Source organism: Dysidea avara, chromosome 2 (genome assembly GCF_963678975.1).
Source record: "Dysidea avara chromosome 2, odDysAvar1.4, whole genome shotgun sequence".
NCBI classification, from domain to species: domain Eukaryota; kingdom Metazoa; phylum Porifera; class Demospongiae; order Dictyoceratida; family Dysideidae; genus Dysidea; species Dysidea avara.
Window position 1 is genome coordinate 7,172,985 of NC_089273.1, and position 56,091 is coordinate 7,229,075.

At 36.5% G+C, this 56,091-nt stretch overlaps 4 protein-coding genes and 1 long non-coding RNA gene across 6 annotated transcripts; 3 read left to right on the plus strand and 2 right to left on the minus strand.

The window, feature by feature from the left end:
* Positions 1-3,195: 3,195 nt before the first annotated feature.
* On the minus strand, positions 3,196-6,968 carry LOC136242834 (uncharacterized). Of its 2 annotated transcripts, none has more exons than XM_066034332.1 (4): positions 6,832-6,968; positions 5,407-5,544; positions 4,204-4,357; positions 3,196-3,416 (listed from the first exon to the last, which is right to left on the minus strand). In XM_066034332.1, the coding sequence occupies exons 1-4, from the start codon at positions 6,845-6,847 to the stop codon at positions 3,323-3,325; spliced, it is 402 nt and encodes a 133-aa protein (XP_065890404.1). In that variant the 5' UTR covers positions 6,848-6,968; the 3' UTR covers positions 3,196-3,322. The 2 variants fall into 2 exon arrangements, with proteins under 2 accessions (XP_065890404.1, XP_065890398.1); XM_066034326.1 differs by having other exon boundaries at positions 5,407-5,547; positions 6,832-6,947.
* A 57-nt stretch (positions 6,969-7,025) lies between these two features.
* LOC136246522 (uncharacterized) lies at positions 7,026-15,736 on the plus strand. The gene is made up of 5 exons (XR_010696548.1): positions 7,026-7,122; positions 7,171-7,522; positions 14,881-15,092; positions 15,430-15,462; positions 15,517-15,736. It is a non-coding gene; the product is annotated as an uncharacterized lncRNA (long non-coding RNA).
* A 5,025-nt stretch (positions 15,737-20,761) lies between these two features.
* LOC136247749 (uncharacterized) lies at positions 20,762-22,426 on the plus strand. The gene is made up of 2 exons (XM_066039575.1): positions 20,762-20,827; positions 20,872-22,426. The coding sequence occupies exon 2, from the start codon at positions 20,891-20,893 to the stop codon at positions 22,424-22,426; it is 1,536 nt and encodes a 511-aa protein (XP_065895647.1). The 5' UTR covers positions 20,762-20,827; positions 20,872-20,890.
* Positions 22,427-29,495: 7,069 nt separating this feature from the next.
* Positions 29,496-30,254, plus strand: LOC136247750 (fibrinogen C domain-containing protein 1-B-like). The gene has a single exon (XM_066039577.1). The coding sequence runs from the start codon at positions 29,496-29,498 to the stop codon at positions 30,252-30,254; it is 759 nt and encodes a 252-aa protein (XP_065895649.1).
* A 9,002-nt stretch (positions 30,255-39,256) lies between these two features.
* LOC136247751 (fibrinogen C domain-containing protein 1-B-like) lies at positions 39,257-40,012 on the minus strand. Its single transcript, XM_066039578.1, has 2 exons — positions 39,850-40,012; positions 39,257-39,792 (listed from the first exon to the last, which is right to left on the minus strand). The coding sequence occupies exons 1-2, from the start codon at positions 40,010-40,012 to the stop codon at positions 39,257-39,259; spliced, it is 699 nt and encodes a 232-aa protein (XP_065895650.1).
* Positions 40,013-56,091: the final 16,079 nt, after the last annotated feature.

The window sequence follows — 56,091 nt, forward strand, 5'->3', positions numbered from 1 at the left end:
GTAGTATCACGAGTGCTCACAAAGGGGTGGAGGGTCGTGGGAGGATGGTGGGGTGGTGGCAGGGTCGTGGGAGGGTGACGGGGTGGTGGCAGGGTGACGGGGTGGTGGGAGGATGATGGGGTGGTGGTAGGGTGGCAGGGTGGGTAAGAGATAGACTTCAAAATGGAGACAGACCACAAATGCAGTCCAGATACAAGATTACAGGGCTGGCTGGCTTCTTAGTAGTTGATTTGTAGCAAATAGGGCTGAAACAAAATTGCAAATACTTGAGTACTCATTAAGGATTTTGGTACTCAGATAGTAAAATTGGTGTTCGAGTACTTGTTGAGATCACATGACCCAGTTCACATGAAGCATTTGTCATCAGAGAGTCACACAATGAAAGATATAGAGTTTGATCAGAATAATTTCTTATTCAAATACACAGAGATCAGTACTTTATTACAGTAAAAGTCAGTAAAAGACAGTAAAAGTCACAATCATGGATACAGAGATACAGCCAACGCCTAACGACTGCAGTATACTTGCTAATTCAATGATGGTTACCATTAATTATGGCAGTGTGTAATTACCAACACTCAGTGATGCACAACCACCTTTCACAATGCTTTGAAGATAAACCTTTCAGTTCATCACAAGAAAAAAAGAATGAAGCAGAAAGGACTTGTCTACACCTTTCAATGTAGAACACTAAATAAGTTTTAGACTCTATTAGTCACAAGTTTATTTACTTAGTGCAATCATATTGTGAATATAATTATATGGTTATATGTAGCCATCACTGAAGTTCACACTAACAATAATCCATTACATAGTTACACTGAAGCTACCACAGCTATCCTGGCAATGTATTCAAAAGACAGAAAACAAAACTGTTTAATTTAAAGATTTGTTATGTACCAATAATATTTGAATGGTGGTGGTTCCTGGTAATTTTAAAGACAAACTACAGCCGAGTGACCAGGCACCACAAAAAACAATAACCCAAGGATGCCATTAAAAATTAGTTCAGGATTTGATATACAAGGACAGTTTGCCAGTAGGGTACTTGTAAACAGCATAAAAATATATGTACATGATTGTACATGTTAATGTGTGCAAAAAGCCTTGAGTGCAAGCTGGCTGGTGTCTTCAATTGCAGAAATCTCTAATGGTATAAGTTGAAATAACCCATGCTTTACAAATGTTAAGAAAAGAATGACAATTTTATTGAAATACTGAATCATCAATACTTGATATCACAACCTTTAGGAAATGTAACAATCCGGTGACATCTATCACAGCATAATTTATACACAAATACTTGTTTTGGATTTGAAATACTGTAGTAGTCCAAAGATTTTACTTAAGCTCAAACAAAAAATAGACCACAGTGAATTCTTGCTGCATATTGGTTTTACCCTCATACAAATTCTGTGGATGCATAAAGTACCTATCAAAGTAGCAGCCAGTACTACAATTATTTGTCAAATAATCATATTCTTGTAACTTGGCTAAATCCATTATCAGTCATTAACTGGCAGCAAATGGATGCCTGTGTGGTCCCAGCTGAGAATCAAATCATCTGGTATACCATTCATGATAACCACTATTCAAAATATCATTTAATAGGCCTTATTTTAGGCACTTTGAACTTGTACGTTTTACTACACTTTCACCTTTAAAATATTCATTCTAAACAGAAATTGAGATTTAGTCCAGGATTTCTTCACCTTGAAGTATCCCCTTGCACTTTATGGGCATTGCCAAGGTATACGTATGGGCTTCAGCAGCAACCATGACCACTCATGTAGTCAACAGACCTCAGTGACTTCATGTATTCCTGATTCGTGTACTGAGTGATCAGGTTCTTCTTGGAATTAAAGTGGTCATCCTTGATGTTTCATGGGTACAGTGTAGATGTGTTGCCTTTTAAGTGGTTTTGTATTTCTAGTCTTTAAACACAGTGAAACACAATTAAGGCATATGATTGTGATGGATGTTGTCATGCTAAATGCCACACTAAAATGTTGCTCAATTGTGACCGGATTTGCGAAAAGGGTTCTTCCACACACATCCAATTCTATGCACTTGTAAGGCTGTAATTTGTGTTCAAGTAATGCAAAAGCCTGAAATTTTCACCATACATTCAGTTATGGTGGTACTCACTACTGACCAAATTTCAAGTCATTAGCTTTTTCCAATCTGAAGTTATAGATCGTCAAAGTTAGTAAATTGGATGTGTGTGGAAGACCCCTTTTCGCAAATCCGGTCACAATTGTTGAATGAAAAAATGTGGAAATGAATGGTTATTCAAAGAGTAATTCTTGTTCAACATGAGTATAGATAGTTGCATCCCACAATCAGTAGCTGCCAGAGCTAATGTCTAGGGATGGGTAGTGTTAAGATTTTTGGTTTGATCTGATATTCAATACTTCCTTGCAAAAGTATCGATACAATACATACATTATACCAAAGTAGCTCACAAGCTGCTGAAATGAGGATATCTTGGTATACGGTATGGCAAATGTTTTTAGCTAGTAATACACTGTAATATAAGCAGTAGTCTTGTTCAAGTATTATAAGCAATCACCTCACATTTACAATTAAATAGAATTGATCACGTGCCGGGGTTAATTGTACCATTGTTGGAATCTTGCTTGAGTATTGATACTCAGGTCTTATCAAGCTAATCAAAAGCTGCAATGTAATTAAAAGTCCATTGGTGAGTCTGATTGTGGGGATAATATGTGACCAAGCATGCAAAAATAAGACATGTGAGCACACAAATTTTGACTACCTTTTCATATTTTTATGCATCATAATTTTTTTATGGTTAGTTATGCTACAAATTTAGCTATCACTTGTTGAAAATATAATCCTGAGTTATGTAAAGCAAGTATTCTATTCCAGTAAATATCATCTGTCCTGCAATGAGATGTACTTTGTGCCCACATGCTCTAATTTTGCAGGCCTTGTCACAGATATACGTATTAAGAAACATGGCAGAAACTGGCCAAACACTGATGATACTGTATGTTCAACGTTTCCTTCTTTATCATATGCAACCACTTTTGTATTCCACATCTTTTCACCCAGGCTTTTGAAAGCTGCACTCTTTTCCATAGTTTGGCTGCTTTGTGTGGTATTGCATAAAACATGCCATGATGATCTATATGCAATTCCTCCCTGCTGTATCTGTTCATAGCAAGAAAATAAGTTAGCAAATTGTTATGTTGGGAAATTTCTAACATTCATAAATAAACTACTACACAGTACGTTCAAATCCTAAAAGTCCAAAAACTCTAAATACAGTAACAAGTCATGATCAGCCATCTTGAATTCAAGCAGGTGGAGGTTTAGGTGGAGTCTGGCTACAGAATGCATGACTGTAGACCAACCACTCACCACTGACTTTGCGCCATATCAAGGTAAAACTACAGAACAATACAAGTACATTTTCATATAAATAATAGTGTTTCCTCACAATAAAAGAATATAATGACCCAAGTCAGTCAGTTAGTCATTGATGTGAATATACACATGCATATGATGTCAGAAACCTGAAGAAACCAACTTTGAAGACAATCATTGAGACATGATAACTAGTTTTATACATTTTAGCTCTTGGTTGGTTGTAGTAGCTTGATTGTAGATTTACTTTGTGGCTTCACAAAACAACATAAACCCAGTCAAGATTGTTAGTCTGTAGCATTTACTTAAAGGTACATAAGTGGTTTGGTGTAGTATGAGGCTTACACAGCATGATTTGGTGCACCTTGTGAGGTAGCCAAAATATCCAGAGTGATAGTCAATAGTTTTCTAGTTATACTGTATATATTTTATAGGCATTGTTTAGAGTAGATGGCATTAATTAATCAAACATATAATTTGTAGCATGTCACTAGAGGCATTTTGGATCAGTCTAAATGCACTTTAGAGCTTTATTATAGCTAATCAAATGCTGCCAAGTTGTCATATACAATGTAAGCTTAAGTTTTGACTTAAACGTTTTAGTGAGAAAATAGTATATAGCAACCTTTCTTCATCTCTACTAACCATACTTAGAACCATGCATATACAGGCTGTGTTATAGTGCAAGCTGGAACTACACATGTATGTCAGGATATCATTACTACTCAGAGAAGGGCATTTAATACTGTCTACCCTATTGTCACATCATATTACAATATGTATGCACAAAGTGCTAGTAGACGCTCTTACTTCAGTTTATCAAACACCTTTTTGCCTTCCAAGTAAGCAACAGAACTCCCATCAACATAGTAATAGTCTGCTCCCAAGGGAACCATTTTATCAAACGTCTCCTCAGCTTCTTTTACTCCTGCCTTAGAGAACCCTTGTCCCAGTTTCTTTGCAGCTATATCCGTGTAGTTTTGATGTAAACAATTATGAGTAGACAATGTACTGGTATACAGTACAGTATTTATGGAGCTGTGGTGCATAGTTGAGTGGAACAGGCAATATATGACCAACTAGTAGTATTTGTGACTGGGCCTGCAAAAATATGGCATGTGGGCACATAAAATTTTCCTATTTCTTCAAATGTTTATATCATCCTATGGCCATAAAATTTGGAATCGTTTTTAAATATTAAATTGGCTTCATAATACAAGTTACAGAATGCAGATACGCTATTCCAGTAGTACCAGTACTGAGGTATTCCCAGTTATGTGACATAGAGTTTAATAGTTTGTGCCCACTTGGCCTGTTTTTACAGGTCTAGTTACATAATCATGTATTGTTTTATTGGTCTGGCAAAGTTCCTTGATTAAGATGGAAAGCACTAGCTCTCGCTTTGCCACTGCTCATTGTTTCACTTTGCTGATAATTCTAATCAGTTACCTAAAGCTGTAACGTTGTAGCATGGTATGAGGATTCTACCAATGGTACCCCGGAAGGCAAGCACATTTGCACCATCTGTTCTGTTGTTGTTGTTTTTTTACAGCTCGTTCACTGCTAGCAAATAGAGATAAAACAAAATCTTTCATCATTCATTATAAATCAAGTATTCAAAGATGTTGGAGCAGATTTGATATTCTTTGGAAATATTATACTTTACGATTTACCAAATTGAATAGATTTTATACGTACAAGATTACACTGTCATTTCCTGACAAATAATGGGGCTTGTAACAATTGTACTAACAAAGCAAAACAAATGTAGTAGTTTCCTTATTATGGAGACATTAAGTGTCTGTGAATCAAAATGTATAATACATTTGAATATTCATTTGCTAGCATTCAGAATAATATTTTAGCTCTGTTTCCAATCCTCCATGCACAAGTTCTACTGTGATAAATGTTTGATTTATAATGTACAAAAAAGTGAATGAACTACTTGAACAGGATGATTTTAGTGTTATGTACAGTCTTACAATAAATCACATTTTAACTGTCATATCATACCTTCTCGTCCATTCATTATTGGTCCCCCATGTGGCACTATCCTACAATCTTCTGTGTACAATAAGGCAGATTTATCAAAGTCTTGTGTAAGGAAAGCTTGTTGCATCTTCTTAGATTGTGCCTTAATTGCATCTACGTCTGCTACACATTAGTAAAATAGCACATAATATTATACACACATAACAATTTATGAATGTATGTAATCTAAAGTGTTACTGTATGTTAAGCCAATATGTGACTGGGCCTGTGAAAACAGGGTATGTGGGCACATGATTATTTTCCCTACTTTTGAAAACTTCCTTGATTTATATCAATATGGTATGGCTATGGAATTTTAGCACTTAGTAAGCATTATGAAAGAATTCTGTTACAGTATTGAGATATTACCTGTAGAGTGACAAGATGTACAGGTAGTTTGTTGCCAAATGCCCTCTTTTTGCAGGCTTGGTCACATATTATGCTTTGAAAATAGCTCATTATGCTTTGAGCACTGCTCAAGATCAAACTGTGTTATGTTAAAATTGTGCTTTCAAAATCAAGATTGTGCTTCAAAAGTAAAAATCAGTCTGGGTGCTTCACAGCTGTGTGGCGATCAAGAACAAAAATCTTCATATCGTGCAACAGTGATTTTGGTTTACCATGACATGACTTTTATGTGAAATTTAAAATGCACAAATCCTGAGATAAGAGACATCTGAAATTTAAAATGCAAATGTCCTGACAAAGAGTATAACAGTGAAATATACATAGTGCATAAATTTTTGGGTAATGAATGACAATTTTCAAGGTACTCTAAGCTAGCTTATTTCATAAGCCAATCTGGTTTACCATCAGGAAAATTAATGTGTGTTATCTATGCTGAGCCACGCTAATATATCAATAAGGTGAGTTGAAGTTTTTAGGTGCACATGCTGACAAGCATAAATTTCATCTGATAAAATTTCATGGTAGCTTCCTGAGTTTATTTTGAGGTCTCATATTTACGAAGAAACCTGATAGCAGGTGTCTTATTAGTAAAACACCTTGACTCCATGATTGACTATAAAATACTTTATTATCTTTGTTTACAACCACAATGAGTCCCCACAGTGATCCCTTGTGGATAATATTAGTGTTTAGCTAACACATGCACCAATTAAACCAATGGAAGTACTGTGACTGTGAAGCTGGTTGTAATAGGTGGCTAAGCAGTTTCTGTATAGCTAGGCTATACAATGGTTCATCGTGGTAGCTGGTAAAAAACCGTAATGCAAGTCACCAATTCAATTTGTGGTCTTCGACATAGTATATACATCACACCCTGCATAACTAGATGGTTGGTAGCTAACAATAACCTCTACTCAATTACGAATCATGGGGAGTCGGTTACATGATACTCCTAGACCTGAAATATATCATTGAACTAGCTAGCTACAAGATGTTTACCTTGATTTCCTGCCATTGTGAATGACGCTATCTCCTCCTGGAATGCAAGCTATCTGCGAACCAACTTCACACGACTCCTATAATTAGACTATTTTTAGCTTTTATATGAATTTGCACAAGGCCGCATGCAGCGTAATACCGGCCGTATTTCAAGTAACTTCCGTTCCCAAAATTTAGCTATTTTCCGTAGTGCACGAGCATACGCGGTTCTTTAATGATGCAATGTAGTTATGAATCCGGAGTAAATTGCAATCAAGGAGAATGTCTCGACCTGGGAACAGCACTATGGCGGTGAGAAAACTAATATCTGGCCGTACACTTGTGACTGGAAACTGACAGGTTAATTTGTAGCGATCACACAAAATCCACAAGATCCACTTAACCCGGCTAACTAGTGAACAGTAAGGACTAGGTAAACGACTGAGGAGGGTTTTTACCCGGGCTGGATGGACTGCCCTTGCCTACCACCCCCAGTACAAAGAAAGCACGTGCTGGACAACTGAATAAAAAGGACCAGATTGCTAAAAGTCCCTGTACTCATCAGTCAATGCGGCCCATCTCAGGAGAGGCATCAGAGGAGCGATGCGAGATGGACCTACTTCCACGTATGCACATTGTAGCTGACCGAAGTAGAGAAAAAGACAATGTGCATCGGATAAAAGCCAGAGTCTGACTGTAACTACTGAGGAGGGTTAGCTCAGTGTATTTGAGTAATCTGTAGCCTCCAGTGCCTTACTGGTAAAGCAAATAAAACCAACTGTCTTCTTTAATTTTTTTTTATCCCCGGGGTGCCTGCACCCCTTGCCACCACCCCCAGTACCAGATGGTAAAAGTGCTGGACAAAAAAGACTGTAAACTCAAAAAAATCAATGAGATGGCAACACTTGACCTTCCGAAATAGCAAGGTCAAGTGCTCCAATGGTCACAGGGCTGCCACGGTGTGACCTTGCTCCATGCAAGCAGGTCACTGCTGACCTGAGCAAAGAGAAGCTGGTGGAACATCTAATCCATGACACAACACTGCTGTAAGATTGGCCCCGTTGAGTAGATAGCATAGAAGCTAGACGTTTATAAGCAACTGTAGCCGCACTACCCATCCCTCCAAACGTGGAGGAAACCAATGGAGTGAATGAGCCCATTTCAACATCTCTTACTGTCTTCTTTAGGTGTGGCCATCACTGAATGATGTGGCGAAGTTGCTGGAGGCGGTCAATAGCTATCAAGCGGCTGCTTAGAATTCGCTGGACTTTTGCAATCATGTAGCTGCAGTTATTTGATAATGTGATATAATGAGTCTAAGGAATATTGTAGTGGGATTGTAAACATTTGTGTGCTGTAGTGTTGTTAATTTCTATGCTAGATAAATGTTGTTGACAGCTTTGTTAGTGGGAGTGGTGTGGTTTTGGTGGGAGTAGTGTGGTCTTGGTGGGTTGTGCCTATGGTTTTCTCACCTTTGCACAAAGTATGCTAACTATGCTTAATGCTTTTTTCCCAAACAAAGGAAAATGTTACACTTCAGCCTAATGCTGCAGCGGTGAGTGTACACTGTAACAAGTGTGTCTGATGCACCAAAATTATTAATGCCGCAATAGACACACTTTTGCACATGGTGTGTATATTGCAACATTTTTGGTGTGTCAGACCCACTTCATTTTTTACAGTGTGTGACAGCATAATTATACAGATTCTGTAAATTGGAATCAAGTAATTTGTTACCATCTCTACCAACGTTGAAACCGGGTCACTACTGCTGACCCGGATGACCCACTGACCTGGATAGCAATCCGGGTCAGACCCGGATGTGACCCGGATTAATTAAAGCCGAGACGTGTTTCAGCTAGTCTCGAGCGAGCGAACGAGTCTACATTTTGAGCGTTCCATTCGTGTAGAGTAAATATTGCAACTTCAGCCTAGCTGTAGGTTGAAGACCAAAAAGAAAGAAAGAAAAAAAAAAAAGGTCTTCACCTACTGACAATAGCTACCCCTCACCATAGATACCCTCAGTTTCGTGCTACATACTACACTTACTAACAAATGGGCGTGGCTGAGCGTATGTTGGTAATGCGATAAGTGGGCGTGGCTCACGAAAGAGCTACCCGATAGCGTTAAATATAAGTTTCCACGTCGTCAAACGAACAATTTCGTTTCTCACGTGATCAAATCCGGGTCAGACCCGGATAAATTGTAAACCGGGTCAGACCCGGATGACCCGGAGAAAATGTGATCCGGATGACCCTACCCGCTTTCAACGCTGGTCTCTACAAAAACCTGAATGCCTTGTTCACACAACTTCTTTATTTTCTTATAATTTTCTACCATCGTGTTTAAGGAATGGACCACCGAACTTTCAGCTTATTGTCAGGGGTGTAGGGAGGGGGGGCCCTGTAAATTTTAGGTTTCTGCAAGCAGAACCCTAACACGCCATTTAGTGTAACAGGACAAAATGAGTGAGTAATATAGTGTAATGGCACAGCACAACAATTGATAAAGCTTGCATTCATCTCTCAGGAAAGAATTTACAAAGGTATCATGAGCCCTCTTCAAAACCTGTTAAGAAGATCGATATACTGTACGTATCTTGTTGTATTTATGTTAATAATAAATAAATAAATAAATACTCTAATAGAACAGTCAGGTATACTCTAATAGAACATCTCTAGTATTTCAGACATTCTAACATTAAATGCAAAACTGAGCTGACCTTATGCTACTGTAGCTTTGGTGTGCAGTGTTTAAATATATAGAACTCCAGTAATATTTGAGTTGTGTTATGCAAAATGAATCCATGCTATGCATATTTGTATAGTTACAACAGTTTGATTGTAAGTCATGACATTTGTACTAGTAGATTTATGGTTCCTATATACCAGTGAGATAACTATCACTTACAGATCAGGGGCGGATCCAGAGTTTCGAAAGAGGGGGGGCACCTTTCTGAAAAACAGTTGAAGACCAAAAAAAACTTGCTGAAAACCAGTTGAAGACCAAAAAAAAAAAAAAAAAAAAAGGTCACAACAATAATAGCTAGTTATCCTTACCAACTATATCACGTCTGTTATGTAAAATAAAATTCTATTTGTAGCTTCATAGGTAAGCTACACTGCCTCATGAACATTATGACTGCTTTATTAGAGTAATTGACTGCTCTATTAGAGTATCTCGATCTTGTATGCAATTTCTTGAAGGGGGGGGGGGGCATTTGCCCCAAATGCCCCATCCTGGATCCGCCACTGCAGATGATTATGTGTCCAACTCTCTATGTGTTATGCTGTCTGTTTCCACTAGGTATGGCTTTATCTAGTATCCCAGGGACACCTATATGCATTATAATTAATGTACTTTTGCATAGAATATAGCAATTTGCTGAGTTTTAGTTCATCACAATATTGAAAGTTTCTCAGCAGCTGGGGGCTTCCCCTACTTCTAGTAACTCACTACTACTGTTGGAACCCCCTTTAGAAAATCCTGGCTATGCCCTTGATTGTGGTCAGTATATAGCTTTGGAATTAGACAGTTAGTCCAGCGCCTAAGCCAAATATTCGTTCACTTTTTGATAAAAGCACCTATTTTTTTTTACAGAGTATATGGAGCGTGCACTAAGTGTTTTAAGAAGGGGAGGTAGAAAAGTACATGGATGTGTCATAAGGTACTTCTTAGTGCTCAAAATCTCACTTCATTGGAACCTAGCTCCTTTATGCTTATTTTGAGCATTATCACAGCACTAAGAAATACCTTAATACTCATCTGTGTGCTTTTCTTGCTTATACTATATTACACTGAATTGAAAGCACTGTAACTTGAGAACAAGATGTTGAAACAACTTGCAACTGCCTTCATTAAATTATAAATTTAATTACCTTTCATATGGTGCCCAGTATAAGGACAAGAGACCTTTTGTTCAAGCTCTGTGCTTGATAATTGAACTGCTGTAGTTCATGGTTTTTTGTTGAGCTATCCACCTGTGACTTTAGCATTAAATAACTTTTGTTGTAACCCTTTAATAAAGAAATGATACACATCAGGATGATCCTTGTACATAGTACTACACAATCATCAGCATTGAAGGTCCAAAACTTTAACAGAATCCCTGCAAATGGAAATTTTAGTGATTTTGTTTACTGCCTAGGTGAGAAAACTATTTGTTTTTATAGATTTACTAATAGGCTAATATGTTCCAGCCGTATGCTTTGTACTAATATGATACTAGGCCCAGCAGTTAACTTGATAGAAACATGATTGATTTTTAATAGTAACAAATGGTTTTCTTGTCAGGGTGCAAATAGGGGTGTTCCTGAGGACTTTTTACGTGCCTCCCCTTCTTAAAACACTTAGTGCACGCTCCATATACCCTGTAAAAAAATTGGTGCTTTTATCAAAAAGTGAACAATTATGTCAATTTTAAGGGTTTGTGTACTGCACTAAGTTGGAAGAGCAAGAAAATCAATTTGTACAGCAACTATTCTGAAAATAGCTACTACTAGACCACATCACCCATTGTGCCAATATATACAAGCACCACTACATAATATAATTTTATGACAAGCTTTTCAATGAATACAATCAGAGAATTACATGCACTGCCAATACCAATGATTGCTGCAAAAGTTTTCAGAAACAACAATTGAATGTTTATATATCTTCTAGGGCCTAATCAGCCTATGTTGTTTACCCTATTAATTTTAATTATTATAGGTGTTTACATTCACAGCTGTAATTTCCATGTACATTAGTCTATAGCACTGGAATCTGGCTTAAAACGTTCACCATGAATTGGCGAATCAATGTTAGTGTTAGTCACTTATGTATACAAGTATGAAGGTGGTTTTATAAAAGAAACACACGAGCGATCCTGCTGCATCATAAACAATATACATGCATGACACACATACCATTGGGCTAAGAAACAATGAATTTTCCATGAGAAGGCAAATAAGGTGGTGTGAAGGTATAATAAACTTGAGACTGACTTCCCTGAGTAATGGCTTGATTAAAATTTGTATATATTTTCATTACAGCATGCGTCACAGTGGCGGATCTAGGATTATTAAAAGGGGGTTTCTGAAAGTTGGTATAGCCGAAGAAGGCATCTGATGACATTTCTCCAGAAGATTTTGAGATTTCAGAAGCTCTGAGAACAGACTTTAGGCTAATTTTAGTTAGCAATTACAATAAATCTAATGCTTTAAACTGTAAATACTACAGCTAACTATAGGGCAAAGATGGTGACTATCTTTGATTGCTCTGTTAGAGTAGTTACTTGACTGCTCCATCAGAGTGTCTCGATTGTTTTTAAATGCAGTGGGAGATGAAAAGTGAAATGTTGCTGAGGGTTTAATAGCTATAAATGGTGTCAGTTTAGTGCAGCTGCATGCATGCTGCTGAAATACAGTGGTATATAGTGTTTTTTTGATGTGACAAATTGTCAGTACAACAATGTTTATTTATTTAGACTGCCATTGAGCTAATTTAAAAGGGGCTTTCTGTGAAACCTCAGAAACGCATCTAGATCCACCACAGACTGTGTCATTCTTAAATTTCGTTTTTCTCAAAATGCATATCATACTAGTGCAAACTACTGTAGGTGACATCACATTTCTTATTAATATGGAGATTTTTAAACCTTCTGGCGTACGCAGGAATTTTGAAAAGGGGTTTCCACTATAGCTAAGTGACTGTTATAGTAGAGTGGTCTATATTGCCTGACTGCTTTATAAATGGACTAGAAACACACGTACATACTGAAAACTACACCATACTACTACTTATTACCTAACTATATACCTATTACTAGCTATGTACTTAACTTAACCAATGTCAAAGTCAGGAAATTCATCCTCAGCAGTAAGCGAATACTGGCGGAGTATCATTTTTGCATTATACCTCCACAAAGTCACAGACAGTTGCTGGAGAAGTTGTCACCTAGCAAACTTTCTAGGTAAACCGTTTCTAACAGTTGTTCGGTCAGCTATGGATCCTAAAATTGATAGGGCATATGGTGACCAAACACCAAAGGTCTCACATACAAGAGGGATAAAATCTCCTCCATTATCATTCACAATGTCCTGGTATTGAGTGTCCTTAGCTATCTCACCAACAGCAGCGGCCATCCCAGCCTGAGAAGAAGCAGAAGATATGACAGCAGACTGAGTGGTACGTCTGACGGAGAGATCAAAATAAGCAGGACGACCAAGATGAAAATCAGGGTGATAATATGTCGCCAGGACGAGATTGGTCAGATGAAATGCCTTGCTCCCTAAGAACACCAGGGTGATCTTGGAGCAAGGCATGGTGTACAATAGAGACTAAAGCATTATGACGATGGATCCTCAAGGGACCATTAGAGCACCCCAGCAGATGATCACCAAACTGGTCGATGACAGATAGACAAGTACAGAGTGGTAAAGAAGGGAACAAAGGAATGCCAAGCCACAAACGTAAAGCTATAGTAAAATTGTGAGGAGGAATAGCTAGACCCAAAGCAGGCTGTGGAAGCGCTTTAGGCCAACCACTGCTGGTGCCAGAAGAATGTGATAAAGCACACAGACGTGCTTGATCACGAATAGTGGAACTGCTTACAAGGTTTAAAAGTGAATCATCTATTCAGTGACAACTCTGAAGTCTATTATCTCAGAGTGCATTTACCCTGAAGACTGAAGAAAAGCCATTAAACAACTGGCTAACAATTTCAACGATAGTAGCTATATTGTACCGTGTTAAACAAAGTGAAGGAGTAGGTGAGCAGCAAAAAATTTGAAAAAACTTTTCTCAATGAATACTATACCTATAGTTATAGTGGTAATTTGGTATATACATTGCATTTGATTGAGTGTGGAGTTTAGAACTAGCTGGCATGCATAAAGCACCACAGTGGGACAGTTTCAGACTGTTATTCCAGCAGCATAATAAGGTTGTGGTTAAAGGTTTTGGATATGGTTGTTATCCTAGCAATATCAAAATGATGTATTAAAAGTTTTGATTATGGCTGTTATCCCAGAGATATCAAAATGATGTGTTTAAAGGTTGCCCCAGCAATATCAAAATAATTATGTATTTAAAGGGTTTGAATTGCTCTCCCAGCAATATCTGAATGTTGTGTTTAAAGGTTTTGATTATGGCTGTTATCCCAGCAATATGGAAATGTGGAGTTTAAAGGTTTTGATATGGCTGTTGTCCCAGCAAAAGTAAGCCTTAAGAAAGAAGACACAAAAATAATGTATTGGTCATTTCTGTTCTTCTAAAACCTTTTAATGCAAGGAGTTTACAGCCATATAAAACCTTTTATTAGATAGTTTTTGGTACAATTATTTGGCACTAGTTTGGGATCTGGGTTCTGTGGTGGTGGATATTACTAAACCCTGTACTATATATAGATTTACTGTTGTTTTAGCCAGTTTGGAGTCTTGAATAGCCCACATTTTACCTACTCAGTTGATACGCATTTCCCTTCCATACAAAATTGCCCTTTTGGGATACAGTATAGATCTCATACATCTGGTACTGTATCTTTTCTCATATCGTTCCAGTCACCTAATTACTCACTTATTGATTTAGTTTCTCTGCCTGAATTCAGCTGATAGAAGTTCCAGCTTGGTACAAGAACATGGCGTCAATTACATTACCATGGAGATGCAACTGCTCCTCTATTTATTTATTATTACTGGGTAGGCAGCGTTTACTGATTATGCCCAGGGGTAAAAAAATACTAACAAGGGGGATATACAAGGGGAAAACATGTACAATTAGCTATTTACAAATGATTAGTTAGCTATAAATTTAATAGAATCTAGAAAATAATTTCTTATAAGTCATTTCCAGGTTGATAGCTAAATAAATGAGTTTCAATCAATGATAGTTAGGAAGTAGCTGTTTCGATATGCTGTGGTGTTTGTGCTTGGGTGGATAAAATGAAGTGGGTGGTGGTGGTGAGTATGTATAAATGAGTAGAGAGGATCCCATCAGTAGCAGTGTAAATCTAGAGGCTTGATTGATGCTTGATGATAAGCAATTATATATGTAATCATTGCTTTACTACAATGTTGTGTCTTTCAGGGTACAGTCACACACATCAACAGAGAGAATGATGTGTTTTCAGTTAAATTCCTGTGGATAGCACCATCGCATGGTACTGGCACTGTGCAAGTAGAATGTTCACTGTACAAATTAAAATAGTGAAGGCTAAGTTCTACTCTAGGTACTCTGTTATTCAACCTACTGGGTATTTGAGAGATCAGCCCTAATACTTGAAGACACTGATATAGAAGGTAACAATCAACTGTTTACCAATCAATTGTTTCTTTGGTCCCACTAAGTGTGGATTACTGTATGTATAACATGCGATGAAATTGAACTATTTTTATTCCTGTTGTTTTGTGAGCATCCATTTGCTTCATGGACTGCACAGAATACTGTTGAGTCTGCTTTGTATGTGTGTTGGTAGCAGGTTCATACATAGATATAATATAGTCACTGCAGATCAATTAAATCTTATTATGTTAATTTGTCTACCAGTGCCTTGCTGTAGCTATATTTTGTGCATGCTGCATGACTGGTATGTACATAGAGTTACAAAGTTACAAGTTTGCTATACTCCATTTTTAGGTTGATATATGAACAATGGAAATAGTAGCATGGGTAAGTTATAGTTTCAATGAACGAAATGTGCTACTTACAAATGTGTTTTTTCAGGACTCCGTTGCACTGTTGCTTGTATTATTGCTGCAGTAATGACAGTCTTTGTGGTGCCTCACTATAAAGATATGTGACAATCTAACAACACAATAACACAGAGGAAACAATGCGAACTATTTGTGGCACTAGTTTTCAGTGTTTGATAACTTTATTTCCCCATAATTATAAAAATGTAATAAAATACACCAAAGTACTTATGACATTAGATTATAATGTGCTCACGAAATCAAACATCTGTGAAATGTACAGTGTAATAATTATATGATATGGGATGATACCATCATATAATTGTTTCACAAGGTTTTCACAGCATGGCTTCATTGATACATGGCTTTTCATAGCTTAGTTTCATGGGCATCACTTTGAAACTTCAACCATTGTACACCAGAGGATTTCATGGATATTCTTAGTTTTTCATGGTGTTACATATCGTGGGAGTTCAAATGTTAGTCACTGCATTTGATGCACCTGCCTTGACCATAACAGGTATTTGTAGCTATGTGACTGAAATGATCAGCTTTAGTGATGGCTTTGACTGTTTCATAACCTTAAACAGAAGTATTTGTAAATCTACACTTGATGATATAAATCTTCTACATTCAAAATAATAGAAACATTTACCTACAGTAACTTTTGGCTATAATAATTGTGGTTTGAAAGATTTTTGGTTTGTCATTGTATTTTAAATTGACTCTCAGGTTGCAGGATACATCTCAGTGAACAATGGCAATACTGGTAGACAATAATTAGAATATTATAGTGTAGCACTATATTGCTATAATACAGTAGATCAGAACAATGACCATTTTCAATAATATAATAATTGAAGTTTTTATTATAATAGTGACATTCTAAGTCATCCTTAACAATAAATCATTACTCTTGAGTTGTGGAAACAATCGGTAACATTGGTGGTGAAAATAGTGGTCCAGTGAGGCCATGGTTCTCATACTTTATTTTGACCAATTAATTGTGATACTCTACATCCACCCTGACAAAACAGTGACAGTTTAAAACCATAAGTATCTACTTGATTATTAAACAGTGAGATGATGAAATGCTGATGATACCCATAAGACCAAACTTATGTGGTGAGACATAGTGGGTGGGGGACATGAAACATAAAATTAACGATAAATGACCTTATGCCTTTATCGTATTCACAACAAACTTAGTACTACATGAATTCACCTGTACTAAAGTTCAATTTACATGTTTGCTTTTTACAACAATTATTTTGCAGCGTGAAAAAGAAAGTCCCGGAACCAGTCATGACATGTTAAACATTATTAACAATCCTCCACATGCTGAGTATGTGAAAACTGCCATCTGCAGCACTATTTCAATGACATAATTAGCCAGATTATTTATTTTATTTATTAAGGCTTTACAACACAAGTGCTAAGGTCTGTAGGACACCAGCCTGTTTAAAGTTGTTACATAAGCGTGTTTGAAAAGGTGAAGAATGGAGAAAAAAAAATCCATGATTGGACCTGGGAAGCCTCGAACCTGCAGTCATCCAATTAACGCTGGAACACTAACAGAAGTCTGCCAGGCAGTCAGGATGTTTTCTCCTTGGCAATGGCATGTATATGTATCCATAGAAACAGTAGGGAGTGACTTATTATCTCAAAGTACCCCATTCGGAACCAAATGGACATTTGTTTATTTATTAAGGCCTTACAGCAAAAGTGCTGAAGGTGACAGCTAGCTAGGAATTTTGCAGATAAAATGCATATTATGGTTCTTTCAATTTGTATGCCATTCAGTCCTGTCCTATGACAATTAGGTCATAATTGTACATATGACTGCTACAACTCTTGCAGACCACTTAGCACAATTCTTAACTATTAGTGCGTAAAACTGCTCAAAAATTTTCAGTCCTGAAACATATTAAGTACCTAGCAATAGCTCCTGAAGGGCTGAGTCTCCCAGACCCCATGATCCATATGCCTAATACTGTGGTGCACTCCCCTTGCTAAACCCTGGGTCTGCTCCTGATGAAATCTGCTAGGATATATAAACATAATGACTGCCTGGGTTGTGAATTTGGTGGTTGCAGGATTGAGGCAGGCAAGGATGGATTTTTCTCCATTCCACAACTTTTAACCATTTTTGATATAATGTCTGTAAACAAGCTGTAGGAACCAGGTGTCCAGTAAACCTTTGAGCGCTTGTGCTTACCAAAAAATCAATGCATGCATTCAAAAGTACAATACCTATCCTATATTACACTCTAATGTTTGTAAAGGCTATCACAAATTGTGGTCATAAAGAAATTTCCTATATTGTTAAATGTCCACAAGGAAAAACAATAACTGTTAGCTAGGTACCACCTAAGAAAAGCCTGGATTGTAATGTCTGTGTGCTAGCTACGTAGAAATAGGCTTAAGTCTATTATGCTCCAAAATCTACCTACAGTATTATTCTTTCTGGAAGTTCTTTTTTATTCACCTATTATTCTCAAAAATTATTCTCCATCTACCTATTATTCCCAAAATTATTCCTGAAATTAGTGCCAGATATAAGCATATTAATTACGAATTTATATAACTGACTGCTATAATAGAATTATGGGCTCAAAGTTGACTGCACTATTAGAGTGAATGACTGCTCTATTAGAGTATCTCGATCTTTTCAACCATTTTTATGCTTGCACTGTTTCAGTGGTGTATTCAAAAGATTTTTACATCAGGCTACAAGGAAAACTTATAATTTCGTACCAATTATTCCTGGAACTCATCCGATTATTCCGGAATATTCCCCAATTCTTTCAACCACCTATTATTCCCGAAATTATGCCAGCATAATAGACGCATGCCTACATAGAAAGCAAAATATAAGTAATCATTTTGCATTGTTATTACAGTGCATAATACAGAATGTAGTATTATTGTTGTTTCCCCATAGCCTGCTCAAATGTAGGTCTATTAATTGTTTCAAATTATCATCTTGAGAGGTTTAAGAAGCATGTAAATAGTCTTTCTTTTCCTTGCCATGCCCGCGTGCTGAGCCAATTACCGGTCAGTTGTGCGGTCGCATGTTGTCCAAGGATCCACTTGCTTTTATTTTGTATACACCTTGTTCATCATAATTATGGTTAATAATAAAAAATGTGAAGTCAAGGTTGAGATAATTTTCTACAAAAGCATTTACAGTAAAACTACAGTTTGTAATTAGGCAGTTATTACAGTACATTATAACTTTATTTTGCTAGGTACCACCTAAGAAATGTCTGGGATGAATCTCCAACTATATCTAAAACTGTCAGTAATTGTGACTGAATTTGACAAAACCCGGCTTCGACGCACAAAGCTAATTCGTTAGGAGATATGGCGATTTTAAGTAATCATTGTGTAATAACTTCCCAGTGCCTACAGCTGTGCACCAAGTATGTATCTATTTACTAGCTATCATTGAGTGGGTGTATACATTTCTGATACCCAAAATTAGCCCTGTTTTGGGCAGCTTTTTTCGAGCGGGTAATAATATCACAGGTGGTGGTAATACGGTGGGTGGGGGGCAGTGGGTGGGCTCAACATAGGGGTATAAAAAATTAATGAAACAAGAAGACGATTGGAATCCAGAAGCCAAGTTTGGGCTCTCCATGGCCCTCAAATCACTCCAAATTGACTGAGAACTCTGTTGGCGAGCTCTCTGTGAAGTCCCAGCTCACTACACACCATTATCACAAAGCCATGGCAATTCAATGGCACCACTCTCCCACTCGTGGCTTTGACAGTGTCGGAAGAAAGCTGCCACAGAAACCAGACTTGCCAGTCCTGAAGGAAGTACAGTGTGGAATATGATAGTGTATTAGGCCAGCAATCCATTTCTGGTAAAAACGTAAGTTTGATTTTGTGTGTGTGGAAGCCTTGTTATGTGAAATCCGGTCACAATTTATAAAATCATCATCTAGTGAATGGTGACTTACTACCAATAACATCAATAGAGTGCATGTGGAAAGAGTACAAATACGAACCATGTACACTATAGCATAATTAGCTACAGACAGATTAAGATCATTAACTTACAATGCAAAAGAAAGTATAAGTAAAACCCTTTGAGGCAACATGCTAATGTATATATAATAATTAATTATTATGTATGTGTAACAAATGTTTCTATATAATTTCATGCAGATCAGGGTAAGGTAGAGAATTCCCTTCAATAGTCGTCTTGGGGGAAAAAAGAGCTACGGTAAATTTCTGTACTGGTTGAGAATTTTAGTTGATGATTAGCTGTACTGTATGGAAAAGATGGTGACAACTGGTGGGGAACAATAAGTAAATTGTTTACTAATTTGAATAAAAGGATTAACTATTTCCATAAGGTCACTTTGACATTAACTAATCTACACTTTTCCAGCCAGCAACTTTTAGCACCATAAGGCACCACAATTTCTAAAAGTATTATTGTTTAAACCCTTTGCTATTTTCTTTGTTGTATAACCATGAGAGCAGTAGTGGAACTTACTCAAGAAGCTGTGAACGGTTAATCTTTAAGAACATATAGATGATTACTAGTCTAATATCATGTATGATTGTTTGTAATTACACACCACACACATTTGATTCATGCAGCACAGGTTTATATCCCTGAACAAATAACAATATTATTGTGCTTTCATATTACAAGCTTTCAAATGTGAAGAGTAAAATTAATAATGGTTATGTTAATTGGTTCTATATAATTCCTTATATATAGTCAGTAACTTCATTGGCAAGCAATAGCAATGATTATTTGTGACATAAGCACTACTTTTTATTGCTCAAAAATGTAAAACAATTTGTACATTTTATTGTTTCACCACTCGAAGTGTTGATTATAACCCCATACATTTATGGGTTTCACATCTTGAGAACTTCAATAAAGGTGTGATGTATTTTGTGACTTCATCAGTTTGCAACAGTAGCATTTCTTGTACAAACTTGTATTTGCATACTCAGCATCATGGGTAGATATAAATAGGCCATGAAATAAGTGTCATTCAGTTGGTATGACATTGTACATGCATGAAACTATCTCATAAGTTTAAGCTGAAACTGGACTAAATATTGTCATCAAAGTGATGGATCAAAATCAAGACAATTTTCATGAGGAGTCCCTTGTCAACCTCTTATCACTTCCTACAGAGTTGTTAGTTTACATAGTATCATTTTTGTCTTCATTACGTGACAGGGTAAAACTGAGATATGTTTCAAGATGGTTGAGGTGTGTGATTGAAGAGACACCATCACTGTGGAAGGAGTTTGTGTGGCCTTATTATGACAGTCGTGATGAATGTAGTGTGAAGGAGGTGTTGAAGGTGTGTGGAGAACATGTCAAAGTATTGTCCTTTCCTAGCAGTAGAGTGCCATCACTGGTAGAGATGCTGCAGTATTGTAGTAATGTACAACATCTTAGTCTACCATCAACCAAGTTAGTTCCTGAACAACTAAGAAAGGCAATACATCATATGGGATGTCTGCAAACACTAGAGCTTAAGGCAGATAATGAATGTCAAATTAAGCAATTACTTTTTGAAACTGGTCAGTTAAGGGAAATCACATTATTTTTGCCTTCTTATCGTTATTATTTGCTGAAACAACTGTTCAAGTACTGGATAAAGATAGAATTAAAACCATTAATTTTGCTTGTGTATATTACTCTAGTAGAACGTTCTAGAGAATGCTTAAATTTGATTGGCTGTGTGACTCGACTTACAAAGATTCCTACTAGTACCACTGCTATTTTCAGACTGTATGATGATAAAGTACCCTTAAACTTTTCTCCTGCACTTCCATATTTTCAACTACAATTTGAAAAATTTGGTAAAGTGACCACTCCAAGTATTAAGCTCAGTGAATTTGGTATACTGAGATTGCACAATGATGTGGCAGTGATGACTGATTGTCAGTATGGTGGAAGGATGATGTATATGCTGAGGTGTCAAACTGATGATCGCATTGTGAACAAACTGAATTCCATACCTTTTGCCAACAGTGGCATCCTTGGTTGTGCTACTCATTTTGATCTTACTGGATGTATCTCACTATATTCTGGCCACTTGGAACAACTAGCTATTGTTTGCCCAAATCTTCGGAGACTAAACTTGCAGAAATGCTTCTGTTGTTTGATAAGCCTGGCAGGTCTGCAAGCTATTGCTAGTCACTGCCACAACCTACAAGGACTAAACTTACTTGGTATATGTTTTACACTAGTGCAGGATCATATCCTATTGTGGGAAATATTGCATGATATGAAGTTGACTCACTTAGCAATGGAGTTTTGTGTATTGAGATCAGAGGCTGCAAATGAGGAAAAGTTGATTTGTTTACAAAAGTGTTGCACTATAAGAGGAATACAGTGTGACGATTATTGTTGTGAGACTCTTACCAAAGAAGATATATTAATGTTATCCTATTTTCCATCACTAAACTATTGTTACGTAAAATTTTATGGCCGACTACCCACTATTGTGCAGGACATAATTAATAACTGTAAGGAACTAAGATATGTAAGTTTCAATTGTTACCACATTTCCAAACCACTGTCACTCAGTTCAAATCACAACCACAATCTACAACAGTTATGCATTGATTCAACCAACACTGATGTTCCTGATAACTTTATGACCTCAGTTTCAGCTCATGGTGGACTGGTTCATGTAGTTATGTTTGTAAAATCATTGACAGTTGAAGGTATAACTTCCCTTCTGAGGAATTCTCCAAAACTGATAACACTATATTTATATGTTTCAGCTATGAATGTGAATGTGCTGAATTTTAAAGCCACACTTAAGAAAATGTTTTGGAACAGAATATTTTTCACTGCTGGTCTCTACAAGTTAACAGATTCTTGGTATGACTCTGCAAGAGATGTGTTACGAGAACAAGGTACAGATCTGTTCCCACTTTGGCCCTAAATAGTCACTACTGTTTTATTGCACTTGTCATATGATTATTGTGTAGTTGAGATTATTAGCACTATTAATGATTTTGAATGTTGTGTGTAATTGCATTTGTCTTAGTTTAATATGTACTGCATTACAAATTCTATCATTTATAGCTATTACTACAAAATCACTTCTGAATCAGTTTCTTGTAGCATTCAGTCTCATTTAAAAGATTATACACAGAACAACAATACTCTTGTATGGAAACATGGTTTCTCCAACAATATCTTTACAATGATGCAGAAATTTAGTTAGCCAATTTTGTGTCAGACCTGGGGTCAAATTCATTGAATAGTAAATATATACAAATAAAATAAGAATGATTTTAGGAAGCCATTTTGACCAATTTGTAGATCACAAACGGATAATGAAAAGTAGCTGCTATCTTGTGACTTGGTTTGGGGAAACTTTTCATTAAATGTTAGATTGTACTACGTATGTGACTGTTTAACAACATTCTGTGATGTACACAGGGTTACATTCCAGGACGATTTTTACAACTAGCATAGTCATCATTACAACTACAGACCTTTGGCCCAGTCATGCACAGCCTGCAGCCTTTTGGTAACGCTAGCTATAACCCCTTTTAACCCCCTGTTACTTTCAATATATGCTAGTCTTCCTTTACCTCTTACAGTAGTTTGGGGCTTACAGGTGGTCATGAAACACAATATCAATGTTAATTTCCTCGGTACTCTTCTTTAGCCATTTTAAAGAACTATTCTGCTACGGATCTTTATTTGACTCTTCTATTGGAGTAGTTTTGAGTGATCTGTTAAATTATTATAAAGTACTCAGCTGTAGCTAATAGATACTGCAGCTAATAGATAGGGTCTCAAAACTCACCAGAAATAATATGTGGGAAACATTTCAACTAAATCACCATTTACTTATCCTTACATAATTAAACCAGGTAATAAAACACTGTTTTGGAAAGTTTTTTTTGTTTTCTCAAATGCATAGTTATCAGTAAAAAACAGTTTTGTATTGAACCACTTACCTATCTATGTACAAGTTGATACTCAACTTGTAAATGTAGAGGTAAATCAGCACATATAAGAACTATAATAAGCATATACCACAACTTTACCAAGAAAAATGTTCCAAATGCTATGCTTGAGACATTTACTTTTAATAAATGTGACCAGGCCTGCGAAAACAGGGCATGTGGGCACAAACTACACCCCGTCATGTTACAGTGTATATCTCAATAATGGAACGGAATATTAGCAATCTGTAACTTGCATCATAAAGCCAATTAAATGCTTATTAAGATCTGAAAATTGCATTGCCTTAGTATAATGCTACAAAAAGTTATGACATTGAAAATATAGGCAAAAATCATAAGCAAAATTCCACTAAAGTTTCCAAGTGAAGATTTCCTAAATATACGTCTGAAATGCCATTCCTCATATCCAAGTTCATAGCAATATTCAATCATGCATTCATCACCAATCATACAATCGTTAATGTGAACAGTATCAGTTAATTACCACTATACAGTCCTAGTAACAGAACAGTGGTAATGATCATTTCATTGTTGTGTTGTCAACAGGGCATACCTTCGGGAAAACTTTTGATTCAGCTTAGTAACGATTTGACTGAATTAATTGAATAAGCATGGCTATTGTGAGTTATTTTATGTTGAAAGAAAGCAGTCATCATCTTTCTAGAGTTGTCATGCATAAATGTCTCATGATATTTTTTTGTCAATTGCAGGCCACATAGTCTCATGATATTTTTTTGTCAATTGTTTCATAAGCAACCCATTCACTGCAGTTTGTGCTTCCATTTAAGTTATTATTCTAGCTACATACACCCTGCATGCATGTGTACAACCAGAAGTTTCTAGGTTAGTTGGATAACTTGACTTTCTACTCTTTGTGTTGCTGATTATCTGCTGCTATCTGTGGCCTTCACAATACATTTTCATGCCATGATATGTATTCGAGCCACTTGATCATCATCATTATTTTCATTCTACATAAATCACAATATGCTGCTGCAACCAAGATCATTATAACGGATACATGTTCCTAATGTGCGTAATTTTACTGTGCATCCATTTATGTTGCTAAGGCTTAAATTGCAGGTATATGCCTATTGGATGTACATGTTCCAGGGGCGGATCCAGGGGGGGGACTTTGGGGGCTGAAGCTCCCCCCTTCATATTTAGGCTTTACTTGATCAATATGCTGAGTATTGTAATGAAATTTTGTCTTAGCATAATTATATGATCACTAATAATACAAATACTCATAAAACCACCTTATAAACATCTTTCCAAGGTATTATCAGTGGATTTTTGCTAACGTTTATGCAACAAGGACCCGGATCAGCATTGGAGGTGTACAAGATCGAGATACTCTAATAGAGCAGTCAGCTAACTACTGTAATAGAACATTCACTAGAAACATGTAGTTGGTTCTGTTATGGAATTTTTCCAAATCTGCCTGCACCTATACATACAATGAAGTGCATTGGTCTGTTTAAAGGGCTTCATTCTGCTTGTGTAGCTAATATGTATGGAAATACTTAATTCAGGTACACAATTTCCATTGAAAATGCTCTCAGATTCAATCTTTTATTGTTCAAATTTCAAAATTTTCCACTTTCAACATAACATGCACCTATTCAGTGTTGTGCAATTGTGAGAAGGGTGCATCATGTACTTGGTTGTCTGTACCTACCCAAACTTTTCCATTAGCAAAATGCTTCAGAGAGACCTATATAATCTAAAGGCAGTATATAAAATATCTACAGGTATGAATTTTATGTGGAAATGTCTCCAAATTGCAGTATTTTAGCATTTATTTTTCAAAATTTTCCTGGGGGAGCATGCCCCCAGACCCTCCTAGTTCCAGCATGCTTTGCATGCTGGGAAGTGTGCTTCACACACCTCTACCCAAGAGATTAGTACCTTGAGTTAGCCCCCCCCCCCTTTTATAAATCCTAGATCCGCCTCTGTGTTCTTCCCATTCCATTATATGTTCGTGTTTGTGTGCGCGCGCGTGTGTGTGTGTGCGCGCGTGTGTGTGAGAGCAAGTTAATCAGGATAAGGAGTCAAGCGGGACAACATTTCATTTGCTGATGTACATAATGTGTGGAATTTGTCTGAGTGTTCGATTTTATTGTACACTTTCTAACAATGCTATGTGTTAGATATTTACATCAGTATTGTTGTTGCATACACTTTATAGCTTTGTAGAAAATGTTACTGTAGTTATAAAAGCAGGTAGGCACAGTGGAAGGATGGTGTGTAACTATAACTAGGAAAATATATTCTGTATGCACATATGTGACAGGATTTGCGAAAAGGGTCCTCCACGCACTCTACGAACTTAGGAAACCATAACTTAGTGTTCAGTTAACAAATAAATCTGAAATCTTCTCCATTTATTAAGTCATATTGGTATATACTCACTACTGACCATTTTCAAATCAATAGCTTTTCCAATCTTAAATTATTAGTCATCAAAGCTGGTAAATTGGATGTGTGTGGAAGACCTCTTTCGCAAATCTGGTTACATATACGAAATCCATTGTAAGTGATGATTGCACTCCGGATTGGTGTGCACTGCTGGAGTCTGACACCAATCAATATATTAAATGAATTTAGTAAGCCTAAGTCAAATACGCTCAAAATTTTGCCCAAAATGCTTTCAGGAATTTCCTAAAAGTTTTGTCTATAATGCTCTTCAGTGTTCCCATTTTGCTTGTATTATGCTCCTAGCAATTCTTGACCAGCTAATGCTCTAATAGAGTACTTCAGTAAAATAAATGTTCTATTACAGAGTATCAATCTAAAGAGCTACAATGCATTTGAGTGCTCTATTGCAGTTCTAGTGACTGTTCTATTAGGGAGTGCTCATGGAAATAAGCTCTGTAGTTTGAAATATCCACCTAATAAGCTAGCATTATGCTATTCGCATATTTGATGCAGGCTTATAATGTGGTATAGTGTAGTTAACAACTATACTTACAGTAACTAGATTATCATAATTATGAGACTGGGCCTGCAAAAATAAGGCATGTGGGCACATGATTTTTGCCTACTTTTTCAAAGTTTCATCACTCGTAACTTTTTGACCATAATGCTATGGCAATGCAATTTCAGCTTATAGTAGGCATTTAATTGGCTTTAGGATGCAAGTTACAGAATGCAAATATTCTGTTCCAGTACTGAGATATGATCTGTAAAGTGACAGGGTGTAGTTTGTGCCCACATGCCCTATTTTCGCAGGCCCAGTCACATATTGAAATTCACGATGTCAGGATCATTTTTACACATCACATTTCAACCTTGTTACAATATGGCTGAGACATTCTCAAAGTCAGCAACTTACACTGTTATGTAGACTCAACAGTTTGTACAAGGAGATAATACTATAAAAGCTTTAATTAAATTACCATTCTTCAAAACACTAAAGAGAAATCCTTTCAAGCTGTCATGCACTTGTTTGATACCGTAGCTACACTTGTTTGATAAAATCCATAATTTAATTAGCTAAACACTGATTAAGTAATGATACTACATTGTTCTCAAATAATCTAATCTGACAAAGTAGAATAATGGTATCTAGAATAACGCAGGATGTGCAACATCTGATTGGTTACCTTAAAACTTAATCACTCTGTGCCTCCTTCTGTCATGAAATAATGCATTCTCGTCATCTATAATCAAATATTTAAAATTTGGTGCAGGTACCTAAAAATTGATGCGAGCAGTGACAGGAAACAAGGAATTTAATAATGATGGCCATATATTGTGATATAAGCCTAGGTAAAGCAAAATGCACCCAAGATGTCATTGTATACTGTAATATTTTTTGATAAAATAGCTTGCAATGTTGTATGCTAGTCATGTACCATGTTGTATTGTACTTGTAGTACATCTGTGCTACAAGTGTCGTCAGTGTAAATACATAACTAAGTAATGAGTTGTGTATTGCAATAATTATTATCGTATCACAATAGGTTGAGTGCAATAGTTGTGATAAGAAAGTATCCTACGTATATTGCACACCACTAGTGAACACCTTTTACTATAGCTTGTTTCCCATCACCCAATGGAACAAAAACTGATGCGAGTGGGAGTTTTGATTATTAATTATACACTTGACTATTGTTATTTCAGTCTCTGACTGCTTTTTTAAAGTATCTCGATCTTGAAGGCTGCCATGCAGGACTGTACCACCCATCCACCTTGTTGAATAAGAGTGAAGACACTTCCACCCTTCTGCTATGTTTATATGCACAGCTAATGCATTTAAAAACTGATTGTACAATAGTCAAACATTCTTAGACCATTTCACAATAAAATGAGTGCTGAAGTATGTTGTGAGTGCAATGTCATATTACAGAGGCTAGTCACTTGATAATCTTAAGTCAAATTATGTGTACCATTGTAATGAGGTTTGACCGTAAGCAAAAGTTATGGCTAATTATAAGGACTTACAAATTAGTTCTGAAATAATTGAACCCTACATCTTAGTTACATGTGCACTTATTCTATAGTTGTACTGACATACATAGTCATAACACAGGATTCTACAGTAGCCTGAAGCTTTGTGTAGTTGCAGCTTTAAACAAAGTGAGACACTACTCCAGAACCTATATTATGTATATAAGAGGGTAGACCTTTGAGTTTGAAATCTAATTAATTTAGACTATGATGCCACTTGTTGTACCTTGACAGCTGTAATTTTAGTCTGCAATTCAGTACAACCTTTAGTATTATTGTAAATGCCCAAATGCTTTGCCAATGTTACAGGTATGCTGCTTTGCATCAAATCAGAGCATACAGGAGATGAGTGTGACACTATGACATAATATACAGACTAAGTTTTCATCCAACCAAATATCAGTATCAAACTTGGTAAAGTTTAATATTGGTATTGTATGTAGTTGGATAGCTTAATGACCATAACTTGTATCATGACCATATAATACAATGGTGTAGCTAAACAGAGACATGTGTCTGATGAAGCAAAGATAATTTTACTAGCTGTTGTAAAAAAGATAATAGACTTCAAAGTATAAATATTACTCCAACTGAAAAATTATGCTACAAGCATTATTTTCCAGTGGGTGCCATTACTTCTTTGAAGTGTTTTGTCTAACAACAGCTTGACAACAAAAGTGTACATGTAGTACCAAGCACATGTTAGAAGTAATTCTTATACTTATTAAAACTACTAAGTCGTAGATAGTCTACTACATCCATCTTAAATGGCTGGATAAAATTTTAAACTCAGAATGTAGTGAGAAGTTATGATGTCACAAATGGCATAACAACTTTAACATAATAAACATTATAAGGTAGATTGATTTGTTACTACAATAAAATGGTTGTCCGCTACTGCAAGAAAGTTCATAGTTGTCCATTTTCAGTGGAAATGGTATACACAAAGGCCTAATGGGAGTACAGTATCTGTCCATTAGAGATAGGTAAATTAATGTATAATGCCCTATCCTTTAAGACAGCTCCACTGTATACATGTACGAGTACAAGCTGCTCAGATATGTACATGTTAACTAACAACACATCAAGTTTATATGGATCTTATCAAAGATACATGCAATGTGATTTTAATTCACTGAGAATGGCCACCTGTTAAGTATTCAGTGTATACCTTTGCATCACATCGGTGCTACCCACAATGAAATTGTTGTTAGTGAAGTACATCTGAATGATGCTATCATGTGGAAAAATTACTACCACAAAATCTACTACAATTGTATGTAATGTAATGAGTCAATACTATAAGCTTGCTATATGTGTTGTGTAGCTAAGTGATTATGTACTGTGACCATATGTGAGAGTATAAATTGAACGGACCAACAGTAAGATGTTCAATGCAATTAGCTACTGTAATCCCCATAAGTACACTATTGGTAACATTGCATTATAACTAACATTACCATACAAGGAAGCACAGAGCAGTATAAAAACATTATTTTAATGTACAATCATCATAATAGAATTGTCTTCTAATGGTATACTATAGCTACAGCTGTCAGTTTTGACAAGTCTATGATGATCATTACTACTGTTATAACAATATTGATGTTGATACTAGGAGTGGTAGTAGCTGATGGTTCTGCTATAAAGAACTGCTGCAATGTTGCTGTCAAAGATCACTACTTCTCTATCAACAAGAACTCTTCAAGAGTATACACCATCATTGACTTGTGTGGACAAGGAACTAGAGTACAAGGATATTGTGACACTGTCACTGATGGTGGAGGATGGATGGTTATTCAGAGGAGGAAAGATGGCTCTGAAGATTTCAATAGATTTTGGTGGGAATATGAGATGGGATTTGGTAGCCTGACTGGAGAATTTTGGTATGGATTGCATGCCATCCATTGTCTTACCAACCTAGTTCAATCGGAGCTGCGTATTGACTATACATTCACTAATGGAACAAAAGGTTATCTATCATACAGTAACTTTAGAGTAGGACCAGCCTCAGCACAGTATCCATTAACCATATCAGGATTTGATGGAGTTACAACTGATCCATTTTATATAAGCCCTTCTCATCGAGAGTGGTCATTGAATCAGATGAATTTTACAACAAGGGATAGGGACAATGATCACCAGGGCAATGGTTACAATTGTGCAGTACATAATTATGGTTCTAATGGCTCTGGAGGATGGTGGTACAACTATTGCTCTGACATTGTTCTCAACAACCAGCATAACCACATGTATACAATAAGGCTTAATGGTCAATGGTTTCCTCTACCATTTGTGGAAATGAAAATCAGACCGAAGAAATGTATCATTTAACTTCATCAGTGATAATGTGTGGGGTATTTGACTAATTATCATGTAGCTATTAGTATTGTAATTACATCATCTACATACATTTTTGGCATTGTTACTTGATTAACTGATTTATACTTTATGTTCACAAATAAAATGTACATATACTGACTACCTTAAATACATTGGTGTACTAGTAATTAGCATTATAAACTGGCTAAATTGTATTTACACTCATTTGTGGCTATTTCACTAATAGACAAATTTCATAATACATAATAATGGTTGCCCTAAGTAACCTAAAGTTTACACAGTTTGTAGATGTGAATGCCTGATTTCTAAAAGTTTTAGCAAAATCTGTATAATATTATTATTATAATGGGTTATATATTTAATATATTATCTACAATATATGAGAAGCCCACAAAGAGGAAACTGTCACCCCCTCACATAGGTATTGTAGAAAATACATATCTAATCCAAAACAGCCAAGTTGTAAAAAAAGAGTGCGGCCCTGAGAAAGGCTATGGTGAAAAAAGATGTGAAATCCAAGGTGGCAGCCAAGAAATGGCTGTGATGGTAGGTTAATGGTAAAAATTTTAATAACGACAAGTCAGGTGAATTTTGTGCCAAGACCAAGCGACACCAAATTCACCTGAATTGTTGTTATTAAAATTTTTACCATTAACCTACCATCACAGCCATTTCTTGGCTGCCACCTTGGATTTCACATCTTTTTTCACCATAGCCTTTCTCAGGGCCTCACTCTTTTTTTACAGCTTGGCTGTTTTGGATTAGATTTCACTTCTTTTTGTATTTGTATACCCCAAAGCCGGCCTATGGCCGGCTTTAGGGCTTTTTAACCTGTCATTTTTTCTTTACTACAGGAAGAAGAAAAGATGAAGCAGGGTGATTTCTTTGTAGCTAACCTCTCTGCAAAATGGTCCTTCTAGCTGATCGCTCTACCGGATGACTTGTTTGTAGCTGAACTCTCTACAGGGTGATTTGTTTGTAGCTGAACTCTCTACATGGTAGTTTCTTTGTAGCTGAACTCTCTACAATGTGACTTCTTCTAACTGAACTCTCTACAGGATGACTTGTTTCTAGCTGATCTCTCTACAGTGTAACTTGTTTCTAGCTGAACTCTCTACAGGGTGACTTGTTTGTAGTTGAACACTCTACAGGGTGATTTGTTTGTCTCTACAGGGCAATTTGTTTGTTTGCAGCTGAACTCTCTACATGGTAGTTTCTTTGTAGCTGAACTCTCTACAATGTAACTTCTTCTAGCTGAACTCTCTACAGGGTGATTTGTTTGTAGCTGAACTCTCTACAAGGTAACTTCTTCTATCTGATCTTTCTACAGGGTGATTTGTTTGTAGCTGAATTCTCTACAGGGCAATTTGTTTGCAGTTGAACTCTGTACATGGTAATTTCTTTGTAGCTGAACTCTCTACAATGTAACTTCTTCTAGCTGAACTCTCTACAGGGTGACTTGTTTCTAGCTGATCTCTCTACAATGTAACTTCTTCTAGCTGAACTCTCTACGGGTGACTTGTTTCTAGCTGATCTCTCTACAGGGTGACTTGTTTCTAGCTGATCTTTCTACAGGGTGATTTGTTTGTAGCTGAATTCTCTACAGGGCAATTTGTTTGCTGCTGAACTCTCTACATGGTAGTTTCTTTGTAGCTGAACTCTCTACAATGTAACTTCTTCTAGCTGAACTCTCTACATGGTGACTTGTTTCTAGCTGATCTCTCTACAGGGTGACTTGTTTCTAGCTGAACTCTCTACAGGGTGATTTGTTTGTAGCTGAACTCTCTACAAGGTAACTTCTTCTAGCTGATCTTTCTACAGGGTGATTTGTTTGTAGCTGAATTCTCTATAGGGCGATTTGTTTGCAGCTGAACTCTCTACATGGTAGTTTCTTTGTAACTGAACTCTCTACAATGTAACTTCTTCTAGCTGAACTCTCTACAGGGTGATTTGTTTGTAGCTGAACTCTCTACAAGGTAATTTCTTCTAGCTGATCTTTCTACAAGGTGATTTGTCTGTAGCTGAATTCTCTACAGGGCAATTTATTTGCAGCTGAACTCTCTACATGGTAGTTTCTTTGTAACTGAACTCTCTGCAATGTAACTTCTTCTAGCTGAACTCTCTACAGGGTGATTTGTTTGTAACTGAACTCTCTACAATGTATCTTCTTCTAGCTGAACTCTCTACAGGGTGATTTGTTTGTAGCTGAACTCTCTACAAGGTAACTTCTTCTAGCTGATCTTTCTACAAGGTGATTTGTCTGTAGCTGAATTCTCTACAGGGCAATTTATTTGCAGCTGAACTCTCTACATGGTAGTTTCTTTGCAGCTGAACTCTCTACAATGTAACTTCTTCTAGCTGAACTCTCTACGGGTGACTTGTTTCTAGCTGATCTCTCTACAGGGTGACTTGTTTCTAGCTGAACTCTCTACAGGGTGATTTGTTTGTAGCTGAACTCTCTACAAGGTAACTTCTTCTATCTGATCTTTCTACAGGGTGATTTGCTTGTAGCTGAATTCTCTACAGGGCAATTTGTTTGCAGTTGAACTCTGTACATGGTAATTTCTTTGTAGCTGAACTCTCTACAATGTAACTTCTTCTAGCTGAACTCTCTACAGGGTGACTTGTTTCTAGCTGATCTCTCTACAATGTAACTTCTTCTAGCTGAACTCTCTACAGGGTGACTTGTTTCTAGCTGAACCCTCAACAGGGTGATTTGTTTGTAGCTGAACTCTCTACAAGGTAACTTCTTCTAGCTGATCTTTCTACAAGGTGATTTGTCTGTAGCTAAATTCTCTACAGGGCAATTTGTTTGCTGCTGAACTCTCTACGTGGTAGTTTCTTTGTAGCTGAACTCTCTACAATGTAACTTCTTCTAGCTGAACTCTCTACGGGTGACTTGTTTCTAGCTGATCTCTCTACAGGGTGACTTGTTTCTAGCTGAACTCTCTACAGGGTGATTTGTTTGTAGCTGAACTCTCTACAAGGTAACTTCTTCTAGCTGATCTTTCTACAGGGTGATTTGTTTGTGGCTGAATTCTCTACAGGGCGATTTGTTTGCAGCTAAATTCTCTACATGGTAGTTTCTTTGTAACTGAACTCTCTACAATGTAACTTCTTCTAGCTGAACTCTCTACAGGATGACTTGTTTCTAGCTGATCTCTGTACAGGGTGACTTGTTCCTAGCTGAACTCTCTACAGGTGATTTGTTTGCAGCTGAACTCTCTTACATGGTGGTTTCTTTGTATCTGAACTCTCTACAAAGTGACTTCTTCTAGCTGATCTATCTACAGGATGACTTGTTTCTAACTGAACTCTCTACAGTGTGATCTGTTCATAGCGGAACTTTCTGCTGGGTGATTTGTTTGCAGCTAAACTCTTTGTATGATTGTTTCTTCGTAACTAAACTCTCTACAAGGTAACTTCTTGTAGTTGATCTCTCTACAGGATGACTTGTTTCTAACTGAACTCTCTACAGTGTGATCTGTTCATAGCGGAACTTTCTACTGGGTGATTTGTTTGTAGCTAAACTCTTTGCATGATTGTTTCTTTGTAATTGAACTCTCTACAAGGTAACTTCTTCTAGCTGATCTCTCTACAGGGCAATTTGTTTGTAGCTAAATTCTCTACAGGGGAGCTGAACTCTCTACATGATGGCTTCTTTGTAGCTGAACTCTCTATTAGGTACCTTCTTCTAGCTGATCTGACTACAGGATGACTTGTTTGTAGCTGAATTCCCTACAGAATAACTTGCAATGTAATATAACTGAGTAAATTATACATGCAGCTGAATGCTTTATTAGGGTGACTGTTCTATTAGAGTATCTCGATCTCGCATTTGCTGCACGTAGTTGCCTTTCGAATCATAACTCAGTGATTTGTAATGCGATTCTTCTGTACTACTGCAAGAACTTTCTATGATGATTATTGCAGCTACATACTGATTTTCAACTCGTTGCTCTAATCGGTTTGCCTGGTAGACACGAAAACTAATACTATAGTTTTTTTATTCATAAAAATCGATCGCGTAATTTTGACACAGGTTGGGTTTTGTGTCATATCTCCATGGTCTTTATCCCGATTCCTTTCAAACCACAAAAAGGCACTCCTACGATGGTTGCTCCATCTACATATCAATTTTCAACTGATTCCTCCTAGGGGTTTACCCTGTAGGCGTGACAGACCTTCGACCTTATTTTACGCAAATAATCGGTCATAACTCCGTGAATGTTCATCGGATTCCTACCAAAGTTGGTACGGAGATCCGCCTTAATGAGCCCTTTAAGTGTGCCAAATTTCAGCCCAATCCGAGCACGCATTCGTGTTTTATGGCGAATTTTGCGAAGTGTGCGAAATGAAGAAGATGAAGAAGAAGAAGAAAAAAACGAAGAAATTAAAACGAAATTTTGTTCGCTCGTATCTCGGAAATGACTGGAGCGATTTTCTTCAAATTTGGTATGTAGATTCCCCTAACTGGGCGGCACGTCTCTAGCAAATTTGGTTCCAATCGGATAAGGAATCACAGAGCTACATAGGTGTGAAAATTGCGTTTTCTTTCTTCCTGTTAATATACTCACGGTGTGGCGCGCCGGCTTCTTGGGCCGCACGACACACTATCGTGTGTCTTGATCAGAAAACTGATGTCGTATAATTCATCTCATCAGTAAATGTCAATTAATGTACTAGTATCAATCACATTCACACCAATAAGTAATATAGAACTTACTGTAAGTTGGAACTCATCTATATACAGTACTTGTTCTAGATACCAATTGAACCATTCATTGCATAATAAGTTTTATTACAATAGCGACATCCTTAACATTATTTTCACCATCACACTTGTCGAGTAGTCTAAAACAATTGGTAGCATTGGTGGTGAAACAGTGGGTCAGTGTGGCCATGCCCCTGCTACTTTTATTTTGATCAATTACTGTTAGAGATACTCTATATATATACACCCACCCTGATAGTACAGTGACATTTTTAAAACTGTAAGTACTGTACCTGCTTACAATATCACAGTAAAAATATACCAAGGTACTGACTCCTGTATTAAAAATGCGGGTATTATATTCACATTGAAATTTACATGCTCCAAACTCCACCATGTAACTTTCCTAAGTTGACTTTTTGACATGTTGACCTGCTCCACTGCACCTAATTGACAAAAGTTCTTGAGCTGCTCATTGTGTTTGAAATGTTAGCTACATAATGAAATACCCTTACGTATATTGCAACCTATTGAGGCTTTGTGACCTAGCTAACACATCCCAAAGTATTGCAATAAAACTACAGACAATTTTATATAATACCTCATTACCATAATTTGCTTACACTTCCATTTGTTAAACATTTTCTTGGGTTTTGAGATATCAAAACAAGAGTCATGCATATGGCTTAGCATTTAATTTACGAATTAGTTCAATGTAATCACTGCACTATTAAGTGGCAAAAGAAGTCATTATTAATTAGCCCAATGGTTGTATTTTGTTCTTTGGTATATATATAAACCAATTTTTTATTGTGGTTGTATCTGCAGACAGACTCTTTAGCTATAAGTAATAAGACAATCCACCACTGTAACTATATAATATTCATGTTTAGCAATTTCAATTTTTGTCATTTTTAGGACACTCTCTCTGCACAGTATTTTATATCCTTTTTGTAGATGTGACCCAGTTTGACAAAGTCTACTTTCCAGGTATCCATGATTGATAACTCTGTATTTCCTATGTCTTTAATGAAACTTCGTCACTTTACTGCACAAACGTTAGGCTGACCAAGAATTTAGTTGCTATAGTACCTTATTATAGAAATGAAATCAAAGATGGTGGCCAAGAAATGGCTGCAATGATGTTAAATTTTAACAATACACACAGCCATTATTAATTTTCTTAGCATTAACATCATTGCAGCCATTTCTTGGCCACCATCTGTGATTCCACAACTTTTTTCACCTGGGTTTTAAGGCCACACCATTTTTTCACAGCTTGGCTGTTTTTGTGTGGATCACTGCTACCATCACCTCTTCTGTTTGTTCAAATTCTGCATGTAGTCTTGAGGTTTACTATGAACAATAAACAAACTATGGTTAAACAATGGGTATGAATTAGAATTTTAAAACTGGGTCTGATCCTTTACTGTAAGGAAAAGTGATAGTATCAGTAAGCCGATGAATACTGGTGAGTATAATGCCTTTTGGATTAGCTAATAGCTACTATCTCGTTGCCTAATGGCTGGACTTCCACACACACCCAATTCATTGACTTTAACTGCTTGTACTTCACCAGTCAGTATGCTATTGACCTACACTTTTCACACTGTTTATTTATTTCTGTCCTTGCATTATGCAATAACAGGTCAAAATTTGAAAGTGATAGGATACACCTACGTTGTACTATGGTCCTTTAAAGTCACAAATCTGGTTGTGTGTGGAAGCCTGATTTTGTCAAATTCGGTCACATATAATATAGAGTGGTCATAGTAGTTAAGAGTCACTTAATTTAAAACTACTGCTATTGTTTCATACTGTGATCCTGATATTTCACACTACTTATAAGGAAAGGTGTAACCAAAACCATCCTAGAAATTTTCTTACCATGTGGTAGGGTGTATGGTCATCTCTCTAGAACATTATAAACGATGCTATTATGAGTCCTGTGAGTAATTACGAATCACTGTGTTCATAAGGTCATTATTTAATATCCAATTACGGTACATAAAATTAATATTATAGAAATGTTTACTGACACTTTTAAATGACCGTCAAAACATCATAGTTGACTTAGTTTGTGCATTTTATAACTGTGTACTCCTTACTAAATGCTGATGGTTGCAAGTAGCTAGCTAACTAACTTGGGATAGTATTCCTATAGTGATACAGCTTAAAGAGCTATGTTATTTTCTAATTTGATTTGTGGTTAGCTTATAATCACTGACTATGTTGATCTGAAGTCGTATAATTCCTTTCTTCAGAAATCAGTAGGATTTATCCTCTTGAAGGTAATGTTTAACCATGTGACCTTGACCCATGATGGCTACCAGCATCTACTCTATAGGAAATATGAACTCTTATAGTAAATTTAAATGGAGCTTATTTTCATTTCAGTTGGAGAATTTGGATATGTATTCGAATGACTATAGTCTATGCCTGACCAGTTAGGTACTTATCATACAGTACAATAGTTACTGTATAATAGGGACCACAAAGGAGTAGGCGTGGCCCACAAAACAACATCATCCAAAAAACCAGCCTCGGTTTTCCCAGACGACAGTATTGGTTAATAAAACTAAGCCCAAACAAGCTTCCAGATCAACCCAAAATGCTTTCAACAAGTTGCTATGGAATGTTTCTTACAGTATGACAATTATTCTGCCTATTATGCTAGTGTTATACTTGATGCTTTCAGGTATCTATTACTTATTTATTTTATTTATTTATTAATGCTTTACAGCACAAGTGCCGAAGGTCTGTAGGACACCTGGTCCTACAGCCTGCTCAAAGACATGCTCAAAATTATGCCAGCATAGTAGGCTAGTACTACATGCGGCACCATTTTAGATGCGATATGCGTGGGTTCACCAGTCATAATAATTATTTACAAAAAAAATTAACAAACAAGTACACAAAAAATTTAGAATTTTCCACTAGAGTAGGGATCATAGCACATTGATGAAAAGTACTGAAAAAAGCTGGAGTAGTGTACGATATTAAATCACAGTAAAACATTAAGAAGTGTTATATCCCTACTGTGCTCAAGATACCATAACAAAAATGCACAGTAGGGATATAAATAACACTTCTTATTGTTTTACTGTAAATAAATATCATGCATTACTCCAGCTTGTTTTAGTATTTTCATCGATGTGCTATGTATGGTCCCTACTCTATAGTATGTTCACGTTGAGCTGAATCCTGAAAAACAGCTAAAAATTAAAAGTGGATTTTTTCTCAACAGAGTTAACATTTCAGCCAACCAGATGATCATTGGTAATAGCAAAGGTGTCAACAACAGACACGTACGGTTTGGCTCCACTACAAGTTCGGGAAAGGGCTGTAATGGACACTGTATTTATATGGCTTTCCCATAGGAAATGTATTGTGAAAATTTTGATTGGCCGTAAATATTATGTCAAACATTTGAACAAAAAGATTTTGAAATATTTTTAGCGGGTCAAGCAGTACTACAAATGAGCCAAGTTTCAAGATCGTGTGTAATTGCATCCATGAGTTATTAAATGTTATTGAGGGTTCAGCTCAACGTGAACATACTATAGTTGAGAATTCCAATTTTTTGTGTACTTGCATGTAAACAATATCTTCAATTAAGCTAGTATTTAATGGGAATCAAGGAAAATTGTTATAGTATTCTAAAATTCACAAATGAAGCATTTCAATGTATACGTACATGATCTGTCAGTAGTCATAGGAACTGTGCCCGTAGACTCCTGCATAGTCCTCATTACCTAATCCTGAACTGCCTTAAAAAATCCTGGATACTCCCCCGAGGGCATGTATAGAAGGCAACCCTATATGCACTGACATTGTTGTATATGCTAAACAGTAGTGTGAGGCTTTCCATATTTATTACATAAACTTTTGGGAATGGTTGAACCGGTCAGACATACAGTTGAAGCAAACACTGCCAGGGGGGAGGCTCGCTTTAAACAGACACTACCAGGGAAAAGCGTGCTAAGGCTTAAAATTATCTATCAAACTAACTCTTCTACACTGAAGGCCTTTACATTTCCCAATTATGTGTGCAAAATATTATAAAAGTAATTACTACATAATATTATTGTAGCAAAAAAGTACATTCATTATGTTGCATCAAAAAGTAGCTACATTACGACAATACATGACAACAATTTACTGTTACACACGGTAGAATTATACAGGTAAGTTTATCAACATGTACATGGAAACAAATGCATAGCTATGTGGGCAAAAATTATTAATTTGCAAAAGCAATGTATGCAAAGCGTTTAGTTTAAACTGTACAAACTTTTGGTCTGATTTTAATTTCCACAAAGGGAAGCTGAAACCACTGGTAATTCAGCCATATTCCAAATGCATGATTGTACCGATGATTGGGAGCAAAGTGGGAACAAGACCTATACCACCATCCTCCAGAGTTTCCACCAGGATGTCCAGTTATTGCACAACTACAACTAACACATAAATCTCCATCCCTATCCCTAGTTGTAAATTTCATACCAGTCAATGAGTGTGTGCTGAATGGATCAGTTGTAACTCCATCAAATCCTAATATGGTCAATGGATACTGTTCGGTGGCTAATCCTACTCTAAAGTTACTGTATGATAGATAACCTTTTGTTCCATTAGTAAATGTATAGTCAATACGTAGCTCCCACTGTGCTTTATTGGTCAAAGCATGCATTCCACGTAATCCAAACCAAAATTCTCCATTCAAGTTACCAAATCCATCTTCATAATCTATCCAGTCTCTGTTAAAGTCAACACTTCCATCTCGTCTTCTCTGAACAACTAACCATCCTCCTCCTCCTGAGGTAGTATCACAGTATACTCAAGTATTGGAACACTTCACTCCACCAAAGTTACCAATAGTGTAGACTCCTGGACTCTTTGCATTGAAATGAGTATTATTGTAGCCAAGACAACAACAACTTTCAATAGGTCCACCATTAGTTTGACACTCTCCATCAACCAGTACTATTCCTACAGCACTAACCACTGGTATTGAAATGGTGATAGTATTGATCATTGTAGACTTGTCAACACTGATCAACTGTAAACTGTTGATAGCACATCAGAGCAGTGTTTTATATTATTGTGTAAATCCTTATAAGGTAAAATATGGCACTCTTTCTATACCCATGATTTTTACCACAAAATTACTCATCCTTATTAAGTAATGCCTTAGTGCATTATTGTAATGTGGTTACTACCCCACTACGTATATGTATCAATATCATACACCAATCAGCCTACACATCTCATGAATCTCATGTACTAAAATGATAATCATTGCAATCAACATGCAGTAAACAATGATATCACTTCAGTGGCATAGTGGTCCAGTTTAAGTTACATAATTAAATGTTGTATATGTGAATATCTCTAGTGAAGGGACATTTGCATGAATATCAAAGCATGCACATTAAAACTGTTCTGTTTTAGTTATGCATTAAATAAAAGTGAACTGTATAGGGCTCTGAAGCACCCTGCATATGCCATACACTAGTCAAGGTAGTAGTAGAGGCTTTCCAGGGAGGTGTAATCAGGGCCGCCCAGAGAAATTAAGGGGCCCAGGGCAAAGAGTTAAAGTGGGGCCCTTGACCCAAGTTGTAAGGTGAAGACCAAAAAAAAAAAAAAAAAAAAAAGTCACAACCTGCTGGCAATGACAATAACTACCCATCACCAACCATATCTCCTTATCTATGAGCTTGCTATACTGCTCCTCTGAAGAATACTGTGACTGCTCTATTAGAGTATTTAGATCTGACTGCTCTATTAGAGTATATCGATCTTTTAAACAGGTATTCAGGGGGCCCCTTTCAGGCTGGGGCCCGGGGCAAAATGCCCCAGTTGCCCCCCCCTGTGGGCGGCCCTGGGTGTAATTTCACCTTAAGCACAGGGAATGAAAAGAAGAGGCTACCCTCTTCAAAGATGTATGTACTTATAATCACAATTTACTAATATAAAGTCAAGTACTTTAATAGCATATTTAATTATAATTATCACACCACTTTCACTAGAGACCCACAAGAGCAAAAAAACTGTCAATAGAAATAGCTGTGTGATATTGCATCAAGTTTGCTTATAATGATACCGCAACAAGGGTCTTACAATTATTATACTTTTAGTTAGTACGTACGTATCTATCTACAACATTGTCTTTTGTATACAAGGTGATCTATTGTAGTCTTGTTAAGGGGTTCTATCAGTGGTAATTTTATGACATATTGACCGATTTTAGTTATGAGTTTTAGTTTCAGTTTCCACTGTTTCCAATGTCCCATCTGAGCTGTGCATGACTGTTTATTCTACAAACCAGTTGGTTGCTAGGCAATGCTACATTCTTCAACCCAAAAGAGGAAGTGCATGCAAATATACCTCATAAAGTAGCTATACACTGTACAACAGTTTTGTGGTTGTGACATACAACACTCGGGCTAGCTACCTGGCAGCTTAACAGGCAGAGTGCAGTGCATTTGTGTCTATATAGTGCATTGGTTTGACCATCCAATTACATGGTTGCCTGACCTACTGCACATTTTTTGACTGGCACTTGGGATTGTAAATGGTACTTCAGCAAAACATAGAAATGTCACTGAGAATAATGTCAAAGAATGTCTACAAGGCATTTGAATATCTTCAAGACTATAATTATATGAATATTACCAACAAGCTACCACCTATTGGTGATATCATTGCTTTGGGACTATAATCATTTTTATAAACAGTTCACAGTGTTTTACAGTAGGGGAAATTGTTATGCTGTATTGATAGCCATTACACTTACATTATTAGGCTCTTACATTATTTTATTGTATTGTGGTAAACTTTTAACACCAAGTTCAGTTAGTTATTTAATCCATTCTATTGATCTTTGCATGGTAATCATAATGACAAATCAATGAAATTATTGTATTAAGTATTATTATCAGCAGTGGTGGACAGGGGCGGATATGGGGGGGGGGGGGTCAAAGGGGGCTCTTGACCCCCCCCTCCAAAAATTTTTAGTATACCAAGATCGAGATACTTTAATAGAGTAGTCACTCTAATAAAGCAGTCAAAGTATTAGAACAGTGTGTAGTGAGCTATTTAAGGATTTTTATGTACTTTATCAGCTATAAATGCGTGGTTGGTGAGGTGGACAGCTATTGTTAGCTGGCTGTGACCTTTTTTTTTTTTTTTTTGTCTCACCTTATCAAACCAGAGACAATGTAGTGCCTCAGTTCATTTTTGACCCCTCCTTTCTATAAATCTGGATCCGCCCCTGGTGGTGGATACAGGGAGAGAGGGGTCTTGACCCACCCTACAAAACTTTTAGTATACCAAGATTGAGATACTCCAATAAAGCAGCCACAGTATTAGTGCAGTGTGTATCGAGATAGGATTTTTATGTACTTTATTAGTGATATATGTGTAGTTAGTGGGGGCAGCTATTGTCAGCAGGCTGAATCTGTGACCTTTTTTGGGGCGGGCGGGGGTATTATGCATGGAGACATATACGTACATTATTCAAAGCTTGAAGGAATGACTATCATCATTATGCTTATAGTCTAGTGTGCATAGTAACACGGTAAAGTTGATTTAAACGCAATGCCGGAATTTAAAATGCCAGCAGCTCTCTCAACACAAGAACTTGAACAAAATCATCCAAAATTACTGTACACATCATAGAGACTGGCACTTATTGATGACACTGGCTTGCTTTTAGTTGCACTGAGCAGCATAACATATATAGGCACAGGTCGCAGTGTCCTAGGTGATCATGATTGCAGAGGCACTCTTATACATGCATGTATTGGTGGTGCCAAAAGTTTGCAATCCATAATATAGTGACCATATTTACAATAATTATGGAATCTTCCACACACATCCATTACCAGATTTGATAGTTCATAACTATAGACTGGACCTAACTATTGGCTTGCAATTTGGTCAGCAGTGAGGTCAAACACATGTTATTATATGAAGAAAATTTCAAGTTTGCAAGTTTCTTTCAAACAAAAGTTGTATGTCCTTTGAAGTTCAAGCATTGAAATATGTGTGGAAGTCTTTTTTCACAAATCCTGCCATTATTTATGTATGTTGGCAATGAAATGTTGGTCGATATTAGAATTATGCGCAGTTATCCATTATCTAGTTGGCAGCTGCTAGTCATATGCATGAATAATTATGGTGAAATACTTTAGTACATTTCTTTACAAATGTTTTAACAGTTTGCTGCAAGCTGACACTACTAACAGGATAAATGAATGTTCAGAAAAATTCCTACATGCTGACAAGCAACTCATTTGCCATTTGCTTCTCATTCACACTGTACATGTTTAGGATATTCATTAATACTACTTTCTATAGCACTGAAGCCCTACAGCAAAGCAAGTACCTGGAATGAAAGTTGTTTTATTAAGCTTTTAGTAGTTCCTTTGAGTGAAACAAGCTCTTTGAAGGCTTGTATCTCTGTCACTGGGAAGAAATACGCCAAAAATGCTTCCACAGGACCTAATAAATTTAACAAGGGGGTGTCACGTCGGCTCACGCTGTAGGTAGATCTGCGACTGCGGTCAAAGTCTTGACCAGGGAAAATTTCATCTTGACCCTTGACTTGCAGCGTTTATCATCTTTGACCTGTGACTTGAGCGTTTCTTGTCAAAATTTTGACCTCCACTTATTTCTCTGTTTTCCTATACGCACTTGCGCTTATAACCTAGTATAATATTTTCTTAGTGCGTGCTACCAGCAGCTGGGAGAGAAAAATCATTATAGTTACGGCGAAATGCCTATTGGAGCTTTGAAACATCTTCTTGGAGATGCTTACTTCTTGTAAGTTACGTATAGTTCCGTAAACTTGATAATAGCTACGTATAGTTTTTGATTGTGGGTTTCAAACCTTCTGTATCATCTTGACCCTTGACTCACTGTAAGAGCTATTTTGTGGCCTTGACCGTTGACTTAGAGTTTGACCGCGGTCGCAGATCGACCTACAGCTAGAGCCTGAGTGACACCCCCTTGATTTAATGTGCAGTATCACCATGCCCCATAAGCCTACAGCTTTTACTGCATTTGGCGGCGGAAAAACATGGTAGTGACAGCTGGAGCTGAGCAATGTAACAACTGGCTTACTTGTCTTGCTACAACTTGGTAATGTTCCACCTGCCTCAAACTACACTGTAGCAACATAGAAACATGAAATATTAAACCTTTCACTCTGCTAGACTCAGTAGACTGGTTTTATGGCCTTCTCAAAAAGTATCGATAGGCATTCAAAAATTTGAATGATGCCCATGACTATACCGTAACCTTAAGCTCCATTGAGTAACAGAACAATTAAAAATGTTTCCTACATTTGTCTACACAATGTTTTTCAATGCATTTTACTAGAAATAGCAAATTATACTTAGACAGTCACGTAAATTTCATACACACCACTAAAATTATTTTACAATTATGTTAGTGGTAGCTACAGTGTATTTAAATTATTTGTGTTATGTAATTTCATAGTGTCATCAAAAGTAGAGTTGCAGAAACAGCTGAGCTATAAGCACAGACACTTGGAGAAAGGTTTGTTTTATAGTTACTGTATATTCATTTTACCAACTTTTCTGTAGTATGCATAACATAAGTTTGATCAATTATTTGCAAAGATATAATATTATCTATACCACAACAACCAAGCTGTAAAAACAGGATGCAGCTCCAAGAATCCAGGTTGAAAAATGTTGTGAATTCAAAGGTGGTGAACAGAAAATGGTTGTGATGGTGTATATACAGGAATTAACATCACTGCAAGTATTTCTCAGTCACCACCCTTGATTTCATGACTTTTTTACTCTGAGGACTGCTACTTACTAAGGATGTGGTACCTATTTTATTTCTGTTTTACATATAGGAATAGCAGAGTGATTGTTGTAAGCGGTGTTTTTCACACTGTTACAAGACCGTATGTGTTCTTTTTTCAACTCTAAAACCTGTTTATTCTAAGAGACCAACTCCATGGTTTACTCCTAAGGTTGCTGATAAAATCAAACTGAAGAACAAAGCAAAGCACATTTTTGAGAAAACTTAGCTAGTATCTGATAGGGCAAGGTTTAAGAACCTTAAAAGCAATCTCAAATCAACTATTCGTCAGGCTAAGATTAATTATTTGAAGTTATCGCTATCACATCCAAGTAAAGTCTGCATCGAGGATGGCTGCTCATATGTGGCATTGAATCAACTCAATTATTGGTAGACCATCTCATCCTATATCTAAGTGTTCAGATGGTCTACAGTATCATTGCCTTTAGACTCGATCAATGACTTCCTTCAGAATGTTGCCATAATAGATCGTCACAAGCCATGAGCCTGCCTACTGATAGTCAAAGTAATGCTTTTCAGTTTTGTGAGTTATCTGTTGACGTTGTCTTATCACATTTGACCTCATTGAATACATCTAAACAAAAGTTCATAATATATATAATGTATATATATTTAGGAGAGTACCCAATGCTGTATTTCCCCTTCAAAATGCACTGGGTTATAATGTTATGCAATAGTCATCATCACTAAAGGTATTAACTTGCTTCAAGATCTATAAGGGCCTTGAAGTGCTTGCAGGTCTCCGCTTTGGTATATCAACACCTATCAACAAGTCTTTCATGGCAAAGCCATGTGTTGGAGTTTACTGAAATTATACTAAAATATTTAGATATGTTACACAATGTTGCACAATTATTACGCAGTGCATTTTGAAGGGGTAATACAGACGTTGGATACTCTCCAAAATATGTATATATTATGAACTCTTGATCTAAATCAACTGGACCTGCATGGTGGTTTATCAGCCCATTTCCTTAAACCATTCACTGCTGTAGATGCCATATGGTGCATCTGCTCTATAAACGCTCTTAGAGTTAAGCACTCTGTGGCTTCCATTGTGTCTTCTAGCAGCTAATGGGCTTCTTCTAAGATGGTCACACCCCTACACTAATGGGAACAGGGATAAACAGATCCCTCACACACCAATGTGCATAGAAATCGATGGACCTGTGGTCATGTGTAATTGCCGTTCTGGTGGACACTTCAAAATGATTCTGGCATTATGAGGGAAAGAAATGGTAAGGAGATAGATTAGACACGTTTTAACACTCTACTGGGTGATTTTCACTTCGCAGATTAATGACCTCATGTGCATGCATAGTTGTTCAAATATCTGAAAACCATACTTCAGTGAATCGCTTCAGACATAAACATGTATATTCAGTTGTAAACACTATAAGATTGTTTATGTGTGTTAATTTGCTGGCTAAGGATTGTTGGCTGATGTTTTAACTTTGTGGGTGTATAACTGCATAGGAGTTACCGATAAGTAAACCATAATATCACAATGGGATTCGCTGTTTAATGGTGATTATAATATAGTTTTTTATGGGATTATGTTGTATGGTTTGTGAGATACAGTATCAGAGAGGATTATAACTAGTCTTCATTGATCTGACATTATGTCAGATCAAAGTCGAAGTTGAACTGACATAATCTGATATTGTATGGCAATGCTTAGCAGTATGTGTAAGCATGCCAAGTTGGGGCATACCCCTGAAACAAATTTGGATTTTCAAAGTTTGGATGTGAGTATTTTGACACCCATAACTCCTTCAGCAGCCATGCACTGTTACATTGTTAAAGTAATAATAGCATTAGGATGATTTGAGAATTTAGAAGCCACTAAAATAGTGTGTGAGCATGTGGTAGAATTTTGCAGATTGTACTTCATTGAAAGGTGCAGATTCGATTACCTAAGTCAGATGACTTTTTTCGCTTTTAAAAACCTTTTAGGTACACCTTTGTAAAAGTTATTCGACTGCTCTATTAGAGTCGCTGACTGTTCTATTACAGTATATCAATCTTTTCTAACAGAAATCGGTTGGCCATCCTTGACCGATTCAGTACGTAATTGGGCGGTCTTCAAGCCAGTTGGTCGGTAAATGTCTGATGGCCGACCGTTACAATCCACTCTGTACAGTATAGTGGCTTAAAGCATGCAGATTGGAATCTCCCAGAAATGGAGCTGTTGAAGGGTTAAGAAAATAGCTACTGAAATTGCTGAACCTCTTACAACACTTTATAATAAATCTTTTTAAACTGGTATAATTCCACTAGAATGGAAACGTTCTCACATCACATCCTGGAACTTGATGAAGGGTGTAAATCCTCAGGGCAGTGCCTTTAAGACTCTTGCTATGTCTATTTATATGACCCCAGTGGAAGTTGCTTATAAACTTAATTGCAAACTGCAATTTATTAGTTCTTGGTTGGCAGATAATAGAATGCAAATTAATGTCAAGAAATCCAGCGTTATGTGGTTCAGCACCACTCAATGTAGAAACTCACAGCCTTTTCCAGATATTAAATTTGAAAACATCACATTATCTACAGTACTACTAACAGACAAAAATATCTTAGGTTAGGCCACAAAAAGTTAATCATATGTTTCTGGTTCCCTTCCTGGTCATTTTTTTGCTGAATGGATTGCACAATCATCATAATAATTGTGACCAGATCTGCAAAAACCCGACACAATCGCGCATTTTCAAATTCATGTTTATTAAATATTTATAATCTACTTAGCCAAGTGTACCCTCTGACAAAGTTTCAGCCTCATAATGCCAACAACTTTAGGGGTTACAGCCCTACAAAGTAGCAACAACAGAAAAATCGAGCAAGTATATGGAAAATATATTACAGGCGCCTACAAAAACGGTTGTAACTCATCAACAAAGCGAGGTACGGAGCTATAATTTTCACCATCGTGTTTGCCATGAACAGGGGAAGCGATTACTGGGTAAGTTTGTCCTATACTCACCCTTCTTCACTGCATACAAAGGCAAAATTTGTGAATAAAATATTGATCGCGTACGATTGCTTGGATGTGATGTAAACAAACGCTTAATATATCTTCCGCATCCTTGGGTCTACTGCAACGTAACAAAGATTTTACAACTCCTCTTGAGCAGGCAAATACGATGATATCCAGGGTTTTATTGTTAGTCCCTTCCTTCACTACAAAAGAGGCATTCAAAAAATGTACAAATTTTTTTCAATAATACGCAAATATTTCACCCATTGTATTCAATGCTTTATACTGTAAATTTAGGCTTGCGCGACTGTGTCGGATTTTCGCAGATCCGGTCACAATTTGTGACCATATTTGCGAAAAGGTACCTTTTTCACACACTAAATTTGACCCATTGTTTGAACTCTGAAGCTTCATAAATTGTGACCAGGTCTGCGAAAACAGGGCATGTGGGCACAAACTACACTCCATCACTCTACAGGTCATATCTCAGTACTGAAAAGGTATATTTCCGTTCTGTAACTTGCATCATAATGCCAATTAATTGCATACTAAGAGCTGAAAATTGCAATTCCATAGCATAATGGTAGAAAACGTTATGAGTGATGAAACTGTAAAAAAGTAGGCAAAAATCATGTGCCCACATGCCCTATTATCGCAGGCCCGGTCACAATTTTTGATCATAGCATAAAATTTTCCATGAGTGTAGTATACAGTGTCTGGCTACATTTTGATACTAAGACTACATTAATCAGTATAGGGAGTCAAGTGTGTAACATCATTTTGTTTACTGTTATATAAAATGTGTGGAAAAGGTACCTTTTTGTAAACCCGGTCACATTAAGATTTTACATCCCTTGAAAGGGTTTCATCTTTCGTAAACATTCTTTTCTTATAAGGATGCACTAACTTTATACATTAACTTTGTTTTCCCTATAATTTCATGTACTGTTATGTCAAATGTAGTGTATCACACCAAAAAGTTGCAAAAAAATTTAAAAAAAAAACAAACGAAACAAGCCTGGTCACCTAGTTATTTTTTTGGAGAATTGGTGGGACCAGAAACATATTATTAATTAACTTTGCAAAGCCTAAACACCTGCAATTTATTTCATGTATTGTTACTGTAAAAATTGAGTTTATCACTGTTCCAACTGTCAAGCGCTATAATTTCAAGACCATGCATTCATAATAAAAGGCAGAAACTTTGGCTGTCCACTCTTGTTACTATAGATTACAGAGATGCAATTAAATGGAATTCAAGGAATGTGCAAAAATGGCCAGTGTTTGCTCAGCTGGTCACATTTGATAGTCAGCTAAGGTGGTGTGAACAAGTTGCAAATGTATATAAGAGAATGTCATACAGTGTTATATCCACCTTGTAAATTACAACAAGAAAGAATTTCGTGGTGAAATCATCAAGCTTTTAATGAACTCAATTGTATTTTGTATTGTTATTTGCCTATGCCAAATTGTTTACATTGATTGAAGTTCCCTCACCTTATCAATTTTAACTTTGTTTGTACTGTGTTTTATCAGTTCCACTCCACAAGAGAAATTTCACTTCTCCCTTTAAATATAAGACTAACTACAACACTAGCTAGGACTGCACCATATTTTCCCAATCTGGTCAGATGTTACTTAACTTGTACGCAAGGATTTTTTTGGTACAAAGCCACTCATTTGTGGAATTCCTTGCTAGCCGACATTAAGGATCTTTATTTTTTCAGAGAATTTAGAGACTATACGAAAAGCCATTTCTTGTCATCTATGTAATTCAGTGTTGTTTGTGTGTGTGTGTGTTTGTGTGTGTGTGTGTGTATGTGTGTGTGTGTGTGTGTGTGTGTGTGCGTGTGTGTGTGTATGTGTGTGTTTGTGTAATGTGTGCTATTGTCTTGCTTTGTGTCTATATATGTATGTTTGTTTAGTTGGTTTTTTTTGCATTACTCCAACAAGGAGGAACAGTATTGTGCCGGTTGTTATAAGTGTAAAATTAAATCATATCAAAATCAAAATTAATAGTACAAATTATATATAATCCACACAAAAACAGACAAGCCAGGGGAAAATGCTGCAGCCTTAAAAAGCCTGGGTGAATAAAAGTTGTGAAATCAAAGGTGGTGGCTAAGAAATGGCTGCAATGATGTTAATACTGATAAATTTTAACAAGGCACAGCCATTATTAAAATTTATTAGCCTTAACATCATTGCAGCCATTTCTTGGCCACCACCTTTGATTTCACAACTTTTTTCACCTAGGATTTTTAAGGCCACGCCATTTTTTCACAGCTTGAGTGTTTTTTGTTTGGACTTCACTTCTTTTGTAGTTTATAAGGCTCCAAAACCAGCCTATGACTGACTTTTAGGTTTGTTTTTACTCACATTTCTTCTTTTCTATACAGATACAATAATGATTATTGAATACAGACTTATAAATGTATTGTATTACATGATTTACTTCAATGTTGTTGTAATACTCTAATAGAGTGCACATTTTTGAGGACTTCTAATAGAGCATACATAGAATGTTCTAGAACAATCTAGTACTTCTATTGGTAGATCTATGAAATTAAAAGTTCAAAATTATCATTTATAAAGCAGAAATTAAATGAGGTGCTAAGCCAAGATAGCAGTGGTTCAGTGGTTAATGATGCAGATGTTTGGTATGGAGGTCCCTGATTCAAATTCTGATAGGTTGTTTTTTTTCGACATTTTTTTGCACCATTTTTATCCCACTGTGACTGCTCTATTAGGGTATCTCGATACTGCAATTTTACGTACATTTGTTTGATTTTTGCTATATAACTTTGTAGCTGTAACTCTATTGCTATTCAAACTATCAAAAAGCACTGCTATGATGATCAGTGTATGTACACACCAATTTTCAAGTTATTCCTACGTATACTGAGTTTACCCTGTAGCCATGACAGAACTTTGCTCTTTGTATGTGAATAAACGCTCATACTATCTTGAATATTCACTGTATTCACAACAAACTTAGTACGTGACTTCACCTTTATACGCTCTTCATTTGTGTCAAAGATCGAGACAATCAAATTACACATTTTTGTTATATAGCAATTTTTGCAAAGTGTGCAAACATAAACCGAAGCCCCCATAACCACCTAGCATAAGAAGAAAAAAACAAAGAAATTAAAATGAAATTTTGAAAGCCCATATCTTGCAAATGGCTGTTGCGAATTAAATCAAATTTTGCTGTGTGGCCCACCCTACCTGGCAGACAGCTACCGTAATTTACTTTTTTTCGTTGTAAAACTAATCTTCGTATGCAAAATTTGTACAAAAATTTCTTGCACAAAAATTTTTATGCAAGATCAAACCACTCTAATAGAGCAGTCATTCATGTAAATCAGATGAAAATACTTTTACACAAAAATTTTTATCATGAAAAGCTTTTGCACGAAAATAAAGCGTATTACGGTATATTGCAAAAATGGTGTGCTTTGGAGAAGGGGCCGTAGTGCTATGCATGCGTAAAAAGCTGTTTTCTTTCTTCCTGTCAATATACTCACAGTGTTGGTACACAGGCTTTCTTGGCTGCACGACACACTGCCGTATGTCTTGATACATATATAAATCTGTGTACATACCATACGTTTGTACCTATATTATGTACTAAACAGTTAGCGACAAGCTCTTAAAATAATGTTACTTACAGTATAATTTATGTAATAAAACTTCTTCATCTGATAGCATCATCTTTGACAGTGTTAGCTACAGATGACTGTTCAGACCATGCAGCATGCCTATAGTTTTGTTTGTGGAATTGTTAAAGGTCCACTGAAATGAAAAATTCACTTGCCATTTTATTGAATAAATTGATTGTTGGTATCATGCAATGCACAAAAACACCTTTTTAATAATTCATTTATGTTGTTATACCGAGATATTAAGCCGCAAAGTCTAGTTACATCACATTGTGACACAAGACAAAGAACTGGAAGTACTACTATTACACACTTTACAATGGGAAAGGTAGAAAAACAGTGAAAGTCTGATGTGCAGATGGCAATACCAAGCCCTCATTTTCAACTTAATGGTGTTCCAAGATTACTTGATTGTTCTGCTGGAAAACAATAGTGGAGTTATTCTGTAGCTCACTACAGCCTGTAGTGCTTTACACCAGCTATCGAACTTCACCGGCAGTATGCTTCACTGAAGTAAGGTTAGTTTGGTCTGTATGTAAAGCTGGGTTAGCAGTACCATGAAACATCCGATGGTATCTATGTTACACTTTCCGGAGTTTCCTCTCCACCTGTTAGGTATAATGCCTCATGTTGAGCCGTCTCGTGCATATCTTTTCCAGTGGCACCATCGCAATCGATTTTCCTCATGTTTCTCTACCTCCATCCACTGTACTGGACCCTTAAACATATTCAAAACATTCACGAAAATTAATAAACTTAGACGTGCTTCAACCACTGTACTGTTGATTTACAGTCCCTTTAACAGGTGTTCTCAAGCTGTCCTTCAAGATCAGCATAAAATCACTAGTAGACTTGTAACTGGCTGCAGTACAAGTTCTTACCATCTTTCAAGCTGTTATGGTAGATTTGACATGAAACTAAATCAAATCTAGCTGTACATGGATACTTTAATGGCACCTCACGCATACTAAAGCTTCATTGTCGATGTGTTATGATGTAATATAATTGACTAACCATAATACACTAAAATGCATTATATCTACTAAACAAAATAAAATCTGACTAAATTACATGCACCAACCTATCCCACTAGTAGTAAGGGTGGGTAATAGCCAAAGTGTATTTTACCATTTCAGTAGATCTTTAAACCCTGGTTTCCTGAAATACTGTAGTTTTCCAAAAAAAAACACATGTGTATGTTTGTTTGTATTTCTGTACCCATGTGAGAAAAATGGCTTATGCTAAAAGCAGCCTTTATGTGAGAAATGAAGGCTGTACAGAACCAGTATAAAAGCTCCCAATAGGTACGCTTTCATTTTGATTCTTTTATCCAATATTACACCCAACAGTTCTTAGTCTTATGTAACTATTAATAAAGTGATTACTGCATTGCCATCATGACATGTCTTTTTAACTGTAGGGATAACATGTCCACCACCTCCACCGCTGCAACCTAATAATGTGTGTCGTCAACATTTAATGGATGAAATAGTTACAAAGTTATGTCAATCCACCATCAACTCACATAATCATGAAACTTGTATAACAGTTACTGGTGCTGGAGGATTTGGGAAGACTTCCCTTGTTACTGCTTTGTGTCATCATCCTGTGATAAAGGAACAATTTGTAGAAGGTGTTGTGTTCATAGAACTAGGACCACAAGCTACTGATCCCAGTATGAAGCTGAGCCAATTATATCACTTACTAATTGGTGAATACTTAAAACAAGGTGACATCAATCATGCTGAACAGGAAATCAATCAACTCACACACCTTTATTGTCATAATCTTCTTGTCATTATTGATGATGTGTGGCATGTTGAGGATGCTGAGCCAATAGTGAAGGCATTTAGTAACTGTAAAATAGTCCTCACTACCAGGATGAATGATGTTGACCAGTACATACCTACCAAACAGGTAGTTAGTGTAGGTCCAATGGAGCAAAGTGAAGCTATCTCTCTACTGACTTGTGGAGTGATTGATATCGATCAACTTTCACATGAGGATGTGAGCTTGCTTACTGAACTAGCTCACGATGTCCACCTGTGGCCGCTGCTTCTCTCCCTCATAAAAGGACAATTGTGTCATAACCTGAAACGACATAACTTAAGTTGTCATGAAGCTATTCAATGCTTGCAAACCAAATTACACGAGATGGGTCTAACTGCTTATGACAAGAATAACATTGAAAAAAGTAGAAAACATGCAGTAAAGATTTGCATTGAAGTGACACCGACATTGCTAAAAAAATCCTTTACTGACAAAATAAAGTCATTGATACTGTACACTGGTATTGGTACTTCAGTGCAAACAGCAGTATTAAATATTCTGTGGAATATTACTGAAAATGAAGCAAAAGGCTTTGTTGATGTACTATGGGCCTATGGGCTAGTCCAATTTACTAAAGTTACAATACATCCATATAATATCCAGCAAAGTTGTGTAGAGGTTCATACCGTCATCAGTCAATATGTAATTGAATGCATAGACAGTAAAGAAGCAGAAATATTATCTCCAGTTGGTAGATTACGTACAATAAAATCAGTTACTATAGGTTTAAACAACCAATTTCACAGGTGCTCTGGAATATTTGACAGATCACCATTATCTGCTAGTGGCTTTTTACAGTATAAAATAAGTGAGATAGAGAATAATTTATTGCCATCTAGACTGAAAAAGATCAACGTGTGGATAATAATGGATCCACATTGTATTATAGGAACATTGCAAGGTTTACAAAATGCTCTAACTTTAGGAAGCATCACAATGACATTACCATCACTTGGTCAAAAAATTAATGACTTGATAAATGATTGTCGTACAGTGTTGTTTGATGCTCACAAACTAAGTAGAAATTTAAATCAAACCGTTGAACGATTTCTTACTCAAAGGAGCTATCAAAACTTGATTGAATCACTAGAAACATATAACAGTAAATATCCTGCAGCGATAGTAGCAAAGCAAGCAGTTTCATTGGTAAAGAATATAATTCCATACTGTCAAGGAGATTTACAAATTGAGGTCATGAACTTTGTGAAGAGTTACAGATGCTCACACATGACTATCATATCATTACTCTACAGATAATACCATTAATTAAATTGCATACAAAATGGCTCCAACAAATTTACTGCTCTTTAGAAGAAAGGAATGCACCAAATATGAAAACTCTTCTACAGTATTTCTCATCTGGAAAAGATAGTGAAGAATTTAAGTCTGTGATGTCTGGATATTTTATTAAAATACAAGAGATTGCTCCAAAATTTGTGCAGATAAAAGCTCCAAAATATGGTCTAGCTAGCTCAAACTAATTTTTTTTCTTTATTTTAAGTTTATTACCTGATTACTTTATTGTTTGTACAAGCATAGAAAACGTATGCCATAGATAATGTATGCGTACAAGTTAGCCACTAAGTGTAGCTATGTTAGTTTATGTACTGACTATGTATCGAAACCATTATCATGTTTACGAATGATTTTTAAAACAAATTAAAGTTGAATTCTTAAACATACGTAGAACAATCTTTTGTCCTTAAATTTTTCTGATTGTGTCTGAATGGTGTTGTTATCATATCCAACAAACTTATATATGTGACCGGGCCTGCGAAAATAGGGCATGTGGGCACAAACTACATCCAGTCACTCTACAGGTCATATCTCAATACCGGAACAGAATATTAGCATTCTGGAACTTGCATCATAAAGCCAATTAAATGCTTACTAAGAGCTGAAAATTACATTGCCATAGCACAATGGTGCAAAAAGCTATGTACAATGAAAGTTTGAAAAAGTAGGCAAAAATCATGTTCCCACATGCCCTTTAATCGCAGGCCCAGTCACATATTACAAATATGCAAATAGACAGAGTGCATCTATCATGAACCACAGTAGTGGTGTGGTTCATCATAGAGATCACCTATGGTTTTGCCAAAATCATAATAGAACACGCAGGTGCCTAAACACCACCTCAGGAAGTTCCCCAACCACAAAATAAGTCTTAGAAGTTAATTTGGAAGAAGCATAGGTTACTGGAAAATAAGAAGTGAAAAGGAATAGGGCTATACTGGCATAATTTTGAGACTTTTGATGGCAGATGACATTCTGGAATGATTTATATAGGAACACAGGTCTAATTGCACATATACTGCACCTTACAAGACATTAATTCAGGATGACTGCATGCAGTGGATTTATGCTAAAGGTGTTGCAAAAAGGACCCAGATCAGCGTTGGAGGTGTACAAGGTCAAGATACTCTAATACAGCAGTCACTTAACTACTCTAATAGAACATTCATTGTAAGCAATAAGCATACAAGTTGTTTCTGTTATGGAATTTTTCCAAATCTGCCTGCAACTATACAAGCAATTAAATGCATTGGTTTGTTTAAAAGGCTTGATCCATCTACTTGTGTAGCTATTACTGGTACCAGTATACTTAATTCAGGTACACAATTTCCATTGAAAATGTTCTCATATTCAATTTCGTATCATTCAAATTTCAAAATTTTCCAGTTTCAACATTATTATTCTATCATGCACACAATTGTGAGAGGGTGCATCATGTACTTGGTTGTCTGAACCTACCCAAAACTTTCCATTAGCAAATGCTGC

Excerpts from the sequence above, each read along its gene's own strand:
- LOC136242834 (XM_066034326.1), bottom strand. Across the intron at positions 4,358-5,406 it reads AATAATGAATGGACGAGAAG|CTGCAAAGAAACTGGGACAA; the intron begins GTATGATATGAC and ends ACACGGATATAG. Across the intron at positions 3,417-4,203 it reads AAGGTGTTTGATAAACTGAA|TTTTACCTTGATATGGCGCA; the intron begins GTAAGAGCGTCT and ends ATTGTTCTGTAG.
- LOC136247749 (XM_066039575.1), top strand. The coding sequence starts at position 20,891 with ATGCTGCAGTATTGTAGTAATGTACAACATCTTAGTCTACCATCAACC.
- LOC136247750 (XM_066039577.1), top strand. The coding sequence starts at position 29,496 with ATGATCATTACTACTGTTATAACAATATTGATGTTGATACTAGGAGTG.
- LOC136247751 (XM_066039578.1), bottom strand. The coding sequence starts at position 40,012 with ATGATCAATACTATCACCATTTCAATACCAGTGGTTAGTGCTGTAGGA. Across the intron at positions 39,793-39,849 it reads TCCAGGAGTCTACACTATTG|GAGGAGGAGGATGGTTAGTT; the intron begins GTAACTTTGGTG and ends ATACTACCTCAG.